The sequence below is a fragment of the Helianthus annuus genome, chromosome 5 (genome assembly GCF_002127325.2).
Source record: "Helianthus annuus cultivar XRQ/B chromosome 5, HanXRQr2.0-SUNRISE, whole genome shotgun sequence".
Lineage (NCBI taxonomy): Eukaryota > Viridiplantae > Streptophyta > Magnoliopsida > Asterales > Asteraceae > Helianthus > Helianthus annuus.
In genome coordinates, this window is record NC_035437.2 from 112,726,698 (window position 1) to 112,798,786 (window position 72,089).

Consider the following 72,089-nt stretch of genomic DNA (forward strand, 5'->3'; position numbering starts at 1 on the left):
TAAATAGTACATGGTATCTCATAAAATCAATAAACAATAGTCATTAACGTGTCATCATCTTAAACAAATTATAGTAAAACTTTATGGCATACAATGTTTCATCAACCTTATGCAAATGCATATAATTCTATGTACTAACCTATCAAGATACAATTAATCACGGCGTAATCTAAAAGTGTACCTCGTATATAATTTATTAGTATACTTTGAAACATAAACATATATCTTCATCATTTATATATAGCATTTTAACTAACATATGGATCATCATTTATCAGTTGTAATAAGCCTTTTCTTTCATAATAATAAATTATGTTGTTCCCAATAGTATAAAAGAGTATATCTGTAACACCCTAGTTACTAAATTCCAATTTTACATGAAAATACCACAATTAGATGTGTAGTTAAGACCACACATACTGTACAAAATGCGGGTTTATTAAAAACTTTTACAATTTAAGTGATATACATAATGTGATTTAAATCACCGTTTAGAATAACGACAAAACAACGTTGCGGAAGCTTTATTTAGTGTGTGTTCGGTTCTTGCTCGATGCTCGATCTTCATCCGGGACCCTCGACATTCACCTGTGATCAAAACCAACTTAAAGGTCAGTTTTGATAATTAATTAAACTAATACAATGGGGAAATTAGGAAAATCCCACATGGATATCTTAAACCCAAAATAAAAACTCATTTCTGACCTCCACCGTAACTTACGGTGGCACCGTAAGTTACGGTGGTCTCTGTGTTTCAATTATTCAACCGTACAACAGTAGGCATTTACCGTAACCAAATCATGTCCACCGTAACTTACGGTGGCACCGTAAGTTACGGTGGCCCCTGCATCATTCCTTTCCTTTTTGCCGTTTTTGACACGAAAACTTTCGTATCTTTCAAACCGCTCGTCTGTTTGACCTACCGTTTCTTCCTACGTGATTGTAAATTGAACCTCCATCAAATGGAGTCAAGACCCAACATCTGGATTAACAAAATTTTAAGACTTTTAAGTCTTCGGCTTATTAACCCTTTTTACCAAATTTGACCCGTTCGTGATTTTATCAAACAAACCTGTTGTTTGATTCTAATTTCTCATTTTTAACCAAATCTTGTTTTCAAAACATTCTGTCTAAATAATTTAAATCCTTCGGTTTACCTATTAAGGTAACCGAATGCCTTTTTTTTTATTTTGCCTAACTTTCATAGAACTTCAAGTTCTACATGATAAGTTAATCTATTATACATACCTGGCTCGGATCAACTTACTAACCCGGTTTAATACCTTGCTTTATAATTGCTAATTAAGAGCGATGCGAGTATCCATTGGATATCTACTCCTGTAAACATATAACTCGACACCAGAATCATTAGTCGATATTGTCAAAAGGTGATGTCTACACCTTTTGACCCGTTTGGCCGAATTGACCGTTTATCTTTGCGAGATAATATTTATTATCATCTCATCTACATGACTCGCTCCTTTTAACACCGTATGCTCATTTTATTTATAAACCGTTTATTACCATTTTCGGCTCTTTATGTCTTTCGCGGGAAAGCGTCTTTTAAAACTAACGATTATTGTCAACGTGTGACTAAATTACCATTTGTCTTATTCGTAGTCAATATGACAAAAGAACATTTTAAAATATATGACTAGTGTAAGTTATACTTACCTTGCATCCTTGCGAGCTTCATACTTGAACTTGTATCCATTTGACCCGTTCATTTCCAAGCTCCTACCTAGCTTGTCAGAGTCAAACTACCATATCATATCCACAAGATGATTAGATTAGTCAACCATTAACATGACCATCACACCTTATGGATTCACACACTTATTCACCAAAGTATGCTATTTATTCAACAACTATATTATTTACTTATTTATTTTTTTGTCATAATTCTTTCCATTCACTAACCGTTTGACCCGTTAGTCAAATTATTTATACAAACTAGTTAGTAAGTGATTTTGAACACTTTAAGCATGTCATATAAAGTGTTACTTGTTCCTAACAATAAATGCTTCATGACTAAACAAGTATACGCAATCATATGTCTTTTTCTTGGTTAATAAGAACATTACTAAAGTGCAGCGATTTTGTATTCAGCTGCTGTAATTGACCATTTTGACCCATTTAAAAGCTGAATTAGATCAACATGTTCAAAAACGGATCGTAGAACTCTGAAATAGCTTTCTAGGCATATATGGTACGTCTTCTAACGATGTTCCTATGATTTTATATGATTTTTACAAAATCAGCTCTGAAGTAAAAAAAAATGCTTCCTGTCAGCTTGCTGTCAAAACAGTTCAGCCGACTTCGGACACTGTTTTGACCCGTTTAACATCAGAATTTAACAAACATGTCCAAACATAAAACGTAGTATGTTTTAATAGCTTTCTGAGCATATAAGGCTCAACCTCACAGGATGTTCCAGTGATTTTATATGATTTTTTAAAAACTGCAGCCCAACAATTTTTTTTTCCAATCAGCTTGCTGTCAAAACAGTTCAGCCTACTTCGGACACTGTTTTGACCCGTTTAACATCAGAATTTAACAAAAATGTTCAAACATTAAACGTAGTATGTTTTAATAGCTTTCTGAGCATATAAGGCTCAACCTCACAGGCCGTTCCAGTAATTTTATATGATTTTTTTTAAAACTGCAGCCCAATAATTTTATTTCCAATCGGCTTTGTTATATTTTCTTGTTCAAGCATTTTAACAAGCACCTTGTGTGCAACACGAAACATCAAATTTCTCCAGCCCATTTAAGTGTTCTAAACCCTTAAATTCTAGCAAAATTAACAAGTACTAACATCAAACTTTTTTTGGGTAAAGGGTTACCCCGGTGATTTTTATAAATATCAACAAAATACAAGTACAAGGCTGAAAATACCCTCTAGTTCTCTTAGTGGCATACCACTAAAGAGTTCAACACAAACAACCAAAATCACAACCAATTACATCAAAACAAAAAAAACATTGGTCTTCAATTGTCATCCAAGAAATCTTCCTTATCCATCTTCCACTCTTCCAAAAATCGCTTAACTTTTGTCGTTTGTTTGTACTTGAAAGAGATTAACTTCAAATCTAACTTCAGTGAGTTCTATTAACACAATTTAACCATTATGATTCTAGTGTTCATCATGTTTCTACAAAACCCATTTAGCACATAATCGGGTGATCATGAATTCACAATTAGGAACATCAATTCAACAAGTAAATGACTAGGGTTTACTCCTAGACATAAAATCATTCCTAATTTCATCATATAACGAACATGCAACCATAAATTTCAGATTTCTAAGTTTACCTAGAAATCCAACTAGAGATTTTTCATTAAATTTTACATACCTTTTAATCCTCTTGTGATGAGGATCAATAATCCATGCTTAAATTTCGATTTTGGACTGAATTGGACCTTCAATTTGCAAGATTAGTGAAGTTCTAGGGTTTTGAAGAGTGGGGAGTCGCCCCTGCCCTTTCCTGTACGACCAGACATCCTTAATGGGTGTTTGGTTTTGATTTTTATTAAAATTAGTAATATAATTTCAATTTCTTACAACTTAGGCCCCTCATCTTTTGTTTGACATATAGTTTTGGTTGTTTTTAACCCTATCATAAGTTACTTCTAGAATATTAGCTAACTAGGTTAAAATTCCTAGTTAGTAAGTTCTTGTTTATTCAAGAATCCTAATATTCGCCGGGTTACTTTTACCACTAAAGGTAATTTACCCGTCTTTTAGTATAAACGTGGTTTGATTACCAAACCCGTTTTCGGGGTGTTACAAGTCTACCCCCTTAAAGAGGTTTCGTCCTCGAAACCTTTTCTTACATAACTCATTGAGTTTAAACTCAACGTATTTTTTTTTACGAGATATCTTTTAAACATTACTTATACTTTTAACCAATTGTTCGTATTACCATATAGGTATGGTAACATCTTTTTGGTCACTAATTGTCTACATATCTCATACGACATAGTGCAACTTGAAATAACGTAATCTTGTTATTTCCACTAGTTAGTTAACTTAGCGATATCCATCGCTTTCATATATTATCGAACTCTTTGTGAATCCGTTACCTTGACCCGTTTAAAGGTCTTTAGTGAAATCTTTCTCTTTTAGCAACTATTTCTTTTGTTTTCCAATTCATTTATTCGGTTCAGTTATACTGAATCCACCGCTTACAAGCAACCAACTTACTTAAATTTCCTTAACCGATCTCACTAACTAGACTTATTAGTCCAGTTGCTTTTTACCGCTCGCCTGGTGATAATGTGATTCCACTTCACATTGCATTTCTTAACCGTGATCGTGTCACGTCATGTTTAATTTATATCAACCTTTCATTTTCGAAAATACCACTTTTTCGAATATATCGTCTTGCACCTATCGATGTTAAGACCCATACTCTTTGATATATTTTTTTTTATTTCCAAAATCGTCTTGTAGTATTCATATTTGTTAAAACGTTGTTTCTCACTAAAACTTGAAGTTTAATTTAACGTCTTCTCTTTAACTTTCGTCAATTACTCATATCAAGAAATTGACAATTAAGAATTTATTCTTTTTCATTCTTATTTTACGCGGGGATTCTCAACCAGTTCCCTCGCTATGTCTAGATAACCCATAGGTTCATTCACTTAGCCTCGTAGGCTATTTCTTTAGGCTCTCACCTCTTTAAGGCGAGTCCTTTATGATCCTTTTTCCTTTTTATTCATGACCCGTAGGTCATTTTGGTCCCGTAGACCTTTACACTGTTTATAACCTGAAGGTTATGATGATCCCGTAGATCATTCTTTTTACTCGTATCTTTATTAAAATATATATTTGGTGTCAAAGCACTCTTTTTTTGTTTGAAAATCATTTGTTTTCATGCTTGAAATCCGTTAACTTTGACTGTAGTTCGTGTCTACAATCGTTTTCTTTCGGATAATTCTTCCGACTCTATGACTTCTCACGTCAATTAAGCATCGGTTTGTCTCAAGCTTACTGTTATCCGGCTTGCGCTTACTTATGCCATCAAGCATTATACTTTATTCAACCCGTTCAACCTCAAAATAGTTGAATATAATTATCAAAATTTCTGTTTGCAAAATTTTATGGTCTTTCAGTCATAACTCATAATCCGAGTCTTTTGACTTTAAATTCGTGTTCCCGTTTCTCGGTTTACGCATGTGTTTAAATCCTTACCCATCAACCGGGTACTTTACCGAAGTCATTATTAGTGCAAGCATTCCGGTATACATTAAGATTTCGTTTTAATTTGTTTGGTTGTCTTAGCGAAATCCATCGCTTTTATTCAACCAAACCTTTATTCTTTATTCGACCATCCTTGACAGTCTTATAAACTATGAATGATGATTATTATCATCATCATCATCATTTCTTTACTACGACCAAAGTCAACGACTTTGATCGTTTTTCCATGTGGGCAATACCTTTGTTTCTATGACCCCGCGGGTCATTTATACTTTGGTTTTACAATGCCCTTTTTGTCTACCATGGTTGTTTCGTCCGAAATGACTTATGTCACGAATTTCCTTGGGTCATTTATTTCTATGTGCGCCATACGTCGTTTTTATGGTTCCCGCGAAAACCATTTATACGAGTATGCCCATAAGATTTCTTGACCCTAAGGATCCTTTAAATTTTCATTCATCTTGACCTTACTACATCGGACATAACTGCGCTCATTATAAGAAGCTCATGCTATCATGTGTTCACTACTTACTTGGCCAGAGTAAGCGATCAACACATGGTACGCGTGACCTTATTATAATTACCACATCACGTCCCATGTAAGTAACTCCTCAAATTATTTCCATATTTATGATTTCATTTGGTAAAACTTTATTTAATTGTTAGTTAACAATTATTAGTTTTAGTCGTTTATCCTTGAACATGTAAAATGTCCCTTTTTATAAACATTTATTCACATTTGTTGATGTGATCATTACTTTTCTCAATAGGATTTATATTGAGAATACTTACTTGGATGATCACTCTCGTCCAAGTTTCTATATAAACTGAATTTTGTTATTGTCTTGTTATTCACAATTTGTGAATAATACATATTCTCTACTGAATTTCTCTTGGAAACGTCATCCTGGATAGGTAACCTATCCAGGTTTTCCAAGTTTCATATTCTATATGCAACTGTCATTCACTATGTATTTGTTGCATATTACTTTTTGTACTATAAGTTTAAAATGTGCACCTGGTAATGCTTGCCCCGACGGGCATTCCTTGCCATTACTTATTTGCGATCGTTACGCGATTTAGGTCCTTGATGAGTATGCTCTTCTTGTCACATCTCGGACCGTTCCATCATCATATCCGCAATTTGTTCAACTCTCGTCATCTTCAGACGCGAGTGTCCTTCAATTAAAACATTCACAAGAGTTAGTAATTTCAACTTCAATAATCGCCCGTATTATAATATAAGGCTTTTTTTTTTTTTTTTTTTTTTTTTTTTTTTTACTATACGCGTCAACGCGCGTATTTTCGTCAACCATATTAATCATTTTAATTGGGGTAACGTGTATCACACGATAGCCCTATGTGTTGTTTACAACACTTTAGCATGCTAAGCTATTAACATACACGTACTTACCGGATTTGCGATCAAGCCTCGAACCGAACACACCTTAATCTTTAACCATGAGCTCTGATTACCAACTTGTAACACCCTAGTTACTAAATTACAATTTTACATGAAAATACCACAATTAGATGTGTAGTTAAGACCACACATACTGTACAAAATGCGGGTTTATTAAAAACTTTTACAATTTAAGTGATATACATAATGTGATTTAAATCACCGTTTAGAATAACGACAAAACAACGTTGCGGAAGCTTTATTTAGTGTGTGTTCGGTTCTTGCTCGATGCTCGATCTTCATCCGGGACCCTCAACATTCACCTGTGATCAAAACCAACTTAAAGGTCAGTTGTGATAATTAATTAAACTAATACAATGGGGAAATTAGGAAAATCCCACATGGATATCTTAAACCCAAAATAAAAACTCATTTCTGACCTCCACCGTAACTTACGGTGGCACCGTAAGTTACGGTGGTCTCTGTGTTTCAATTATTCAACCGTACAACAGTAGGCATTTACCGTAACCAAATCATGTCCACCGTAACTTACGGTGGCACCGTAAGTTACGGTGGCCCCTGCATCATTCCTTTCCTTTTTGCCGTTTTTGACACGAAAACTTTCGTATCTTTCAAACCGCTCGTCTGTTTGACCTACCGTTTCTTCCTACGTGATTGTAAATTGAACCTCCATCAAATGGAGTCAAGACCCAACATCTGGATTAACAAAATTTTAAGACTTTTAAGTCTTCGGCTTATTAACCCTTTTTACCAAATTTGACCCGTTCGTGATTTTATCAAACAAACCTGTTGTTTGATTCTAATTTCTCATTTTTAACCAAATCTTGTTTTCAAAACATTCTGTCTAAATAATTTAAATCCTTCGGTTTACCTATTAAGGTAACCGAATGCCTTTTTTTTTTTTTATTTTGCCTAACTTTCATAGAACTTCAAGTTCTACATGATAAGTTAATCTATTATACATACCTGGCTCGGATCAACTTACTAACCCGGTTTAATACCTTGCTTTATAATTGCTAATTAAGAGCGATGCGAGTATCCATTGGATATCTACTCCTGTAAACATATAACTCGACACCAGAATCATTAGTCGATATCGTCAAAAGGTGATGTCTACACCTTTTGACCCGTTTGGCCGAATTGACCGTTTATCTTTGCGAGATAATATTTATTATCATCTCATCTACATGACTCGCTCCTTTTAACACCGTATGCTCATTTTATTTATAAACCGTTTATTACCATTTTCGGCTCTTTATGTCTTTCGCGGGAAAGCGTCTTTTAAAACTAACGATTATTGTCAACGTGTGACTAAATTACCATTTGTCTTATTCGTAGTCAATATGACAAAAGAACATTTTAAAATATATGACTAGTGTAAGTTATACTTACCTTGCATCCTTGCGAGCTTCATACTTGAACTTGTATCCATTTGACCCGTTCATTTCCAAGCTCCTACCTAGCTTGTCAGAGTCAAACTACCATATCATATCCACAAGATGATTAGATTAGTCAACCATTAACATGACCATCACACCTTATGGATTCACACACTTATTCACCAAAGTATGCTATTTATTCAACAACTATATTATTTACTTATTTATTTTTTTGTCATAATTCTTTCCATTCACTAACCGTTTGACCCGTTAGTCAAATTATTTATACAAACTAGTTAGTAAGTGATTTTGAACACTTTAAGCATGTCATATAAAGTGTTACTTGTTCCTAACAATAAATGCTTCATGACTAAACAAGTATACGCAATCATATGTCTTTTTCTTGGTTAATAAGAACATTACTAAAGTGCAGCGATTTTGTATTCAGCTGCTGTAATTGACCATTTTGACCCATTTAAAAGCTGAATTAGATCAACATGTTCAAAAACGGATCGTAGAACTCTGAAATAGCTTTCTAGGCATATATGGTACGTCTTCTAACGATGTTCCTATGATTTTATATGATTTTTACAAAATCAGCTCTGAAGTAAAAAAAAATGCTTCCTGTCAGCTTGCTGTCAAAACAGTTCAGCCGACTTCGGACACTGTTTTGACCCGTTTAACATCAGAATTTAACAAACATGTCCAAACATAAAACGTAGTATGTTTTAATAGCTTTCTGAGCATATAAGGCTCAACCTCACAGGATGTTCCAGTGATTTTATATGATTTTTTAAAAACTGCAGCCCAACAATTTTTTTTTTCCAATCAGCTTGCTGTCAAAACAGTTCAGCCTACTTCGGACACTGTTTTGACCCGTTTAACATCAGAATTTAACAAACATGTTCAAACATTAAACGTAGTATGTTTTAATAGCTTTCTGAGCATATAAGGCTCAACCTCACAGGCCGTTCCAGTAATTTTATATGATTTTTTTTAAAACTGCAGCCCAATAATTTTATTTCCAATCGGCTTTGTTATATTTTCTTGTTCAAGCATTTTAACAAGCACCTTGTGTGCAACACGAAACATCAAATTTCTCCAGCCCATTTAAGTGTTCTAAACCCTTAAATTCTAGCAAAATTAACAAGTACTAACATCAAACTTCAAATCTAACTTCAGTGAGTTCTATTAACACAATTTAACCATTATGATTCTAGTGTTCATCATGTTTCTACAAAACCCATTTAGCACATAATCGGGTGATCATGAATTCACAATTAGGAACATCAATTCAACAAGTAAATGACTAGGGTTTACTCCTAGACATAAAATCATTCCTAATTTCATCATATAACGAACATGCAACCATAAATTTCAGATTTCTAAGTTTACCTAGAAATCCAACTAGAGATTTTTCATTAAATTTTACATACCTTTTAATCCTCTTGTGATGAGGATCAATAATCCATGCTTAAATTTCGATTTTGGACTGAATTGGACCTTCAATTTGCAAGATTAGTGAAGTTCTAGGGTTTTGAAGAGTGGGGAGTCGCCCCTGCCCTTTCCTGTACGACCAGACATCCTTAATGGGTGTTTGGTTTTGATTTTTATTAAAATTAGTAATATAATTTCAATTGCTTACAACTTAGGCCCCTCATCTTTTGTTTGACATATAGTTTTGGTTGTTTTTAACCCTATCATAAGTTACTTCTAGAATATTAGCTAACTAGGTTAAAATTCCTAGTTAGTAAGTTCTTGTTTATTCAAGAATCCTAATATTCGCTGGGTTACTTTTACCACTAAAGGTAATTTACCCGTCTTTTAGTATAAACGTGGTTTGATTACCAAACCCGTTTTCGGGGTGTTACAAGTCTACCCCCTTAAAGAGGTTTCTTCCTCGAAACCTTTTCTTACATAACTCATTGAGTTTAAACTCAACGTATTTTTTTTACGAGATATCTTTTAAACATTACTTATACTTTTAACCAATTGTTCGTATTACCATATAGGTATGGTAACATCTTTTTGGTCACTAATTGTCTACATATCTCATACGACATAGTGCAACTTGAAATAACGTAATCTTGTTATTTCCACTAGTTAGTTAACTTAGCGATATCCATCGCTTTCATATATTATCGAACTTGTGACACTTCGGAATTTCCCGGACAATCTTTCGATGTAACATGCGTGTACGTATACTATTAAATGAAAAAGTTGTGTATTGTTTTGATGTTCTATGTGATCTTTGTGCTAGTGTGTTATACGTATGTATATATATATATAGATATAAGAGAGTGGGTGTGTATGTGAGATGAACCGGAACCCGAAACCACAACCAAACCCGAGACCCGACTCGAGACCACCCGGTCTCGAGTGAACCGTGAACAACAAAAGGAGCCGGTTGTTTGGATTGGGCCGTTTGGGCCTTGTAACCGAGAACCCAACCCGGAAACCCCCCTAGCCCAACTCGGTACATTATATAAACCCAACCCCACCTCCCTTAACCATTTTACACACTCTCTTCTCACACTCTCATCTCTCACACAAAAACCCTAAAGTTTTAGCAACCAAGACCACTCTTCTCATCCCTCTCGGATCGACCCACAACAAGACCGCAATCGGATCTTCCCTTTTCTTCTCTCAGATCTTTGAGCTTCACACAACCGGTTAGCATAAACATCCCTATAGTTGCTTCGATTGTTTGTGTTGTTACTAAATGATGCTTGATTATTGTTAATAATGTGATGGTAGCTAAATGATGGTTAAAAATGCTTGGTCTATGTTGAAAATGCATGATATCCGATTTGTTTTGGTTTTTGTTAGAAGTTCATGATAGTCGGTTATAATGACATATTTTGGATGATTCGGATAGCTTATAAAATGTTGTGATATTCGGTTGTTATAATGAGGGTTTAGATAGATTACTATTGCATGTTCGGATTATTGTTGTTGTTCGTTTAGGATGAGGGTCCGATTGGAGGTTCTATGCAAGGTTTTGTGTTGTTTATGGTTGAATGTTGTTTGATTATGGTATGAACATCATGAAGAACAGTTTGAATGTGTTAAATATTTTGAAAATGCTGATTTTGATCCAAATTTGTGCACAAAACGACCAACAGACATGTTTAGTGGCATAGTACAACATTTACATGAAAATGCAATTTCATTGGATAGTACACTGCAGGTTCTAGAAGTTTGCCATGCACGTTATCACGGATTACGAGTCGCAACCTTTGGTTGCTACTCGAAACCACGCATGACCAGTCGAAACCTCCCAGTTGCGAGTCGCAATCAGCACCATCAAACCTGGTTGCGAGTCGCAACCACACCTGCTAAGTCGCAATCTCCGGTTACGAGTCGTAACCAAAACGTGACGGACCGAGACCGCAGTTACGAGTCGCAACCTCGGTTGCGAGTCGCAACCACCTTAGTTTCGACTGGGCTGTTTTGTGTATTGGGCTTTGACTGTTTTGCTGTTTTGGGCCTTAACGGTTGGGCCATCTATTGTTTGGGCTGTTTACTGATCTGCTACTGTTTGTATGTCTACATGTTACTGTATGTATACGTGTTCACTTGTACCCGACTTGACCCATGCTTGGTAACCATGCTAGGACGTGGTAACCAACGAGCTTAACCAAGTAACGTATCTTACCGAGCAACCCAAGGTGAGTTCACAACTTAAAAGCATGCGTCCCGGTGGTTTGGGACACGAGACTAAAACAACCCTATCCCCTTGTAAGGGGGATACCGTCTACATTCCTTCCCTAGTTATTGGGAACAAACTTACTTTATCTTCCCTTGTATTGGGAAACCTTTTTAGTCAATTACTGTTTATACGAAATGCAAATCAACGGCACTAAACGCAACTCTATCACTCAAGTCCCTACTACATAATACCGATTAGTCGCCGGTGCCAGGCGAACGAGTTATTAGTTGATAGCGCTATTTAGGTTTTACCAGCCTCACACCGTGCCATGGTATGGGATCGGTCGTGAACTAATGTACTCAGGCATCCGTCAATGATGATAGAACATTGACATCGGGGCATCCTGCGGAAACGCAAACGGTTACCTAGTGTTCGGTATTGGAAAAACAGTTTAGTCGCTAACTTTTGGGGTAGCTCCCCATGGCATGTATAAACGGATAAATTAACTGGTGAAACGAGTTTTTGGTAATTAAAACTGGACAACTAGTGAACTCACTCAGCATTATTGTTGACCCCTTACTGCATGCACTGCAGGTGGCCAGTGACTGGAGCAGCTGCTTGGGATGTGTAGTGGTCGTCTGCCCGTGTGTTGGGCATTTACTATGTTTACCTTACGAACAATGCTTAAAACTGTTAATTATGCTTCCGCTACATTTACTCTGAACTTAAAACTTTGAACACTGAACTTGATATTTGCTAATCTTATGGTTAGTAAGTATTACTCTTGTTATTAATTTAAGTTGTCAGTATAATTGGTGGCTGGATCCTGGTCAGTCACGCCCTCGAAGCGGGTGTTATCCGCGGGTGGATTTTGGGGGTGTGACAGATTGGTATCAGAGCCATTGGTTATAGTGAACTTGGTTTTTTTTAAAAAGGGAAAAATCTTTTTGAGAAAAACCAAACTATAACCCGTGACTCGTGACGACACTACACTCCAAGTACAAGGCTCGACTTATCTGACCTCATAGCTCGGACCCATAGTTACTTGCTTAATTGTCTTATGTTTTCTGCTTTACTATACGTACTAGTTGCCTGATTAGATAGATACATCTTCTCTCTTCTATCTCATTCTCGCTATGTTACGACATCACACTCATACTATGTTTTCTGGTTATGAAGACAATGAGTGGATGCGGACGAGGAAACGTCAACATGACTCAGGCTCAGTTTACTAACCTGCTCAACACTGTGGCTGCAGCTTTTGCAGCTCACCCTATAGGTAAACTCGTTGTTTTGGGATGTTTAGATCCTACCGCCACATCGTCTTTTCGCCTCTAAACCTATTTCGCTTCACTCCTCACAACAGGTCAGCCTGCACCTGTGCAACCACGTGTTTGTACCTTCAAGACCTTCATGGATTGCAAGCCTCTTCCGTTCAGTGGCACTGAGGGTGCCATAGGACTCCTACACTGGATCGAGAAGGTCGAAGCTGTCTTCGCTGTCTGCGAGTGTCCCCCTGCTAATTGGGTGAAGTTTGCTACTGGTACCCTAGAGGGAAGCGCACTTTCATGGTGGAAGGCGCAAATTCAGATGCTTGGTTTGGAGACTGCAAACGCTACTGCGTGGGAAGATTTCAAGGATATGATCAAGGAAGAGTACTGTCACAGGGATGACATCCACAAGCTGGAAAATGAGTACTATGAACTCAAGATGGTTGGGTCAGAGATTGAGACCTACACCAAGCTGTCCAACGACTATGCTGCTCTTTGTCCAAACATGTCTCGGCCTATGTATCGAAGAATCGAACTGTACATCAAGGGTCTAGCTCCGGAAATTCGAAGCCATGTAACTTCAGCCAACCACACTACCATTCAGCCGATCGTTCGACTTGCTCACAAACTCACTGATCAGGCTGTGGAAGAGGGCAGGTTGCCCAAAAGGATCAGTGCTGCGGAAGGAACTTCTAGTGATGGAAAACGAAAGTGGGATGGAAATCAGGGCAAGGATGCTAACCCTACTCAAGCCCCAGCTCAGCAAAGGAAAACCGACAACAACAAAAGCACTCAGCAACAGGGTGGCTACCGGGGAAACTACCCTAAGTGCAACAAGTGTAATAGGCACCACAATGGGGCATGCAACAAGGGTCAGTGTCAGCGATGCCACAAGATGGGGCACGAAGCCAAGGATTGTAGGAGTCAGTTCCCAGCAAGGCAGAATCAGCAACAACCTCAACAGCAACAGCAGCAGGGAAACAACAGAGCATGCTTTAAATGTGGAGCAACAGGGCACATGCGAAAGGATTGCCCTGAATTGAATCAGAATCGCAACAACAATCAGGGAGCTGGGAACAATGAGCAAAACAACAATGCTGGAAATGCAAGGGGCAGAGCTTTCGTGATTGGAGCTGGAGAAGCAAGGAACGATCCCAACGTCGTGGCGGGTAAGTTCCTACTTGATGATCGTTATGTTTCTGTGTTATTTGATTCCGGTGCCGATGCCAGTTATGTATCCCCTCGCATTAGTAAGAAACTTAAGCACTCGCCCGCATTATTAAGTTCTAAGCACATCGTCGAGATAGCTAATGGTAAGAACATCGAGGCCACGCACATGATCCGCGACTGCACCCTAGAGTTGTCTGGCCATACGTTTAGTATCGATCTTTTCCCTGTCAAACTTGGGAGCTTCGACGTCGTCATTGGTATGGATTGGTTATCCAAACATCGCGCTGAGATCCTCTGTCAAGAGAAAGCAGTTCGTATACCTCGCCGTTCTGGTCAACCCCTCATCGTCAAAGGCAACAAAGGTGGAGAAGTCACAGGCATTATCTCGCTCCTGAAAGCCCAGAAGTGCTTACAGAAAGGGCACGCCGCTATCCTAGCACTTGTCACCGACACTCACGAAAAGGAAAAGAGGATTGAAGATTTTCCTGTAGTACGCGACTATCCTGAGGTATTTCCTGAGGAACTACCTGGACTCCCTCCCCACCGTCAGGTCGAATTCTAAATCGAGCTCGCTCCCGGAGCAGCACCCATAGCTCGTGCGCCGTACCGTCTAGCCCCTGCAGAACTGAAAGAACTCGCTACGCAACTACAGGAACTATTGGATAAAGGATTTATCCGTCCTAGTTCATCACCCTGGGGAGCCCCAGTACTCTTTGTCAAGAAGAAGGATGGCACATTCCGAATGTGCATCGACTATCGTGAGTTGAACAAGGTTACCATCAAGAATCGTTACCCTCTCCCGCGCATCGACGAGCTATTCGATCAGTTGCAAGGATCGAGCTACTATTCAAAGATTGACCTGCGATCAGGCTATCATCAGCTGAGAGTTCGTAATGAAGATATTTCCAAGACTGCATTCAGGACTCGTTATGGTCATTACGAGTTCCTCGTCATGCCTTTTGGAATGACCAATGCGCCGGCAGTGTTCATGGATCTTATGAACCGCGTATGTAAGCCTTACCTCGACAAATTCGTGATTGTGTTTATCGACGACATCTTGATTTATTCGAAAAGTCATGAAGAGCATGAACAGCACCTACATCTTATTCTGGAACTCCTTCGCAACGAGCAGTTGTACGCCAAATTCTCTAAATGTGACTTCTGGCTTCGGGAAGTCCATTTCCTCGGTCATGTAGTTAATAAGGACGGAATTCATGTCGACCCAGCTAAGATCGAATCGATAAAGAACTGGCCTACGCCTAAGACTCCCACTGAAGTTCGCCAATTCTTGGGTTTAGCAGGCTACTACCGCAGATTCATTCAGGGATTCTCAAAGATTGCACAACCCCTCACGACTCTTACTCAGAAAGGCGTCGCCTACAAGTGGAATGCAGCACAGGAATCTGCTTTTCAGAGGCTTAAGGATAACCTCTGTAGCGCTCCTATTCTCTCGCTACCTGAAGGTACTGACGACTTTGTGGTTTACTGCGATGCGTCTATTCATGGACTCGGTTGCGTGTTAATGCAACGCGAGAAAGTTATTGCCTACGCCTCTCGACAACTCAAGACGCATGAAAAGAACTACACGACGCATGACTTGGAACTGGGAGCAGTGATCTTTGCTCTTAAGATATGGAGACATTACCTGTACGGTACCAAGTGCACTATTTACACCGATCACAGGAGTCTCGAGCATATCTTTAGGCAAAAGGAATTGAACATGCGACAGCGTCGATGGGTCGAACTCTTGAATGACTACGAATGCGCCATCAAATACCATCCGGGCAAAGCCAATGTCGTGGCAGACGCCCTCAGCCGAAAGGACACCGTACCAAAGCGCGTGCGAGCGCTGCAACTTACCATCCAGTCTAACCTCCCTACCCAGATTCGAAATGCTCAAGTTGAAGCATTGAAGCCGGAAAACATCAGGGCTGAGTCTCTGCGAGGGTCGAGACAGCAACTAGAACAGAAAGAAGATGGTGCTTACTATGTAACAGGGCGCATTTGGGTTCCATTCTATGGAGATTTACGTGAACTCGTGATGGACGAAGCCCACAAGTCCCGCTACTCGGTACATCCTGGTTCGGACAAGATGTACCACGACTTGAAGACTACATACTGGTGGCCCGGCATGAAGGCCCACATAGCAACATACGTCAGCAAATGCTTGACTTGCGCGAGAGTCAAGACAGAATACCAGAAGCCGGCAGGCCTACTCCAACAACCAGAAATCCCGAAATGGAAATGGGAGCAAATTTCCATGGATTTTGTTACAGGGTTACCTAGATCTCAACGCGGAAACGATACTATTTGGGTAATCGTAGATCGATTGACCAAGTCCGCGCACTTTCTGGCTATTAAGGAAACGGACAAGTTTTCTACCCTGGCGGAGATTTACTTAAAGGAAGTAGTTTCGAGGCACGGAGTGCCAACCTCAATTATTTCCGACCGAGACGCTCGATTTACTTCGGAACTGTGGCAAGCTATGCACAAATGCTTTGGCTCACGTTTGGATATGAGCACTGCTTATCACCCGCAAACGGATGGACAGTCCGAACGCACCATCCAAACCCTAGAAGACATGCTTAGAGCGTGTGTGGTCGACTTTGGCAAGAATTGGGAGAAGCATCTACCGCTAGTGGAGTTCTCTTACAACAACAGTTACCACACTAGTATTCAGGCAGCACCTTTTGAGGCATTGTACGGTCGTAAATGCCGGTCACCTCTCTGCTGGGCAGAAATCGGTGATAGCCAAATCACAGGCCCAGAGATGGTGGTAGAAACAACGGAAAAGATTGCCCAGATCAGACAACGCATGGCGGCAGCTCGTGACCGTCAGAAGAGCTACGCTGATAAGCGTAGGAAACCATTGGAATTCCAGGTCGGTGACCGGGTTCTACTTAAAGTCTCACCCTGGAAGGGTGTGGTTCGCTTTGGTAAACGGGGCAAGCTTAATCCGCGATATATCGGACCATTCGAAATTACCGAGAAGATCGGTAAGGTTGCGTATAGATTAAACCTGCCTGAGGAACTGAGTGCGGTACACAACGTTTTTCACGTATCCAACCTGAAGAAGTGTTTGTCGGATGAAACACTTGTGATTCCTTTTAAGGAACTAACGATTGACGAACAGCTACACTTTACTGAGGAACCGATTGAGATCACTGATCGAGAGATCAAAATCCTCAAACGTAGCCAGATACCTCTTGTACGAGTCCGTTGGAACTCGCGACGTGGCCCAGAGTATACCTGGGAGCGGGAAGACCAGATGAAGCACAAGTATCCCCAGCTGTTCCCTAACGAAAATCCCAGCACTGAAGCTACGAACGAATTTCGGGACGAAATTTCAAACTAACGGGGGGATGATGTGACACCCCGTTGAAACGCTTTCACTTACACTAGCTTGACAGTGGCTGCCTTAACTTTCGGGACGAAAGTTCCTAAAACTTGGGGATAATGTGACACTTCGGAATTTCCCGGACAATCTTTCGATGTAACATGCGTGTACGTATACTATTAAATGAAAAAGTTGTGTATTGTTTTGATGTTCTATGTGATCTTTGTGCTAGTGTGTTATACGTATGTATATATATATATAGATATAAGAGAGTGGGTGTGTATGTGAGATGAACCGGAACCCGAAACCACAACCAAACCCGAGACCCGACTCGAGACCACCCGGTCTCGAGTGAACCGTGAACAACAAAAGGAGCCGATTGTTTGGATTGGGCCGTTTGGGCCTTGTAACCGAGAACCCAACCCGGAAACCCCCCTAGCCCAACTCGGTACATTATATAAACGCAACCCCACCTTCCTTAACCATTTTACACACTCTCTTCTCACACTCTCATCTCTCACACAAAAACCCTAAAGTTTTAGCAACCAAGACCACTCTTCTCATCCCTCTCGGATCGACCCACAACAAGACCGCAATCGGATCTTCCCTTTTCTTCTCTCGGATCTTTGAGCTTCACACAACCGGTTAGCATAAACATCCCTATAGTTGCTTCGATTGTTTGTGTTGTTACTAAATGATGCTTGATTATTGTTAATAATGTGATGGTAGCTAAATGATGGTTAAAAATGCTTGGTCTATGTTGAAAATGCATGATATCCGATTTGTTTTGGTTTTTGTTAGAAGTTCATGATAGTCGGTTATAATGACATATTTTGGATGATTCGGATAGCTTATAAAATGTTGTGATATTCGGTTGTTATAATGAGGGTTTAGATAGATTACTATTGCATGTTCGGATTATTGTTGTTGTTCGTTTAGGATGAGGGTCCGATTGGAGGTTCTATGCAAGGTTTTGTGTTGTTTATGGTTGAATGTTGTTTGATTATGGTATGAACATCATGAAGAACAGTTTGAATGTGTTAAATATTTTGAAAATGCTGATTTTGATCCAAATTTGTGCACAAAACGACCAACAGACATGTTTAGTGGCATAGTACAACATTTACATGAAAATGCAATTTCATTGGATAGTACACTGCAGGTTCTAGAAGTTTGCCATGCACGTTATCACGGATTACGAGTCGCAACCTTTGGTTGCTACTCGAAACCACGCATGACCAGTCGAAACCTCCCAGTTGCGAGTCGCAATCAGCACCATCAAACCTGGTTGCGAGTCGCAACCACACCTGCTAAGTCGCAATCTCCGGTTACGAGTCGTAACCAAAACGTGACGGACCGAGACCGCAGTTACGAGTCGCAACCTCGGTTGCGAGTCGCAACCACCTTAGTTTCGACTGGGCTGTTTTGTGTATTGGGCTTTGACTGTTTTGCTGTTTTGGGCCTTAACGGTTGGGCCATCTATTGTTTGGGCTGTTTACTGATCTGCTACTGTTTGTATGTCTACATGTTACTGTATGTATACGTGTTCACTTGTACCCGACTTGACCCATGCTTGGTAACCATGCTAGGACGTGGTAACCAACGAGCTTAACCAAGTAACGTATCTTACCGAGCAACCCAAGGTGAGTTCACAACTTAAAAGCATGCGTCCCGGTGGTTTGGGACACGAGACTAAAACAACCCTATCCCCTTGTAAGGGGGATACCGTCTACATTCCTTCCCTAGTTATTGGGAACAAACTTACTTTATCTTCCCTTGTATTGGGAAACCTTTTTAGTCAATTACTGTTTATACGAAATGCAAATCAACGGCACTAAACGCAACTCTATCACTCAAGTCCCTACTACATAATACCGATTAGTCGCCGGTGCCAGGCGAACGAGTTATTAGTTGATAGCGCTATTTAGGTTTTACCAGCCTCACACCGTGCCATGGTATGGGATCGGTCGTGAACTAATGTACTCAGGCATCCGTCAATGATGATAGAACATTGACATCGGGGCATCCTGCGGAAACGCAAACGGTTACCTAGTGTTCGGTATTGGAAAAACAGTTTAGTCGCTAACTTTTGGGGTAGCTCCCCATGGCATGTATAAACGGATAAATTAACTGGTGAAACGAGTTTTTGGTAATTAAAACTGGACAACTAGTGAACTCACTCAGCATTATTGTTGACCCCTTACTGCATGCACTGCAGGTGGCCAGTGACTGGAGCAGCTGCTTGGGATGTGTAGTGGTCGTCTGCCCGTGTGTTGGGCATTTACTATGTTTACCTTACGAACAATGCTTAAAACTGTTAATTATGCTTCCGCTACATTTACTCTGAACTTAAAACTTTGAACACTGAACTTAATATTTGCTAATCTTATGGTTAGTAAGTATTACTCTTGTTATTAATTTAAGTTGTCAGTATAATTGGTGGCTGGATCCTGGTCAGTCACGCCCTCGAAGCGGGTGTTATCCGCGGGTGGATTTTGGGGGTGTGACAGAACTCTTTGTGAATCCGTTACCTTGACCCGTTTAAAGGTCTTTAGTGAAATCTTTCTCTTTTAGCAACTATTTCTTTTGTTTTCCAATTCATTTATTCGGTTCAGTTATACTGAATCCACCGCTTACAAGCAACCAACTTACTTAAATTTCCTTAACCGATCTCACTAACTAGACTTATTAGTCCAGTTGCTTTTTACCGCTCGCCTGGTGATAATGTGATTCCACTTCACATTGCATTTCTTAACCGTGATCGTGTCACGTCATGTTTAATTTATATCAACCTTTCATTTTCGAAAATACCACTTTTTCGAATATATCGTCTTGCACCTATCGATGTTAAGACCCATACTCTTTGATATATTTTTTTTATTTCCAAAATCGTCTTGTAGTATTCATATTTGTTAAAACGTTGTTTCTCACTAAAACTTGAAGTTTAATTTAACGTCTTCTCTTTAACTTTCGTCAATTACTCATATCAAGAAATTGACAATTAAGAATTTATTCTTTTTCATTCTTATTTTACGCGGGGATTCTCAACCAGTTCCCTCGCTATGTCTAGATAACCCATAGGTTCATTCACTTAGCCTCGTAGGCTATTTCTTTAGGCTCTCACCTCTTTAAGGCGAGTCCTTTATGATCCTTTTTCCTTTTTATTCATGACCCGTAGGTCATTTTGGTCCCGTAGACCTTTACACTGTTTATAACCTGAAGGTTATGATGATCCCGTAGATCATTCTTTTTACTCGTATCTTTATTAAAATATATATTTGGTGTCAAAGCACTTTTTTTTTTGTTTGAAAATCATTTGTTTTCATGCTTGAAATCCGTTAACTTTGACTGTAGTTCGTGTCTACAATCGTTTTCTTTCGGATAATTCTTCCGACTCTATGACTTCTCACGTCAATTAAGCATCGGTTTGTCTCAAGCTTACTGTTATCCGGCTTGCGCTTACTTATGCCATCAAGCATTATACTTTATTCAACCCGTTCAACCTCAAAATAGTTGAATATAATTATCAAAATTTCTGTTTGCAAAATTTTATGGTCTTTCAGTCATAACTCATAATCCGAGTCTTTTGACTTTAAATTCGTGTTCCCGTTTCTCGGTTTACGCATGTGTTTAAATCCTTACCCATCAACCGGGTACTTTACCGAAGTCATTATTAGTGCAAGCATTCCGGTATACATTAAGATTTCGTTTTAATTTGTTTGGTTGTCTTAGCGAAATCCATCGCTTTTATTCAACCAAACCTTTATTCTTTATTCGACCATCCTTGACAGTCTTATAAACTATGAATGATGATTATCATCATCATCATCATTTCTTTACTACGACCAAAGTCAACGACTTTGATCGTTTTTCCATGTGGGCAATACCTTTGTTTCTATGACCCCGCGGGTCATTTATACTTTGGTTTTACAATGCCCTTTTTGTCTACCATGGTTGTTTCGTCCGAAATGACTTATGTCACGAATTTCCTTGGGTCATTTATTTCTATGTGCGCCATACGTCGTTTTTATGGTTCCCGCGAAAACCATTTATACGAGTATGCCCATAAGATTTCTTGACCCTAAGGATCCTTTAAATTTTCATTCATCTTGACCTTACTACATCGGACATAACTGCGCTCATTATAAGAAGCTCATGCTATCATGTGTTCACTACTTACTTGGCCAGAGTAAGCGATCAACACATGGTACGCGTGACCTTATTATAATTACCACATCACGTCCCATGTAAGTAACTCCTCAAATTATTTCCATATTTATGATTTCATTTGGTAAAACTTTATTTAATTGTTAGTTAACAATTATTAGTTTTAGTCGTTTATCCTTGAACATGTAAAATGTCCCTTTTTATAAACATTTATTTACATTTGTTGATGTGATCATTACTTTTCTCAATAGGATTTATATTGAGAATACTTACTTGGATGATCACTCTCGTCCAAGTTTCTATATAAACTGAATTTTGTTATTGTCTTGTTATTCACAATTTGTGAATAATACATATTCTCTACTGAATTTCTCTTGGAAACGTCATCCTGGATAGGTAACCTATCCAGGTTTTCCAAGTTTCATATTCTATATGCAACTGTCATTCACTATGTATTTGTTGCATATTACTTTTTGTACTATAAGTTTAAAATGTGCACCTGGTAATGCTTGCCCCGACGGGCATTCCTTGCCATTACTTATTTGCGATCGTTACGCGATTTAGGTCCTTGATGAGTATGCTCTTCTTGTCACATCTCGGACCGTTCCATCATCATATCCGCAATTTGTTCAACTCTCGTCATCTTCAGACGCGAGTGTCCTTCAATTAAAACATTCACAAGAGTTAGTAATTTCAACTTCAATAATCGCCCGTATTATAATATAAGGCTTTTTTTTTTTTTTTTTTTTTTTACTATACGCGTCAACGCGCGTATTTTCGTCAACCATATTAATCATTTTAATTGGGGTAACGTGTATCACACGATAGCCCTATGTGTTGTTTACAACACTTTAGCATGCTAAGCTATTAACATACACGTACTTACCGGATTTGCGATCAAGCCTCGAACCGAACACACCTTAATCTTTAACCATGAGCTCTGATTACCAACTTGTAACACCCTAGTTACTAAATTACAATTTTACATGAAAATACCACAATTAGATGTGTAGTTAAGACCACACATACTGTACAAAATGCGGGTTTATTAAAAACTTTTACAATTTAAGTGATATACATAATGTGATTTAAATCACCGTTTAGAATAACGACAAAACAACGTTGCGGAAGCTTTATTTAGTGTGTGTTCGGTTCTTGCTCGATGCTCGATCTTCATCCGGGACCCTCAACATTCACCTGTGATCAAAACCAACTTAAAGGTCAGTTTTGATAATTAATTAAACTAATACAATGGGGAAATTAGGAAAATCCCACATGGATATCTTAAACCCAAAATAAAAACTCATTTCTGACCTCCACCGTAACTTACGGTGGCACCGTAAGTTACGGTGGTCTCTGTGTTTCAATTATTCAACCGTACAACAGTAGGCATTTACCGTAACCAAATCATGTCCACCGTAACTTACGGTGGCACCGTAAGTTACGGTGGCCCCTGCATCATTCCTTTCCTTTTTGCCGTTTTTGACACGAAAACTTTCGTATCTTTCAAACCGCTCGTCTGTTTGACCTACCGTTTCTTCCTACGTGATTGTAAATTGAACCTCCATCAAATGGAGTCAAGACCCAACATCTGGATTAACAAAATTTTAAGACTTTTAAGTCTTCGGCTTATTAACCCTTTTTACCAAATTTGACCCGTTCGTGATTTTATCAAACAAACCTGTTGTTTGATTCTAATTTCTCATTTTTAACCAAATCTTGTTTTCAAAACATTCTGTCTAAATAATTTAAATCCTTCGGTTTACCTATTAAGGTAACCGAATGCCTTTTTTTTTTTTTTTATTTTGCCTAACTTTCATAGAACTTCAAGTTCTACATGATAAGTTAATCTATTATACATACCTGGCTCGGATCAACTTACTAACCCGGTTTAATACCTTGCTTTATAATTGCTAATTAAGAGCGATGCGAGTATCCATTGGATATCTACTCCTGTAAACATATAACTCGACACCAGAATCATTAGTCGATATCGTCAAAAGGTGATGTCTACACCTTTTGACCCGTTTGGCCGAATTGACCGTTTATCTTTGCGAGATAATATTTATTATCATCTCATCTACATGACTCGCTCCTTTTAACACCGTATGCTCATTTTATTTATAAACCGTTTATTACCATTTTCGGCTCTTTATGTCTTTCGCGGGAAAGCGTCTTTTAAAACTAACGATTATTGTCAACGTGTGACTAAATTACCATTTGTCTTATTCGTAGTCAATATGACAAAAGAACATTTTAAAATATATGACTAGTGTAAGTTATACTTACCTTGCATCCTTGCGAGCTTCATACTTGAACTTGTATCCATTTGACCCGTTCATTTCCAAGCTCCTACCTAGCTTGTCAGAGTCAAACTACCATATCATATCCACAAGATGATTAGATTAGTCAACCATTAACATGACCATCACACCTTATGGATTCACACACTTATTCACCAAAGTATGCTATTTATTCAACAACTATATTATTTACTTATTTATTTTTTTGTCATAATTCTTTCCATTCACTAACCGTTTGACCCGTTAGTCAAATTATTTATACAAACTAGTTAGTAAGTGATTTTGAACACTTTAAGCATGTCATATAAAGTGTTACTTGTTCCTAACAATAAATGCTTCATGACTAAACAAGTATACGCAATCATATGTCTTTTTCTTGGTTAATAAGAACATTACTAAAGTGCAGCGATTTTGTATTCAGCTGCTGTAATTGACCATTTTGACCCATTTAAAAGTTGAATTAGATCAACATGTTCAAAAACGGATCGTAAAACTCTGAAATAGCTTTCTAGGCATATATGGTACGTTTTCTAACGATGTTCCTATGATTTTATATGATTTTTACAAAATCAGCTCTGAAGTAAAAAAAAATGCTTCCTGTCAGCTTGCTGTCAAAACAGTTCAGCCGACTTCGGACACTGTTTTGACCCGTTTAACATCAGAATTTAACAAACATGTCCAAACATAAAACGTAGTATGTTTTAATAGCTTTCTGAGCATATAAGGCTCAACCTCACAGGATGTTCCAGTGATTTTATATGATTTTTTAAAAACTGCAGCCCAACAATTTTTTTTTTCCAATCAGCTTGCTGTCAAAACAGTTCAGCCTACTTCGGACACTGTTTTGACCCGTTTAACATCAGAATTTAACAAACATGTTCAAACATTAAACGTAGTATGTTTTAATAGCTTTCTGAGCATATAAGGCTCAACCTCACAGGCCGTTCCAGTAATTTTATATGATTTTTTTAAAACTGCAGCCCAATAATTTTATTTCCAATCGGCTTTGTTATATTTTCTTGTTCAAGCATTTTAACAAGCACCTTGTGTGCAACACGAAACATCAAATTTCTCCAGCCCATTTAAGTGTTCTAAACCCTTAAATTCTAGCAAAATTAACAAGTACTAACATCAAACTTCAAATCTAACTTCAGTGAGTTCTATTAACACAATTTAACCATTATGATTCTAGTGTTCATCATGTTTCTACAAAACCCATTTAGCACATAATCGGGTGATCATGAATTCACAATTAGGAACATCAATTCAACAAGTAAATGACTAGGGTTTACTCCTAGACATAAAATCATTCCTAATTTCATCATATAACGAACATGCAACCATAAATTTCAGATTTCTAAGTTTACCTAGAAATCCAACTAGAGATTTTTCATTAAATTTTACATACCTTTTAATCCTCTTGTGATGAGGATCAATAATCCATGCTTAAATTTCGATTTTGGACTGAATTGGACCTTCAATTTGCAAGATTAGTGAAGTTCTAGGGTTTTGAAGAGTGGGGAGTCGCCCCTGCCCTTTCCTGTACGACCAGACATCCTTAATGGGTGTTTGGTTTTGATTTTTATTAAAATTAGTAATATAATTTCAATTTCTTACAACTTAGGCCCCTCATCTTTTGTTTGACATATAGTTTTGGTTGTTTTTAACCCTATCATAAGTTACTTCTAGAATATTAGCTAACTAGGTTAAAATTCCTAGTTAGTAAGTTCTTGTTTATTCAAGAATCCTAATATTCGCCGGGTTACTTTTACCACTAAAGGTAATTTACCCGTCTTTTAGTATAAACGTGGTTTGATTACCAAACCCGTTTTCGGGGTGTTACAAGTCTACCCCCTTAAAGAGGTTTCTTCCTCGAAACCTTTTCTTACATAACTCATTGAGTTTAAACTCAACGTATTTTTTTTACGAGATATCTTTTAAACATTACTTATACTTTTAACCAATTGTTCGTATTACCATATAGGTATGGTAACATCTTTTTGGTCACTAATTGTCTACATATCTCATACGACATAGTGCAACTTGAAATAACGTAATCTTGTTATTTCCACTAGTTAGTTAACTTAGCGATATCCATCGCTTTCATATATTATCGAACTCTTTGTGAATCCGTTACCTTGATCCGTTTAAAGGTCTTTAGTGAAATCTTTCTCTTTTAGCAACTATTTCTTTTTTTTTCCAATTCATTTATTCGGTTCAGTTATACTGAATCCACCGCTTACAAGCAACCAACTTACTTAAATTTCCTTAACCGATCTCACTAACTAGACTTATTAGTCCAGTTGCTTTTTACCGCTCGCCTGGTGATAATGTGATTCCACTTCACATTGCATTTCTTAACCGTGATCGTGTCACGTCATGTTTAATTTATATCAACCTTTCATTTTCGAAAATACCACTTTTTCGAATATATCGTCTTGAACCTATCGATGTTAAGACCCATACTCTTTGATATATTTTTTTTATTTCCAAAATCGTCTTGTAGTATTCATATTTGTTAAAACGTTGTTTCTCACTAAAACTTGAAGTTTAATTTAACGTCTTCTCTTTAACTTTCGTCAATTACTCATATCAAGAAATTGACAATTAAGAATTTATTCTTTTTCATTCTTATTTTACGCGGGGATTCTCAACCAGTTCCCTCGCTATGTCTAGATAACCCATAGGTTCATTCACTTAGCCTCGTAGGCTATTTCTTTAGGCTCTCACCTCTTTAAGGCGAGTCCTTTATGATCCTTTTTCCTTTTTATTCATGACCCGTAGGTCATTTTGGTCCCGTAGACCTTTACACTGTTTATAACCTAAAGGTTATGATGATCCCGTAGATCATTCTTTTTACTCGTATCTTTATTAAAATATATATTTGGTGTCAAAGCACTTTTTTTTGTTTGAAAATCATTTGTTTTCATGCTTGAAATCCGTTAACTTTGACTGTAGTTCGTGTCTACAATCGTTTTCTTTTGGATAATTCTTCCGACTCTATGACTTCTCACGTCAATTAAGCATCGGTTTGTCTCAAGCTTACTGTTATCCGGCTTGCGCTTACTTATGCCATCAAGCATTATACTTTATTCAACCCGTTCAACCTCAAAATAGTTGAATATAATTATCAAAATTTCTGTTTGCAAAATTTTATGGTCTTTCAGTCATAACTCATAATCCGAGTCTTTTGACTTTAAATTCGTGTTCCCATTTCTCGGTTTACGCATGTGTTTAAATCCTTACCCATCAACCGGGTACTTTACCGAAGTCATTATTAGTGCAAGCATTCCGGTATACATTAAGATTTCGTTTTAATTTGTTTGGTTGTCTTAGCGAAATCCATCACTTTTATTCAACCAAACCTTTATTCTTTATTCGACCATCCTTGACAGTCTTATAAACTATGAATGATGATTATCATCATCATCATCATTTCTTTACTACGACCAAAGTCAACGACTTTGATCGTTTTTCCATGTGGGCAATACCTTTGTTTCTATGACCCCGCGGGTCATTTATACTTTGGTTTTACAATGCCCTTTTTGTCTACCATGGTTGTTTCGTCCGAAATGACTTATGTCACGAATTTCCTTGGGTCATTTATTTCTATGTGCGCCATACGTCGTTTTTATGGTTCCCGCGAAAACCATTTATACGAGTATGCCCATAAGATTTCTTGACCCTAAGGATCCTTTAAATTTTCATTCATCTTGACCTTACTACATCGGACATAACTGCGCTCATTATAAGAAGCTCATGCTATCATGTGTTCACTACTTACTTGGCCAGAGTAAGCGATCAACACATGGTACGCGTGACCTTATTATAATTACCACATCACGTCCCATGTAAGTAACTCCTCAAATTATTTCCATATTTATGATTTCATTTGGTAAAACTTTATTTAATTGTTAGTTAACAATTATTAGTTTTAGTCGTTTATCCTTGAACATGTAAAATGTCCCTTTTTATAAACATTTATTCACATTTGTTGATGTGATCATTACTTTTCTCAATAGGATTTATATTGAGAATACTTACTTGGATGATCACTCTCGTCCAAGTTTCTATATAAACTGAATTTTGTTATTGTCTTGTTATTCACAATTTGTGAATAATACATATTCTCTACTGAATTTCTCTTGGAAACGTCATCCTGGATAGGTAACCTATCCAGGTTTTCCAAGTTTCATATTCTATATGCAACTGTCATTCACTATGTATTTGTTGCATATTACTTTTTGTACTATAAGTTTAAAATGTGCACCTGGTAATGCTTGCCCCGACGGGCATTCCTTGCCATTACTTATTTGCGATCGTTACGCGATTTAGGTCCTTGATGAGTATGCTCTTCTTGTCACATCTCGGACCGTTCCATCATCATATCCGCAATTTGTTCAACTCTCGTCATCTTCAGACGCGAGTGTCCTTCAATTAAAACATTCACAAGAGTTAGTAATTTCAACTTCAATAATCGCCCGTATTATAATATAAGGCTTTTTTTTTTTTTTTACTATACGCGTCAACGCGCGTATTTTCGTCAACCATATTAATCATTTTAATTGGGGTAACGTGTATCACACGATAGCCCTATGTGTTGTTTACAACACTTTAGCATGCTAAGCTATTAACATATACGTACTTACCGGATTTGCGATCAAGCCTCGAACCGAACACACCTTAATCTTTAACCATGAGCTCTGATTACCAACTTGTAACACCCTAGTTACTAAATTACAATTTTACATGAAAATACCACAATTAGATGTGTAGTTAAGACCACACATACTGTACAAAATGCGGGTTTATTAAAAACTTTTACAATTTAAGTGATATACATAATGTGATTTAAATCACCGTTTAGAATAACGACAAAACAACGTTGCGGAAGCTTTATTTAGTGTGTGTTCGGTTCTTGCTCGATGCTCGATCTTCATCCGGGACCCTCGACATTCACCTGTGATCAAAACCAACTTAAAGGTCAGTTTTGATAATTAATTAAACTAATACAATGGGGAAATTAGGAAAATCCCACATGGATATCTTAAACCCAAAATAAAAACTCATTTCTGACCTCCACCGTAACTTACGGTGGCACCGTAAGTTACCGTGGTCTCTGTGTTTCAATTATTCAACCGTACAACAGTAGGCATTTACCGTAACCAAATCATGTCCACCGTAACTTACGGTGGCACCGTAAGTTACGGTGGCCCCTGCATCATTCCTTTCCTTTTTGCCGTTTTTGACACGAAAACTTTCGTATCTTTCAAACCGCTCGTCTGTTTGACCTACCGTTTCTTCCTACGTGATTGTAAATTGAACCTCCATCAAATGGAGTCAAGACCCAACATCTGGATTAACAAAATTTTAAGACTTTTAAGTCTTCGGCTTATTAACCCTTTTTACCAAATTTGACCCGTTCGTGATTTATCAAACAAACCTGTTGTTTGATTCTAATTTCTCATTTTTAACCAAATCTTGTTTTCAAAACATTCTGTCTAAATAATTTAAATCCTTCGGTTTACCTATTAAGGTAACCGAATGCCTTTTTTTTTATTTTGCCTAACTTTCATAGAACTTCAAGTTCTACATGATAAGTTAATCTATTATACATACCTGGCTCGGATCAACTTACTAACCCGGTTTAATACCTTGCTTTATAATTGCTAATTAAGAGCGATGCGAGTATCCATTGGATATCTACTCCTGTAAACATATAACTCGACACCAGAATCATTAGTCGATATCGTCAAAAGGTGATGTCTACACCTTTTGACCCGTTTGGCCGAATTGACCGTTTATCTTTGCGAGATAATATTTATTATCATCTCATCTACATGACTCGCTCCTTTTAACACCGTATGCTCATTTTATTTATAAACCGTTTATTACCATTTTCGGCTCTTTATGTCTTTCGCGGGAAAGCGTCTTTTAAAACTAACGATTATTGTCAACGTGTGACTAAATTACCATTTGTCTTATTCGTAGTCAATATGACAAAAGAACATTTTAAAATATATGACTAGTGTAAGTTATACTTACCTTGCATCCTTGCGAGCTTCATACTTGAACTTGTATCCATTTGACCCGTTCATTTCCAAGCTCCTACCTAGCTTGTCAGAGTCAAACTACCATATCATATCCACAAGATGATTAGATTAGTCAACCATTAACATGACCATCACACCTTATGGATTCACACACTTATTCACCAAAGTATGCTATTTATTCAACAACTATATTATTTACTTATTTATTTTTTTGTCATAATTCTTTCCATTCACTAACCGTTTGACCCGTTAGTCAAATTATTTATACAAACTAGTTTTTTGAACACTTTAAGCATGTCATATAAAGTGTTACTTGTTCCTAACAATAAATACTTCATGACTAAACAAGTATACGCAATCATATGTCTTTTTCTTGGTTAATAAGAACATTACTAAAGTGCAGCGATTTTGTATTCAGCTGCTGTAATTGACCATTTTGACCCATTTAAAAGTTGAATTAGATCAACATGTTCAAAAACGGATCGTAGAACTCTGAAATAGCTTTCTAGGCATATATGGTACGTTTTCTAACGATGTTCCTATGATTTTATATGATTTTTACAAAATCAGCTCTGAAGTAAAAAAAAATGCTTCCTGTCAGCTTGCTGTCAAAACAGTTCAGCCGACTTCGGACACTGTTTTGACCCGTTTAACATCAGAATTTAACAAACATGTCCAAACATAAAACGTAGTATGTTTTAATAGCTTTCTGAGCATATAAGGCTCAACCTCACAGGATGTTCCAGTGATTTTATATGATTTTTTAAAAACTGCAGCCCAACAATTTTTTTTTTCCAATCAGCTTGCTGTCAAAACAGTTCAGCCTACTTCGGACACTGTTTTGACCCGTTTAACATCAGAATTTAACAAACATGTTCAAACATTAAACGTAGTATGTTTTAATAGCTTTCTGAGCATATAAGGCTCAACCTCACAGGCCGTTCCAGTAATTTTATATGATTTTTTTAAAACTGCAGCCCAATAATTTTATTTCCAATCGGCTTTGTTATATTTTCTTGTTCAAGCATTTTAACAAGCACCTTGTGTGCAACACGAAACATCAAATTTCTCCAGCCCATTTAAGTGTTCTAAACCCTTAAATTCTAGCAAAATTAACAAGTACTAACATCAAACTTCAAATCTAACTTCAGTGAGTTCTATTAACACAATTTAACCATTATGATTCTAGTGTTCATCATGTTTCTACAAAACCCATTTAGCACATAATCGGGTGATCATGAATTCACAATTAGGAACATCAATTCAACAAGTAAATGACTAGGGTTTACTCCTAGACATAAAATCATTCCTAATTTCATCATATAACAAACATGCAACCATAAATTTCAGATTTCTAAGTTTACCTAGAAATCCAACTAGAGATTTTTCATTAAATTTTACATACCTTTTAATCCTCTTGTGATGAGGATCAATAATCCATGCTTAAATTTCGATTTTGGACTGAATTGGACCTTCAATTTGCAAGATTAGTGAAGTTTCTAGGGTTTTGAAGAGTGGGGAGTCGCCCCTGCCCTTTCCTGTACGACCAGACATCCTTAATGGGTGTTTGGTTTTGATTTTTATTAAAATTAGTAATATAATTTCAATTTCTTACAACTTAGGCCCCTCATCTTTTGTTTGACATATAGTTTTGGTTGTTTTTAACCCTATCATAAGTTACTTCTAGAATATTAGCTAACTAGGTTAAAATTCCTAGTTAGTAAGTTCTTGTTTATTCAAGAATCCGGAATGGGATCAAATACAAACACTTAAGTTTGTAAGAACCATAAGAACCAATACATAATTGACAAGTGTCCATCAATAAAAAATTAGTTTAGGGGTAATTTAGACTTTTTGACCATATTTATTTATAACTAATTAAAAATAATTACAAAAAATATAATCAGCACAACATTATATAATTAGCACAACATCATTAATCGTTCTTCATTATCAGCACATCGTCCTCGAATCGTTCTCCATTATCAACATAAACGACATTAGCACAACATCTTCAATCGTTCTCCATTATCAGCACACCAGATGTGCTGATTATATCTACTTTTGGTGTTTGTTTGTATTATTTTGTAATTAACACATAATCAGCACCTTATTAGCACAAATATAAAACACCTTTTGTTAACTTTTTTTAAAAAACACTTTTATAAATACAAAAAGGTATAGCAATATGGTACTCATATTAAAGATAAAAAAATACTTGATTTTATGGTATATATTTTTAAAAAAATAATGAAGTATATAAAAGTTATTTTAGTTTAAAAAACCTTGGTGGAATTTGTATTTAATAGAAAATGGTCAAATGACTAGCAATTTTACAAAATTACCCCTAATTTGTTAGTAGTAATTTTTAATTATAAGAGTTTTATTTATAATCAATATCAACCCTTGATTTAAATTAACAATGGTTCAGATCTGTTCTTACGGTTCTTATAATTAGCACTGTTTGTACAGGATCTCAACCCTCAAGAATCCTAATATTCGCCGGGTTACTTTTACCACTAAAGGTAATTTACCCGTCTTTTAGTATAAACGTGGTTTGATTACCAAACCCGTTTTCGGGGTGTTACAATATCAATCTTTTAGAACCCAGAACATATCATATGTTTGAATATTTATAGAATTTATATATTTTCTTTGTAAATAAAGTTAAACATAAACTTTGATGATAACGAACGATGAAACATACCTTGAGATCTAGATAGCATATTAAAAAAAAAAACACTTAAAAGTTGCTTTTAGTTTCTAAGAGACTAGAAATTATCAATCCTTTTAATATAGAAACCTGTTGTTTTTCAAAAGTAAGATTCTAAGATTCTTTATTCTAATTAAAATAAAGGACCGCATTCTTATATATATCTAAGATCAATAAAACATAAATGATTATAACTGGCAAGTATTCTTAATATTTCCATTAGTATTATTTTGAAGTATTACTTGATCAGTAGGCCGATATTAACAACAAAAAAATAATAATAATCAAACCATATCTCCCTAAATTTGAAGGGCTGACATTGGCAAGTATTCTAGCCTAGCACTACTAGGTTTCTTGCTGCCTAGTGTGAGCAATATTTGACACCATTAAATTGTAGCTAATCTATTCATGTAGTTTTCTTTTGGTCTCTTCTTTTTGTTTGAAGCTAATGACTGCTGCATGTCTTCAATTTCTTAATCTAATATATAAATTACTTTAGTCATCTCAGCTAAATTGTGAATATAAGAGGATTAAAATTAATTAAATTGGATATGGTATTGCAATACAAACAAGACAAATAGACAAAAGACCATTTTCATACAGTAGCCAAGTAGAAACTTAGAATCAATTTTCATGTAGTAATCACTTAAATTAATCTATTGATTTAATGAAATTTTGAATAACAAAAGATAATTAAATATGAACCACACAGGATGCAAAAATATTCATTTAGGAATGCATATCTAAAATAGTTTGGTTAAAGAATTTAAAAAACAAATGATTATATTAACAACTTGATTATATTTATTTATCTTTAAATAGATTTAAAACCTATAATTTATATATCTATACCAAAACAAATGTGGTATATATATATATTTTAAGTAGCATTCTTTTTTATAATTTCAGTTTAAATAATTATAAAACCATGACTCTTAAATAATTATTGACTTCTTTTCTACCATTTTCGAAAGAACTTTACAAATATACTAAAATAATAAAAGGTTGAGTGACTCAATTTTATTTTTGTTTGACCAGTTCAAATTATTTTTCTTTCTGAGTCCAATGCCAAAGAGCCCGCAACTATTCTAGCAGTTTCTCAAGAAAAATAAAATGAAAAATACACATGGCAATTAGCAAGGTCTTTGGTTGGTAATCGATGCTACTAGTTCTCATAAAACCCAAAATCCAATTAACCCATAACTATAATCCTATCGTCCGATTACCATACTCAAAGACATGAAGTAAGTTATATATTATAAGGGTATAATGTGTTACCTGGGTTCGATCTAATCGAATCAAATCGAATGTGCAAGGCATCGTCAGATCCTTATTGTCAAGCAAAAAATTATAAGGATAAGATATCAAACTGCTTCTAACGTTGTAATACGGAGCTCATGGATTTCGTGTGATTGTTCGAATGATGATCTCATCGTAGATCAAAAAAGGCATCGTGCTGATAACGTGTTGTGAAAGTAGCACAATAGCAAACAATAAGAGAAAGAGATATAGGGAGAAAGAAATATTTCATTGATATATATATATATCATACAAGAGATACAATAGGAAGTATATATAGGAGAAGAAAACTTGGAGAAGAAACTAATCTATTTTTGGTGTTGATAACCATAATATTAATAATATATTTATAACAAAACGTTAGATAAAATAAATAAATGCTAAAAAATCTTTAATCAACAACACGGACATGAACGAATGTTCACGAACACATTACCAAATGTTTACGAACGCAATTGAACGAATGCGACATCTGTTCGTGTTCGTTTATTTAACTAACCGAACGGAATTTTTTGTTCATGTTCGAAGTTAATTAAACGAACGAACGTAAACGAACTTCCCATCGAACGGTTCGCGAACTGTAACCGTTCGCTAAACGTTCGATTCGTTTACAACCCTATGTGTAGTTGCCGGAATTCCGTGATTTTTTTTCTTATTGACCCGAAAACTTTTCGCCCATCAACGGGACTGGTGCCCATTTATTGTGTACCCTTACAATCTCCCATGAAACTATGTGAGTAAAACATTTCTTGTGTTTCCTTTGGTTATCCCGCTTTCTTCGCTACATCATTTGGTATAAATCAAGTGCAACCAAGCCGATACAACTAACCATTTGGTAAAACTCAACCTCGAACTGATATAAGGTGCAATGCTCTAGTAGACGGTTATCATGTTCATATATACGCCCGTTCTATCGAGATGTTGCGACCATTAGATCAATCTTCTGTTCAGAAGGTGGCACACAAATCTTTTACTTATCTTGGTTTAGTGGGTAAAATAAGTTGGGTAAAATAAGTTCTAAAAATTATGTTTTTACAAATTTACAACTGATAGTGTCGTGATAAAAAGAACCAGTTAAGAAAATTACAAAAACGGGCATGACAAATCTTTGTAAAATTTGATTATATATACATTTTTACACTACAACCCCTTTTTCTACAAAAGTGAGTTTTGAGTCATTACCGAGCATATAAATATACATCTACACTAATTGCTCAATTTTCATTTCTTGTGTGAATAGCATGTTTGGTTCTCACGAATCTAGAACTTTACAATGCAATACGTTCCGAGTTCTTACCAACAAAAATCCAAGTAAGTAAATGATGGAGGCACTAGGATCAACCCATTTTTTCACTACAAAATCTTTATTTTTCTTTGCTTTAATCAAAAACACCCCCTAGATAAACCCTTTGAACCTTTAAACATTTTCATTTCTAAACCCACAAAAAAACCTTTTCATTTTTCATCTTTTATTTTCGTAAGGATATCGGTTATGAAATTATGATTATGGCTCAGTTTCAACTTTGAAAAAAAAACAGAAAAATCAAAAAATTTGACAAAAGTATTTTTTGCTAAGCCACAAAGCAATAGAAAAACCGATATTTTTATGCTTTTCGCCATTTAAATAAAACATACCAAACCCGAACCACAACCGACCTGTAACAACCCGAGTTTTGAAAGTCAAAGTACAAGTCAAAGTCAAAGTCAAAGGAAGAAAAGATTGCTAATTGCGATCTGTCACTCCTTGCTTAACTATTGATTTTACTTCATTGACTTGTAATTGAATTCTATTATTTGTTTATTTTAGTTGTATTATGTGGAGTATCTATAATAATCAAGATTTAATCGCCTTATCGCTAATCGCATCGCAATCGCATTCGCCACTTGGTTTATAGATTCTGTATATTGTTTTACGTGAGTATGCTACTTATGTGTTACTTGTGCATGTTTATATCATGTTTGTTAATCGAAACGCAATCGCAACTCTATCGCAACGCAATTTAATCGCAAACGCTAAACGCAAGTTAATTATGATGATTGTATGTTAGATATAGTATTCGTGTGGCTGTTAATTAAATCTATCGCATCGCTTAATCAACACTCGCTCAAACCATCGCAACGCTCAACACGCAAAACAAAAAACCGAAACCTAACTCACCGGATCACTTCAATCGAATGACCATTCGATCGAATGGTCATCCGTACGGATGACCATCCGATCGGATTAGGGGTGTTCAAAAAACTCGTGGCTCGTAGCTCGCTCGAAACTCGCTCGAAGAAAGCTCGGCTCGAAACTGGCTCGGTTGTAAACGAGCCAGCTCGGCTCGGCTCGGTTTGTAAACGAGCCGAGCTCGAGCTTGGCCTGGCTCGGCTCGTGGTCTGGCTTGATAAGGTTTACATCCTTCATTTTTTTGTCCCACATCGCTTAGAAAACAAAAACTAAGGGAGTATCTCCCCTATAAAAGAAGGTAAAGACAATGGAACAAGTGAATTAACTATTTATACTTGCATATTTAGCCATATGGTTAAACTAAATGGCAATTATGTCCCTAAGGCTATGAAGAAATTCATTTTTAAGGGCTTTTTAAGTAATAAATTTTGTGGTTCTTTTTTAGTTCGAGCTAGATCGAGCCGAGCCGAGCTAGCTTGAATTCTAATCGAGCCGAGCTCGAGCCTCAAATCTTAGCACGATTTGAAATTCGAGCTCGAGCCGAGCCAGCTCAAATCGAGTTCGAGCCGAGCTCGACCTGGGTCTGGCTCGGCTCGCTTACAGCCCTAGATCGGATGGCCATCCGATCCGACACCTGCGCCACTTTCCTCTTTTGGAAACCTATAAATACCCCCTGTCACATCACAAACAGTGATGTGACAGCTCCCTCTCCGACCAGCATGCTCAAGCTCTATTTTCTCTCGATTTCTCCGGATTCTTGTAAGTTTTCAACTCAAATCTTGTACATCTATCATCTACACACACTTGTTCATAATTTTCACCTTTGAATCTTCACTTTTAACCGTGAAATCAACAGATTTGAGGTGTTGTAGGATTATGTCATCATGGAGTTCTTATGAACTTCAAGTTTGGCCTCATTCCACCAAGAACAACTCAGATCTAAAGGATTTCAACATGTTTTAACATTGATTTCGCATAGATCTAAACATTTTCAAGGTTAAAAGGATTGAAAGATGTTTTCTTAACTTTTCTTTCAACTCTTTTACACTCAATGCATTCAAAACCGATAGAATCGGAGCTCATTCAGGCCTTCCACTCTTCTCTAGTGAAGTGTCAGACTGAGATATGATTCCTATCAAAGAGAGAACCGATTTCGGGGTGAACATGAATAACCGTCACGAACCGTTAACTGATCAAGCTGGGGTGATTCCCACTTCGATCGGATAACTTGGGTCCTGGCGGAGTTCTCGTTGTTTAACGCGTTGTCATACCGTCTCGATCAAACCGCAAACTTTTCAGACTTAACAAATTTTCAAGTTTTCAAAACGATCAGGTTATGGAACGGATTGCCGTCCGATCGGATTGCCATCCCATCGAACGATAATCCGATAGAATTGCACTTGGTCTTGACACTTAAACATTTTCAACATTTTCAAAACATATCAGTTTCTAACGGATTGCCATCTGATCGGAAGACCACCCGATCGAATGACAATCCTGCTGTGAACTTGTTCTCTAAGGAATGTCTCTCTGGACGGATCGCCATCCGATCGAACGACCATTTGATTGAACGACCTAAAAGGTAGAGATACTTCTCTGGTCTTAAAATGCTACAACGAAAACTTCAAAGCCATCATACACAAACACAACCATCCCAAACGAATGCCAATCCGACCGAATGGCCATTCAACCGGATGACCATCCGAACAGATTGACATCCGATCGAATGACCATCCGTTCGGATTGTCATCCGATTATGACCACTCGTCACCCAGTTAACTTGCATCGTTCAGCGCGCCGTTCTTCGCTTATGCTATCGTTAAATGTTCAGGCTAATTTCTCAGCGCTCCCTTCAATCCAAGAGAGTGTTTATTTACTAAACATGATCTGTGAGTATACTCGATCCCTTTTTGCTTTACGAACTTTTGGGTGTTACATACGTTACCTATATCAAATCACATCGATCACACAACGCAACACTTTTATACGCTAACCGTTACTGCATGTTTTACTTGCTACTCGATGAATGCTTGTATGTTATGTTTACACAGTGATTGTTGCCTGACACCTTAGCAACGATAGTACTATAGTTTGGACTCAGCACCTGTCGTGGACAGGGGTTGTTAAGGGTTTACTTCCCGTGTCCCAGTGGGGATATGTATTGCGCATTCTACAACTCACACTCATGTCTGTGCATATTTCATTGTCGATAACTTACATGCTTCACTTTGCTACATGTTACATGCTGGTTATGCGTAAACGATTTTTGCTATCTATTATACTATTAACTTTGTATGCTCACCTTTACACTATGTGTATTGACCTATATTTTAACGTATGTGACAGGTGTTTAGGATGCTTGCTCGTTATTTGCTGGAATCAAGCTAGGATGGAGTCTAGAAACAAATCTAATATAATCTTAGTTGTTGGAACATTTGATCTGTCTTTGAGAAAACAATGTCTGTAATAACTGCTTATATTTGATATATTATGGTATGGGACATGATGTTAAATATGTGGTAATTTTAGTTGTTATGGATTTCTCCTGGACAATCTGTTTCGCTCAGTGCCGCGCCCCGATGATTCCGCCATCGGTTGGGGTGTGACAGATTGGTATCAGAGCCATAACTATAGGGAATTAGGCAAGACTCGACCTAGTTTGGGTCGATGTCTTAGAAATGACCTAGTCTATAGTCTAAGTACCAACCGACCGACTTGTGCAAACCCTGTAGGGGTTTCGTACGAGCTTATTTGCTATTATCACACTCGCTATACTCTATCACTTAGTCTTTCCTAAGGCTCGCACTGCACACTATTTTCGAAAATGAACGAGTGATTAGATCGAGACTAGGTGTGAAGACCGCAAACTCTCGATTGGATCGCTTGTTCGACCCGCATTTTTACTATAAACAAGGGAATTTGCGTTGAATCAGGAGTAAAATCCGTACTTTGACGCAGATTTTCTATCTCTATCTTGTGATTCTATCACATAAACAGGAATGCAGTCGCTAAGTTAGGGGTGAAACCCGAACCTTGATGACTCGTTTCGTTCTCTATTTTGGTGTTACAAAACTCTCACCAAAGTCTCGACGGACTCCAACGACTTGAGTCATGCTGTAAGTGGAAGGTTGCATGCCGTTCGCCCAGATTGAGGTGAGAGCACAGTCCAGAAAGCCAAAGTGTGCACTCGAAGTCCTTGTGAATAGTCGAATCACTTTGGGTAGTCAACATCTATCAAAGCCGAGACAATCTATTTTTCAATTTTATGTGTTTTGATTCTGGATTTCGCCGCCGCTAACTCTGATATTTGTCGCTTTTATGTGGAGTTTATGTGCTTTATGTGGTTTTACCCGTTTACGTGTTTCAATTTTGGTGATTCATTCGCTTTTTGCTTTTCGCTTTGATCAACACACAACTTGCACTGCACATCTATCTCAAAATGCTATCAAATCGCATGCTATATTACTCGCAATCTCGCTATTCCACTCGCAACTCTCGATCGCTTTACGCAACTGTGATAATAGGTGAATACGTGCAATATATGTAGGTGAATACGTGCAAAGTATAGTGTGTCCTCGTGTGTTTTGGTGCTCTACATGCTTATGTGTTTCTGTGCTTGTGTGATTCTGTGGTTTATGTGCCTACGTGACTATGTGTTTATGTGGTTATACGTGTTCCTAAGCTTTATAGGTAGTAGATTTGAGCAGTGTGAGAGTCTATACTAGGATTAATCAAAATTGTGTTTGAGTCCTGTGATGATGTCTGTTGCAGACAATGTCGTCATTCGGATCTCATACCGCTCGCTCCGCTCGTCGCAGCCAAGAGGACAAACGCATCGCTGCGCTCGTCGCTAAGCAAATGGCGAAAGTTATCCCGCAAATCGTCAGTGAGCTGAATGAAAACGCTAGCAAGTCCTCTGACGAGTCCAGGACTGATTCTCCACATGCTACTTTTAGCTTCAAGCAGTTTAAAGCCTGCGGACCCAAAGAATTCACCAGAGAAGATGGACCTACTGCCATGTTCCAATGGTTCGATTCTATCGAAGTCACCCTGCTCCAAAGCAACTGTCCCGATAATCTCCGCACTGTTAACGCCACTGGCGTTTTCCAGTCCAGGGCTCTGGACTGGTGGACTGCTGAAAGAAACAAGTGTGGAAATGATGTAGCCTATGGGCTTACGTCGGACGAGTTGAAGGACATCATGATGAAGAGTTCTGCCCTCCCCACGAGCTTCAGAAGCTGGAGGACGAGTTCTGGCACATCAAGCAAGAGGGTGGCGACAATGCTGGTTTAACTGCCCGCTTCAAGTAGCTGAGTATAATCTGTCCGGGCCAAGTTACTACCCCTGAAATCACCATCAAGTACATCCGTGCTCTACCGGATTGTGTGGCTGATTTCGTGCAAGCCGCGAAGACGAAAACTATTGAAGAAACCTTCATGCTCGCTGCCGAGATTAATGACAAGCGAGTTCGAGCTGGTTACTTTGATAAAGCCTCCAAGAATCTTCATCAAGTTACTGCTGCTTCCACCGCTGAAACCGCCGCCGCACGACAAGCTTCAAAGTCCTCCCACCGCAAGAGAAAGAACAACAACAACAACAGCAAGAATTGCGCTGTCACAGCCGCCGCTCTACTCTAAGCAGTACCTGCTCAACAGCAACCTCAAAACCGCCAAGTAGCGGCACCGGTGACTAATGCACCGCTGGCTAAGCGTGCATATACTGGTCCTCACCCGGCTTGCTCTACCTGTACTTATCATCATCCCGTGGGGATTGCTTGCAGATACTGTGTTCACTGCAACATATACGACCACTTTACTGCTAATTACCGTACTGGTCCACGCCAAGCTCCAGCTCCAGCTCAAGGTCAAGCTCCTGCACCACAAGCTCTCCTTCCTGCTCCACAGGGCCAACAAGCAGCTCCTGCACCCGCTGCTCACGTTAGAGCTTGCTTTGCATGTGGTGATCCCAACCACTTTGCAAACATGTGACCCAACAGATTGGTGAAGCAAGAGCCACAGCAGCAGCCACAACATCAACAGCAGTAGCCTCAGCAGCAGCAGCAGCCAGCAGCCCGCGGAAGTGCTTTCAACTTCAACGCCCGCCAGGCTCAAGCAGAAAACAACGTGGTTAATGGTACGTTCCTTGTGAATGGTATATATGCTTCGTGTTTATTTGATACTGGAGCAGATAACTGTTTTGTATCGTTTGAATTCGAAAAGCTCCTTAATCGTAAGCGCGCCCGTCTCCCCTCGACGTTTGATGTTGAAGTTGCCACTGGAAGAACCGTCGCTGTTAATTCTGTTCTACGTGATTGTACGCTTGAACTCAACAATCACGTCTTCCCTATCGACCTTATCCCGATGCAGCTCGGTAGTTTTGACATCATAGTAGGCATGGATTTTCTTCGTGAAAATTGTGCTGAAGTCGTTTGATTTGATAAAATGATTCATTTCTCGCTCGTTAATGGTGACCAATTGTGTGTTTACGGTGAAGTCGCATCGAAGAAAAAGGAAGTTAAGGAATTAGATAAGGTGCCTGTGGTTTGTGATTTTCCTCGTGTCTTTCCTGATGATTTACTTGGTTTACCTCCGAGTCATGATATCGACTTCCATATTGATCTCGTTCCTGGAGCAAATCCTGTTGCTAAATCTCCTTATCGCCTCGCTCTGTCTGAAATGCGTGAATTCTTGAGTCAACTCCAGGAATTACTTGACAAAGGCTTCATTCACCCTAGCACCTCTCCTTGGGGCGCACCAGTTCTTTTCGTCAAAAAGAAGGACGGGTCGTTCCAGATGTGCATCGACTATAGGGAGTTGAATAAGCTGACTATCAAGAATTGCTATCCCCTGCCTCGAATCGATGATTTGTTTAATCAATTGCAAAGTGCTAGGTGTTTCTTGAAGATTGATTTATGCTCAGGCTATCACCAGTTACGCACCCAGGAGGAAGATATACCGAAAACCACTTTCCGAACCCGATACGACCATTTGAATTCGTCGTAATGCCCTTTGGTTTAACCAATGCACCTGCGGTTTTCATGGATTTGATGAACCGTGTGTGCAAACCATTTCTTGACCGTTTCGTCATCGTATTCATCGACGACATCCTTATCTATTCGAAGTCGAAAACCGAACACGCGCAGCATCTACGTTTGGTTCTCGAGCTAATCCAAGGGAATCGACTCTACGCCAAGTTCTCCAAGTGCGAAATCTGGCTAGAGAGGTTCAATTCCTCGGTCACATCGTCAATAGTCAAGGTATACACGTCGACCCCGCAAAGATCGAAGCTGTTAAGAATTGGGTTACTCCAAAATCACCATCCGATGTTCGTTTGTTCCTCGGATTGGCGGGCTATTACCGTTGATTCATCGCTGACTTCTTGAAAATTTCCGTTCCGCTTACTTCCTTGACGCATAAAGACAAGCCTTTTGTTTGGGGAACTGAACAAGAGACTGCCTTTCAAACTCTGACGCATATGTTCTGCAATGCTCCTGTTCTCGCTTTACCCGACGGAGACGATGACTTCGTTGTCTATTGCGATGCCTCGAACCTTGGTCTTGGTTGTGTTCTCATGCAATGGGACAAGGTTATCGCCTATGCATCTCGTCAGCTCAAGATCCACGAGAAGAACTATACAACCCACTACCTCGAGCTAGGCGCAGTTGTCTTTGCATTGAAGATTTGGCGACACTACCTTTATGGTATTAAGTGTACGGTCTTCATAGACCAAAAGAGCCTGCAACACATCTTGTGTCAAAAGGAACTGAACATGCGCCAACGCCGATGGGTTGAATTTCTTAATGATTACGACTGTGAGATTCGTTATCATCCTGGCAAAGCAAATGTCGTTGCCGACGCTCTAAGCCGACGAAGCTATTTGTATAGCGTTTGTAATATCCAAGCCCAGCATAAGCTCGAAACTCTTATCCGCGACGCTCAGCATGCTTGTTTTACCAAACGTACATTGAAGAAGGAAAGGATTATCAATAATGGCGAACAATTGGTGAATAAATTGAATGGTATATTCCATTATCTAGATCGAATTTGGATCCCCTAGCGCACCAACTTACGACAAATTCTGCTGGACGAAGCCCATAAGTCTCGATATTGTATTCATCCTGGTGCTGACAAGATGTACCAGGACCTTCGTCAACGGTATTGGTGGCCTGGAATGAAGAAGGATATCGCTATCTATGTTTCGAAGTGCCTGACCTGTTCCAAGGTCAAGGCCGAACAACAAAGACCCTCTGGCTTACTCGTACAACCCGAGATCCCTATGTGGAAATGGGAGAGTATAGCTATGGACTTTATAACGAAACTTCCGCATACGCCATCAGGTCATGAAAACATCTGGGTTATCGTTGATCGTTTGACTAAATCTGCTCATTTTCTGTCGATATGAGAAGACTTTATGTAGGACCGGTTTTGGCACCGTTCGATTGCGTAACGAACGTTTCACGTGCGGAATCCGTGAACGAACGTGACCGAACACACGATAACGTACTTCTAATGTGATTCCATTGCTAACTTTGACAAGAACGATACAAGAATCACAAATCTACAACTTTCTCTCTCTACTTTCTCTCTCTAGAAAGTCTTCTCCAAAAGTCTTCTCTAAAACTCTAAATCTCTCTAACAATCTCTAACTAAAATCATGACATACCTCCTATTTATATGGTCAAGGCAACTAAATGAAAGTTCACACTAATTACAAGTTTGCCACCTTGCCATTTCTAACTAAATATGCAATATGCACTTGATTCCTTCCGGCTTTTCACTACGACTCGGATTGACGAAGGCGATAAACAAAATATGCATCAACAATCTCCCCCTTGGATATTGCCGTAGTCAATCTCGTAGTGAAACTCTTAGCGACTTGACTTTCTCTCTCTCTAAGACTCGAACAAAGATGTAGTCGACAGACAACTGCACTAACAAACTCCCCCTTGAATGTTGACGGAATCTTCAGTGAGAGTCTTCAATCATTCATAGCTTCCTCAATCTTGTTCGATCTTCTTCAAGAACTCATCCTGGAATCATATGCCTGGATCTTTCTCTGGCTCTAACTTTCGTCAGACTCCCCCTATCATCATGCTGGGATCTCTGTCTGGAAATCGTTATTACCATTGAAATCAACTCCTGGCTTTCTCTGTTTAAGCTCTTCTCTGGTTCTGATAAGTCTCCTGGCTATCCGTAGCGTCAGGATCAGAAACCTGCACAACTCAAACACACTATCACAAACCAATACAATTTGCAATTCAACTTAATGAATTAACTAATCGTATAAGAAAAACTATGAAGATCAAATTGTAGGTTACCATTCAACTTAGTCATCAAGTTAATGAACCAATTTTGCATTTCAAATCTTCACAATTTCACACTCTCTCTCAAGCCACAAGTTCAACATGTTTAGCACTTGAAATGTCGAATATCAGATCTTCACACTCTGTTGTCGAAAATCTTTTTGTAATTTTCAAATATCAAACAAAAATACAATATTTTTGGATTTTTGAATTTATTGAAAAACAGAAATGAACACTATTTTTGAGAGATTGTGCAAGAGGATCATATCGGTTTTTGAGACATATCACCAACACCGTTGATCTTGATTAATCAGCAAATGTTAAAAACAAATTTACTTCTGATTGTCAGTATTGTTGTCCACTTAAACCTCTACACAAATTTTCAATTGATTCAAGATACGTATTTAATGTATTAGCACTTAAACTTATTTGAGTGTCCCACCTCTTGAATATACTCCCGTATCCAGATCCCAATATTCTGATTTACAGGTAAGTATAACTACAAATGATATCTGTATATAAATTAGGGGAAAAATGCGAGAACTGAGGGATCTCAGGTCAGAACTTCTGTTCAGCAGAGAGATATCAGCTTCGACTTAGCAGTGGGTCCCCTTTAGAGGATCTTTTCAGCTACAACAACTGATCATCAATTTTATTGTCTAATCAGCTGAGGGCTTTATGCTATGTTTCAAGCATATGAAGAAAGTATTAGCCAGGGACTAGGTCAGAACCACCGTTCAGCAGAAGTCCCGGAATAATACCCCAGACATCATTTGAGTACAAGAACCTAGTATTTCAGAATAAGAAACCTTTCAAACGAGATTTCAGGGGTTACCTATATATCCAAGTAGTGTTCCCCACAAAATAAGTAAGTTTTGATTTTATGTTTATATATCGAATACAATTTACTAACTGTGTGAAGCCTACTGACACAACATTAGTAAGACTTGTTTAAAACATTTTTGAATTTACAAATCTCTAGCATGCTGTGAAAGTCCACCAATGTACTATCATCTCCTCTTTTTGCAACAAAACTCATTTTCATTTTTTAATTTTTTAAATTTTTCAAAATTTTAATACTCCCCCTAAAATCAAAATATGTTTCAATTTTGATTTTCTGAAGAAAAATTGAAAACAAACTATACAAGAAACTTGACAACATTATGTGAATTACCTCAATTCACCATTCTCGTGCAAAAACAATCAGAACTCCCCCTCACAACAAACTATTTTCCCATAATGATTTCAAAACACTCAAGTTTGTTTCAATCAAAATGGTTTTTCCGGAAAAATTAGTTTGTGTTCCAACCATTTGTAGATTTGGGGTTATCTCATCATCTTGTTTTCTTCAAACCTTTTAAAGATATATCATTTCCAGTTTTAACATAATCCATCTGCAGAAAATCAAGTACAATTTAATGTCCCTGATTTACCACATTTAAAGCGAAAAATCACCAAAGTGAAATTTCTCAAGAAATGTGCCGATTCATGATCCACGATACCATCTTGGGATCTCCGGCAAGTCAGGTTTTTCTATTTAAACAATTTCACCCAACCCTGACTGACCTTGGGTGATTTTGAATTCTTGCTCAACAATGGTGGAAAATTTGCATCATCCATTGCTAAACTAGAATTCTCAACTTTTACCTCAACCAATGGCTCCTCTGGTTTTACCATACCAGAATCATTGCCTGCAGGTGGCTTGTCCGACTTTGATCTGTCAGATTCATCGCCGACCCTTTTCTTCTTCTCCTTTTCCTCTTTAGTCCTCAGATTTGTATCTGATGAATTCTTTTTGCTTGTTGTTGCAACTGAGGGAGTTGATTCATCAGAACTTTTAATCTTTTTGTCCGGTGAACCCGAGGACAAAATCTTCTCGAGATATTCTCTCGCTTTCTTTCTCTTCTTCCTCAGTCGGTCTTTCTGCCCCTGAGAAAGTTTAACTTTCGTCTCTAGAACTTTCGGTTGTTGAACTTTTGGTTCTCGAACTTTTAGTTCTTCGGGCTTGACCTTGACTGGAATTCTTGCCACTTTCTGAGACATAACCCTTGATCTTCCCATTGATCTCCTCGGGCAATCTCGGGCAATATGACCTTTGATATTGCAGTTATAGCACCTCCTGGTCTCATATCTCCAGTACTGGCAATTAACAGCAATGTGTCCATGATAGCCGCAGCTGTAACACATTCTGTTATCGTACCAGTTATCACCGTTGTACCAAACACTCAAGTCGTAACACTGTTTGGCCTGGTGATATTCCTTCCTCAACTTTGTTGGATTTGACGCTTTAGCACTGTGGTCTGACCTGCACCACTTATTACCAACATTTTTTGAGTTTTCATTTTTTATTTTTTGTAAATTTTTTTTTGATTGGATGATCGATCCGATGAACTTTTATTATCTTTTTGTTTCTATTCTGCTTTCTTCTTCAAAGGCTTTTGCTTAGAACATTCACCTTTTTCGGTCGATTGCAAAACAGTTTTCTGAAAATTTTCTTTCAAATTTAAAAACAATTTTTGTTTTTCTTTTTTAACATTTTCATCATCGGATGCATCATCACAATCTTCAACTTTGACAGAGTCAAAGTTTGTGACACAGTCACTTATTGGAACTGAATTGATCGGTTTTGGACAAGGAATATTCAACTTGTCAGATTTAGTCGCAAAACTGATCAATTTCTTTTCAAGTTCATCAATCTTGATCCTTGAACTCTTAGCTTCGTCTTCAAGCTTAGATATTCTTTCAAGATGAGACTTGATTGAATTTTCATTTTCATTTTTCAAGTTTTCAAGAACAGATTTTTCATTTTCCAAAACATTTATCTGTTCTTGAAGTTTCACTTCATTAGCTTTCAGATTTTTGTTCTCCAATTTTATCCAGAAATCTTCATTTTCTGATGATTTCTGTTTGCTTTCAAAAACCTTTTCATTTTATTTCAAACCTTTGTTCTCTAATGTCAAACTGTTCACACTACCCAACAGTTTGGCATTTTCGACTTTCAACTTCTCACAAATACCCTGTAAGTCTAGAATCTGTTTTTCATCAGCTTTCTTCTTATTGTTCAACTTCTTGATCTCCAATGCTAAACTTTCTGCATCCTTCACAAGTTTGGCATTGACTGTCTTGAAGTTGTGACAATTTGAGCATACTGATGCAGACCTTGACAATTCATTCTTTACAGATTCTTTGACTTTTACAGCTTTTTCTTTCCTTTTCTCATCCTTGATCACCATCTATTCTTCAATCCTTTTAATGAGTGGAGTAATTGTCAGTTGAGAAAATTCTCTAGAACTTTTCAAGTTCAAGACATAATCTTCCCATTCTTCTTTCGGTAAAGCACTGATAAATTTTTCAACCCACTCTTTTGGTTCTTTTGTAATATCTAAATCAGACATTGAACTAACAAGATGGATATATCTCTTAATGATACTCTTTGTATTTTCTCCTGGAAACATTGAAAACGAATCAAATTCTGTCTCTAATTCCCTTATTTTATCCATTGTTTCCTGAGTCATATTAAACACATCGAAACCCATGATTTCTTAACTCGGTTTTTCAAACTGCCAAATAAGCGATCCAACCGATGTTCGAATACGCGATCCAACCGATGTTCGAATAAGCGGTTCAAAGAATTTGTCTGAAAAGCGATCCAAATCAATCCGAATAAGCGGTTCAGATTAATACTAGGAGTGAGCAGTGAATTAATATCAGCTAATGGGGCGGCTGAAGTGGGCCTGGATTGGATGAAAGTGGCGGTGGGTAAAATCCAATCAACAATTACTATCAAAGTTCAATCAACAACTACACGTAGATATATGGGTCAGTGTAGATATATGGGTCAGTGTGCTTCACATGGGCTTCAAAACAAGTGGGCGACAAGTTTAGTGGAGGCAACTGTAAGTGGATTGGGCGGTGCCAATTAATTGTCTCTTGCAAACCCACTTCACCTGACAACAGTCGATTATTGGGCCGCTTAACTACTATTGTGTGGCAGACAACAACCTGCTGACACCCTGTAAGATCAGTGCATCACATGAAAGTGATGACTAAAGAACGAGCCTGTATGGTTGACACTATGAGCGATACAAACGTAGAACCTATGAGCGGTTCATGTCAGTTGACTTAAACGCGATCCAGAATTAATAACTTTTGAGCGGTTCAAAGGATTGATTTTGGAGCGGTTCCACATTAACTGATTTCGAGCGATCCAAGAAGTTTCCAATGAGCGAACCACGATGAAAATCAAATAAGCGATCCTGAGGTGTTCAAAAAGGCGATCCACAGCTGCAAATTCGGACCGAAAAATCGAGATTTCTCCAACACGGCTTGGAGTTTCGAGCTGAAATTTGGTAGGATTGTAGATCGGGTCTAAACGCACAACATATCCAAAAATCAGACGATTTGGACCGTATTTACCTGTTCAATTTGACGTTTTTCAGAAAAAAAACGTAAGAAACAAGTAGAAAGTGAAGAAATCGACGAAATCGGATCTGAATCGGCTCAAATCTGTACGAGAACGACGTGTTTGATCAAGCAATCGAGCTCCTAGCTCTGATACCACTTGTAGGACCGGTTTTGGCACCGTTCGATTGCGTAACGAACGTTTCACGTGCGGAATCCGTGAACGAACGTGACCGAACACACGATAACGTACTTCTAATGTGATTCCATTGCTAACTTTGACAAGAACGATACAAGAATCACAAATCTACAACTTTCTCTCTCTACTTTCTCTCTCTAGAAAGTCTTCTCCAAGTCTTCTCCAAAAGTCTTCTCTAAAACTCTAAATCTCTCTAACAATCTCTAACTAAAATCATGACATACCTCCTATTTATATGGTCAAGGCAACTAAATGAAAGTTCACACTAATTACAAGTTTGCCACCTTGCCATTTCTAACTAAATATGACAATATGCACTTGATTCCTTCCGGCTTTTCACTACGACTCGGATTGACGAAGGCGATAGACAAAATATGCATCAACACTTTAAGGTAGAAAAATTAGCCCGAATCTACACCGAAGAAATCATCTGTCGACATGGGACGCCTCGTGATATCATCTCTGACCACGATGGTCGGTTTACCTCGCGTCTTTGGGAAACGTTTCAATCTGCTCTCGGTATTACTCTTAATCTAAGTACCGCTTTCTATCCCCAAACCGACGGTCAGACTGAAAGAACGATTCGTACCCTTGAAGATATGCTTCACTCGTGTGTCATAGATTTCAGTGGTAATTGGGACGCGCACTTACCTTTGGTCGAATTCACGTACAATAACAGTTATCATTCTAGCATCCAAATGGCACCATTTGAGGCATTATACGGAAGAAAATGTCGAGTGCCTATTGTATGGCATGAGACCGGGATGCACAAATTACCGGTCCTGAGCTGTTGCAAGAAACGACTGACAAAATCCTCCAAATTCGAGACGATCTGCTGAAAGCTCGAAGTCGTCGGAAAAGTTACGTCGATAGACGCCGCAAACCCCTTGAATTTGACGTTGGCGATCACGTACTCCTAAAGGTATCACCTTGGAAGTGTGTGATCAGATTCGGCAAGAAAGGAAAGCTCGCGCCTCGATATGTGGGACCCTTTAAGATTCTGGAAAGGATTGGCAAAGTGGCCTACAGACTCGAACTACCGGAGGAACTTAGCAACGTCCACCCGACTTTCCATGTTTCGAACCTCAGAAAGTGTCCGGCTGAGCAGAATTTACAAGTGCCACTTGAGGATCTACAAGTGGACGAAACGTTACACTTCATGGAGAAGCCTATCGAGATCATGGACCGAGAAACCAAGAAGCTTAGGCGCTCACGCATTCCCATTGTGAAGGTCTGCTGGGAAGGCAAACGCGGCATAGAGTTCACCTGGGAACTCGAAAGTGACATGAAGGCGAAGTACCCTCAGCTCTTTGTTACGCCTGCCCCTTAATTTCGGGACGAAATTCCCTAAAGAAGGGGAGGCTGTAATAACCCGAGTTTTGAAAGTCAAAGTACAAGTCAAAGTCAAAGTTAAAGGAAGAAAAGATTGCTAATTGCGATATGTCACTCTTGCTTAACTATTGTTTTTACTTCATTGACTTGTAATTGAATTCTATTATTTGTTTATTTTAGTTGTATTATGTGGAGTATCTATAATAATCGAGATTTAATCGCCTTATCGCTAATCGCATCGCAATCACATTTGCCACTTGGTTAATAGATGCTGTATATTGTTTTACGTGTGTGTGTGCTACTTATGTGTTACTTGTGAATGTTTGTTAATCGAAACGCAATCGCAACTCTATCGCAACGCAATTTAATCGCAAACGCTAAACGCAAGTTAATTATGATGATTGTATGTTAGATATAGTATTCGTGTGGCTATTAATTAAATCTATCGCATCGCTTAATTAACACTCGCTCAAACGCATCGCAATGCTCAACACGCAAAACGAAACGCTGAAACCTAACTCACCGGATCACTTGGATCGAATGACCATTCGATCGAATGGTCATCCGTACGGATGGCCATCCGATTGGATGATGGCCATCCGAACGGTTTGCCATCCGATCCGACACCTGCGCCACTTTCCTCTTTTGGAAACATATAAATAGCCCCTATCACATCACAAACAGAGATGTGACAGCTCCCTCTCCGACCAGCATGCTCAAGCTCTCTTTTCTTTCGATTTCTCATGATTCTTGTAAGTTTTCAACTCAAATCTTGTACATCTATCATCTACACACACTTCTTCATCATCTTCACCTTTGAGTCTTCACTTTTAACCATGAAATCAACGGATTTGAGGTGTTCTAGGATGATGTTATCATGGAGTTCTTATGAACTTCAAGTTTGGCCTCATTCCACCAAGAACAACTCAGATCTAAAGGATTTCAACATGTTTTAACACTGAGTTCGCATAGATCTGAACATTTTCAAGGTTAAAAGGATTGAAAGATGTTTTCTTAACTTTTCCTTCAACTCTTTTACACTCAATGCACTCAAAACCGATAGAATCGGAGCTCATTCAGGCCTTCCACTCTTTTCTAGTGAAGTGTCGGACTGAGATCTGATTCCTATCAAAGAGACAACCGATTTCGGGGTGAACATGAACAACCATCACGAACCATTAACTGATCAAGCTGGGGTGATTCCCACTTTGATCGGATAACTTGGGCCCTGGCGGAGTTCTCGTTGTTTAACGCGTTGTCATACCATCTCGATCAGACCGCAACTTCTCAGATTTAACAAATTTTCAAGTTTTCAAAACGATCAGGTTATGGAACGGATTCCCGTCCGATCGGATTGCCATCCGATCGAACGACAATCCGATCGGATTGCACTTGGTCTTGACACTTAAACATTTTCAACATTTTCAAAACATATCAGTTTCTAACAGATTGCCATCCAATCGGAAGACCATCCGATCGAATGACAATCCTGCTGTGAACCTGTTCTCTGAGGAATGTCTCTCTGGACGGATCGCCATCCGATCAAACGACCGTTCGATCGAATGACCTGAAAGGTAGAGATACTTCTCTGATCTTAAAATGCTACAACGAAAACTTCAAAGCCATCATACACAAACACATCCATCCCAAACGAATGCCAATCCGACTGAATGGCCATCCGACCGGAAGACCATTCGAACGGATTGACATCAGATCGAATGACCATCCGTTCGGATTGTCATCCGATCGGATGACCACTCGTCACCCAGTTCACTTGCATCGTTTAACGCGCCGTTCTTCGCTTATGCTATCGTTAAACTGTTCAGGCTAATTTCTCAGCGCTCCCTTCAATCCAAGAGAGTGTTTATTTACTAAGCACGATCTGTGAGTATACTCGATCCCTTATTGCTTTACGCACTTTTGGGTGTTACATACATTACCTATATCAAATCACATCGATCACACAACGCAACACTTTTATACGCTAACCGTTACTGCATGTTTTACTTACTACTTGATGAATGCTTGTATGTTATGTTTACACAATGATTGTTGCCTGACACCTTAGCAACAATAGTACTATAGTTTGGACTCAGCACCTGTCGTGGACAGGGGTTGTTAAGGGTTTACTTCACGTGTCCCAGTGGGGATATGTGTTACGCATTCTTCAACTCGCAGTCACGTCTGTGCATATTTCGTTGTCTATAACCTACATGCTTCACTTTGCTACATGTTACATGCTGGTTATGCGTAAACGATTTTTGATATCTATTATACTATTAAACTTGTATGCTCACCTTTACACTTTGTGTATTGACCTCTATTTTAACATATGTGATAGGTGTTTAGGATGCTTGCTCGTTATTTGCTGGAATCAAGCTAGAATGGAGTCTAGAAACAAATCTAATAAAATCTGAGTTGTCGGAACATTTGATATGTCTTTGAGAAAACAATGTCTGTAATAATTGCTTTTATTTGACATATTATGGTATGGGACATAATGTTAAATATCTGGTAATTTTAGTTGTTATGGATTTCTCCTGGACAATCTGTTTCGCTTTGTGCCGCGCCCCGATGATTCCGCCATCGGTTGGGGTGTGACACTACCCTTTAAAGCCCTCTTGATATTTGCAAGGATTTAACGTCAAAAAGGAGGAGGTTTGATCGATTGTCAAGCCTATGATAGGAGTAAGTTCCAAAATCGGGCATGAGCGTTCTCACTTACACAACTTCAGCCGAGTGTTGAGTGACCACTTCTGAGGTGTGTAAATATGTATATAACCAAATGGAATTTTATAAAGGCATGTTATGCCAAAAGTGAATAATTTTTCTTAACTTGTGTTTTAAATAAATTATGACGTACATGATTATAAATAAAAAAATATAAATTTAGGACTTGGATTCCCGACACTCTAAAGATGAGACCAAAACCTTCTCTTCCATCTATTCCGTTTGGGTGTGTAAGCCACATTTAAGAGTTTTGCTTGAGAACAAGCAAAGCTTTAAGTGTTGGGGGTATTTGATGTGCATAAAATACAACATATTAAATGTATCAAATACGGCGTAAAATCAACCCTTTTTCGGTACTAATGTTGGAAAAAGCTTGTTTTTTTGTTCCTTTTTAATTTACAGGTTCAAAAGAGCTTAAATGTGCAGAGATGAGGGAATTGAGAACGCAGCTAGATGATTTGCTAGCCAAAGGTTTTATTAGACCTAGTTCGTCTCATGGGGAGCACCAATCTTGTTCATCAAGAAGAAAGATGGTTCGATGCGCTTATGCATCGATTACCGTGAGCTTAATAAGGTCACTATCAAGAACAGGTATCCCTTACCCAGGATCGACGATCTGTTCGACCAGTTACAGGGAGCAAGTTACTTTTCTAAGATAGATCTCAGGTCAGGCTATCATCAATTGAAGGTCAAGGAAGAAGATGTACACAAAACTGCATTTAGGACTCGCTATGGTCATTACGAGTTTCTAGTGATGCCTTTTGGGCTCACCAATGCACCTGCCGCATTCATGGATCTCATGAATTGCGTTTGCAAGCCTTACCTAGATAAATTTGTCATCGTCTTCATCGATGACATCCTCATCTACTCAAATAGCCAAGCTGACCACGAGAAACATCTCCACTGCATTCTAAAACTGCTACATCAAGAAAAGCTCTATGCCAAATTCTCTAAGTGTGAATTTTAGCTTCGTGAAGTCCAGTTCCTTGGACATGTTATGAGTGAGCATGGTATCCAAGTGGATCCCGCAAAAATTGAAGCTATTATAAATTGGCAAGAGCCTAAGACGCCTACGGAGATTCGCAGTTTCCTAGGATTGACAGGGTACTACAGACGCTTTATCGAAAACTTCTCAAGAATTGCAACACCCCTGACTTTACTCACTCGCAAGAATAGTAAGTTCGATTCTGGGCCTAAGCAGCAAGAATCCTTTGATATTTTGAAGCAGAAGTTGAGCAATGCTCCCGTATTGACATTGCCTGATGGGATTGATGAGTTTGTAGTTTACTGTGATGCATCAAACACCGGGATGGGTTGTGTGTTAATGCAGAAAGGCAAAGTCATCGCCTACGCTTCACGACAGTTGAAAGTGCACGAAAAGAACTACACCACCCATGATTTGGAGCTGGGTGCCGTTGTATTTGCACTGAAGCTTTGGAGACACTATCTGTATGGGACTAAGTATGTGATATACTCTGATCACAAAAGCCTTCAACACTTGTTCAATAAGAAGGACTTGAACATGAGACAGCGACGCTGGATGGAAACTCTGAATGATTATGATTGTGAAATAAGATACCATCCAGGCAAGGCCAATGTAGTCGCAGACGCCTTAAGTAGAAAAGAAAGAGTGAAGCCAATAAGAATCAATGCCAAGAGCATTGAAATTAAAAATAGCTTAAATGAATGGTTGTTAGCGGCGCAGAAGGAAGCTGTTTTAGAAGCTAACTACCCTGATGAAAAGCTAGGGGTAACTGAAGAACAGTTATCCTACGGCAAGGACGGAATCTTAAGATTAAATGGGTGAATATGGTTCCGGTCTATGGAGGACTTCGGGATGTTATCCTCCAGGAAGCCCACAGTTCCAAATATTCCGTTCATCCTGGAGCTGACAAGATGTACCAGGATTTAAAGGCAAATTATTGGTGGATAGGCTTGAAGAAGTCTATTGCTGCCTATGTAGCTAAATGTCTGACGTGTGCTCAAGTCAAGGCTGAACACCAGAAACCGTCAGGTTTGCTACAACTGCCTGAAATTCCCACTTGGAAATGGGAAATGGTAACAATGGATTTCATTACCAAATTACCAAAAACGAAGAAGGGAAATGATACTATATGGGTCATAGTTGACAGACAGACTAAGTCAGCACATTTCCTACCCATTAAGGAGACTTATAGCTCCGACATGTTAGCCCAACTGTACGTGGATAAGATTGTATCTTTACATGGCGTACCAGTATCTATTATCTCTGATAGGGATACTAGATACACATCACGTTTTTGGAAAAGTTTCCAACAGTCTCTGGGCACGCAATTGAATTTTAGTACGGCTTACCATCCTCAGACGGATGGGCAGCGTGAGCGTACCATCCCGACTCTTGAAGACATGCTTCGTGCATGTGTAATTGATTTAGGAGGTAGCTGGGATAAGCACCTACCTTTGGTCGAGTTCTCCTACAACAATAGCTACCATACCAGCATTCAGGCTGCACCTTTTGAGGCACTATATGGCAGAAAATGCAGAACACCCATCTGTTGGGCAGAAGTAGGAGACACTCAATTATCAGGTCCTGATATAGTCTTTGAGACAACGGACAAGATTGTCCAGATTTGTGACCGCCTAAAAGCTGCCCGGGATAGGCAGAAGAGCTATGCTGATAAAAGGCGGAAACCTCTCAAGTTTGAGGTTGGTGATAAAGTTCTGCTTAAAGTATCACCTTGGAAAGGGGTGATGCGATTTGGCAAGAAAGGTAAGTTAAGCCCGAGGTATATAGGACCATTCGAGATCATCGAATGTGTAGGGTCAGTGGCTTATAAGTTAAACTTACTGGAAGAGCTCAGTGGTATTCATAATGTATTCCACATCTGCAATCTGAAGAAATGTTTAGCTGATGAATCGCTAGTCATACCACATACAGATGTGCACATAGATGAGAGCTTGAAATTTGTGGAAAAACCTGTGTCGATTGAGGATCGACAGGTAAAGAAGCTTCGAAGGAAGCTTGTGCCTATTGTCAAGGTGAAATGGGATGCCCGTAGAGGTCCCGAATATACGTGGGAGTTAGAGTCCACAATGAAAGAAAAATACCCTTAATTATTTTCATAAATCTCGAGGTTGAGATTTCTTTGAAGGGGGTGAGGATGTAACACCTTGAAAATTTATGTCCATTAATGTATTGACACGTGTCATGTACTCGAACGTGTGAAAGAATACTTTAAAGGGGCTACAGTTGACAAACAGGGAAACTATGTGAATATAAGGGTCCAAAGTGTCAACAATGGATAATTATATTTTAAAATAGCCCTACAAGATGTTTATACCCTTACACGAATAAATCATGGATCATACGAAACTAATTGTGAAAGGAAGTGAGGAATTACAAACTACAGGGGCTAAATGTGTCAACATGTTTAAAGTATACCTCTGAGTGACCTTTTAGCAAACCCGAAGTTTTGTAACAATTAAATTATGCTCACAAGAATAAGTGATAAAAATTGCACAAGGTTTCGATAATGTATGAGAAAGTTGTGCTAACATTCGTATGTAAGGGGTTAAAAGTGTAAATATCACAATTCTTTATTCGGAAGCCTTCCTCAAGTGTTCAAAACTTTCCAATGCATGGCCACACTCTCTAGGACACCCCAGACCTATTTTCACTGACTTTGCATGCTGAAAATGTCGGAATATCGAATATCAAGAGTGCAGGGACTGAACATGCAACAAAACAACAAAACTTTAAAACTGGTCCCCTCGCGTGGCGCGAGGACCTGTCGCGTGGCGCGACAGGGGAGGTTTTCCAGCAGAACTGGCAGATGTCTGTTTGCAGGTTGCACCGCCTTAGTTGCCTAGTTTCTCGATTCCAGGGGCTTCTCCAATGGTTTTTACGGCATAGGGACACCTGGGACTGATCCAAGAACACTTGTAGACTTGTGTGTAACATTCTTATGGCATCTAAGGTCCTATATAAGAACACATTGTTGTAACTATGATCCTTGCACATTTCATTTATACTTGACACATTCACAACTTCATTTCTGGAGCTCCTCTGATCAACATCAAGCTTCCTAGTGATCTCTAATTATAATTAGGACTCTTGTAAGTGTCCTTAACCTTTCCTAATTCATTTTAGCTTAGTTAATTAGCAAAAAGTCAAACCGTCGTAATTAAGGTTTGACTTCGAGATTACTCATAATTTATTCAGTCAAATATCAAATTAAAAATACCTTTGAGTAGGTAATTATGTGGGTAATAAACCCTTAAAATGGTATTCTCTGATTCCTACTCTAACTAGGTCAATTGTCGGGTCAAAGCTTACTTTAAAAAGTCAACAGAATGCTTATTTTCAAATTAATGCATAATTAGCAATGTAGGATCCATGCAACCTGTTTCATCATTAATATAACTTGGTAATTAATGTAAGAACATGTCTAAACATGCTCAACCCGACAATTTTCAGTTTAAGCTCGGTTCGGAACCGAAAGTCGCATAATTTGACTTCTGCTTTGACTTTCAGTTCTGACCCGTTTAAGCATGTTTTAGAAAGGCCTTAGAGCTTATTTAGGACTAGGTTTCATGTTAGTATAACCCCCTGAGATTATACAACTTGATTCTCTAGTCATCCGATTCACATGCATGTTTCCGTTAAATGCTTATATGCTGACCATTATGCCCAAATGACGTTAAGATATGATTTTTGGAAATGTAAAAGGGTAGACACCTTAGCTATTGATTTATAAACTTGCACCTAAAATTTGACATCAGTTTGAGGTCTAGATTAAGAGTTATGCTCATTAGCGTAATTAGAAGCTTTTTAGTAAATAAACGGCGTAATTAGCATATAGCCTATCTAAACTCAATTTTTGATACCAAATTTATTACCCACTGATGTAATATAATATTTTGGGATTTTTGGAGATTTTTATTTATTTTTAGGCTGAGCATAACATAGAGTTCTTAGCTTATTCGGTTAATGCCGGTTTTGCCCTTTTGAGCTATAAAATGAGTTTTATAAATCCTATTGACCCCAAATATTTTTCTACTGATTTGATATGTTAAATAAATTATTTTGAGCCTTCTGGAATTATAAAAATATCAGCTTTCTATACAAAACCCGGAAATGGCTCCAAATCGCCTTTTTAAGCGTTTTTAACACATAGTATGTAATAAAACCTTTTTAAATATATGGGGTTGATACCTACTGATGTATTCAGTAAATTTTTATATTCTAACAGTAGGCTAATGTTTTAAACTCAGAATTCCAGTTTTGACCTTCTAGGCCTATGTGAAATTACCAAAATGCCCTACGGTGCATAGTATGGTTATAAGTAATAAATTTCACATATATATGATACCCTACTGTTATAACTTATTAAATTAAGTATATTTACTGATTTAATTAGACCTGTAACTCAGGTTATTATTTAAACTCTTTATACCCTTTAAAATGACCAAAATGCCCTTATGAGGCATAGTTTGAGTTTAAAACCATTTTGGGCATAATGGAAGGTATCTTACAGATATCACAACATATTTAAGGCATATTAACTTAGGAAACTTGTATATGACTCTTATGGTTACCCGTTACGCACTTTTCGCGTTCGGATCTGCTTATGTAACTAGTTTACACATAATAGCCGAAACGGGTCAAACTATATCATTTTTGTCTCAAAATCCAGAATGTGTTTAAGTTACCCATATTAAACAAGTATACAAGCTTGTCGGGTCAAAACCACATTCTAAAACGATTTTCGTCTATTTATGCGATTAAACCGTATTCTTTTTTAAAACTAACAGGTCTAAGCTTAGGCTAAATTAAAGACCCGTTAGGATTCTAATAGGTTATTATAAACCTTCGTTCCAGAATGGGAGATCCAGTAAAAGATACATGCACTTTCTTGTTGTGAATTATACTTGCAAAGGTAAATACTTTTAACTTATTTTCCCTTATACGGGCTTGGGGTACGGTATATAAAATACCGCTTGGTCGAGCATTTGACCTTAATCGATTAGTGGTTAAGTATTATCAAGATGACCCATTTGAAAATTGGTTTTATTTGTTTTACGCCTTTGGGGGTTTAATGACCATGTCCCAGATATCCTTGGCATTATTCATGAAATGGCCACGACCTTTGCACGCGGGTGTAGGGGTACACCCGACAATGTGCTTACATTCATTAAGGTATAACCGCTGGTTTCCCACCGCGGGACTATACTATGTGGTGTGTCTATTAATCTTTAACCCGGCACGAACCGGGCGACTGAACGCATAACACACATGTAATTCTTTTACAAGTTTAAATTTAATTAATTATTCCAAGTTATAAAAAGTTTTGTGCCATGTGCATTCAAATCAATTTTAAACATTTTCAAAATCAGTCAGTTAAATTGTATTTACCAGTGTAAACCGACGTATTTTCCCCAAAAAGGTTAAGTGCAGGTACTACATGTAATAGGCTGGCCTCTCCTTAGCATCACTTAGAAGTCTCGCAAGCTTGGATGCCTTTATCTGTTGAACTATATTTTTCCTCTTTACTTTTGATCCACTTGTGGATCTGTTTCAACTGTTGTGATACTTAAATATTACAATATTTATTCAGTTGAAATAAATCTATCCTTTGCTTCCGCTGTGTATTTAAATATTTATGTTGTTTGACTATGATGATATCAACTACGTCACTATACCCCCACCAGGCCCACCGGTGACACGTGGAAAATAGGGGTGTGACAGGTTGGTATCAGAGCCAACGCTGAGTGAATTAAACACTAGCCTTTTGTGTTTAGTCTCAGTTAAATAAATGCACATTCCTCGAGTTCCGAGTCTAGACAAAGAACATAGGACAAACTCTGTTTTGTTTTATTTTATTTTATTTTTGTCTTTATTTTATTTTATTTCATATTATATGTTGTTGTATCTTTGTTTTGTTGACAGGTTTGACCATGCAACCTTGGATGAGACGAGGTCGGGGAAAGGCTCCTTTCACTAGCCACGACCACAAAGCCGGGCCTTCGCACCGGCGTACCCCTTCGATTACAATGAGCACAAGTCCTCAGGAGCCGTGGAGGACGTACGTTGAACCCGGGAGGCGATCTGTCTCCCTAAGCTCTTCACCTTCTTACTTACACTCTTTTGGGCCTCAGTCTGAGAACGAGCCCAATAACCCTCAACCATCTTTCATACCCTTGCAGCGATCAAACTCGCATCATTCGTTTGGAGACCCCACTCCCGCCTTCCAGAGCCGGTTCAACCCGGCTAATTATATTCAAGAACCCGTGGGTTTTAACCCACTAGGACCCGAGGATCACTTCTCGGGTGAAAATGACATGGATGAGGACACGGATCCCGTGGAGCCTGCAACCGGGACCCCGAACCATCCCATCGAGATCTCGGATGGGTCCTCATTTCACGGATCGCCTTACCACGGTCGAGATAGCTACGAGGCGAGGTTCAGGCAGATTGATTGGTATTTTACCCCCTCTCACCACTCGTCTCCATACCAGCAGCAGCAGCAGGAACAGCAGCAGGATCCTTCCGAGGATCCTCGATTTGTGGCAGTCACTCCGCCACCACCACCACCTGTGGAGCAACCGCCTCAGGAGCCACCGAGGCGGAGAAGATCGAACGCGCGGATGTCTGTGCGAGGAGGAGTCCGCATCAGTACTCCTTAGCCCTCGAGTAGCAGTCACTATCCGCCACTCCCTGAAGAAGACCCGCAGATGGGGGGGGGGGACCATCAAACCCCGTCTTGGAGGTACACTCTGTGCCTGTGGTGCCACCATTGGGTTTTGATAACCCAATCCCTGCTTATGCCGGTCCAGCGGCATATAACCCGTTTGAGTTGCCGGGCCACAACAGCTTCAACTATGCTAATGTGGACCCGTACCAGGAGGCGTGGGACTACAATGCTCGTCACCTGAAGGGCCCTATGGTGGTCCTTGGACCACCAGGTACCCACCATATGTGTACCAGCAACAGCCACCTCCTCAACAGCCATATCAGCAGCCGCCGCAGCCGCAACTGATCCCACCGGAACGTCAACAAGAGGTGCTCGATAGATTGGGCCAATGTGAACAGGAAATTCGAACGGTGCGCGAGAACAACCGAGGCTTCTTTAAAGGTCTGTCAGACCTACTCAAGGGGAAGACCAAAAGAAGGGGTCATTGAAGACCTTTGTTGTTTATTTTATTTAGTTGTAATCAAGTCCCTGCGCGGACTTTTTGTTTCTGTACTCAGCCCCTGCGTGGGCTTGTCTTTTAAGTATTCTGCCCCTGCGTGGGCATGTCTTTAGTTGACCCCTACATGGCTTTGTTTGTTTGTATTTCTCCCCTGCGTGGGCATGTTATTTTGTAGAAGTCCCGTTTAGGGCAAATGTTGTACTGCTCAATTCTTATTAATGGATTGCCTTAAATTTAAATTTTCATATTTACTTATTTTTAAATTATATGCATAAACATAAAGCATAAAATCAATAAAAAATAACATTCCTGTAAAAGATCTACCATTATATTAAAATGGCAAAATCTAAAAAGGACAAGACCTAGCCATGTATCATCTTAAGACAAGGCCAAGTTGGTAGTTCCATAATTAAATTCAGATCCAATTTTACATCTCAATTTAGGATTGTTCTGTGTTAATTATTAAAAGAATCTTAAAGGTAAAACCTAGCCTATATGTCACTGCAGACATGGCCAAGACGGTAAAACCTATCTAAAAGATTCCAATCCGTGTTACCATCTGTGAGTATGTTAATATTCTTGGCAAACTATGAATCGTTAAAGTCACACAGGCCATCCTTTGAAAGGGTTAATCTAAATTCCCTTATTTGAAATAATCATCCCTTAAGGATGAAGTGCCTACGGGCTATAATTAATGTCCTCTGAGACTAAAGACAGTGGTAGCCTATAACTTCCTGTCAAGAAAAGGTGATGAACTGTGGTTCAAACCTAAATACCTGGATGCTGTAAAATCCTGGTTTATAATTAAATTAAATTTGTCTGCGTGACTAGGCCTTATGTGCTATTATTAATTTATAATTTAGGATGGTAATAAATATCCTACATGTATTGCAAATTAACCTAAAATGGCTAATTAAAACCATGGTTAATAAATTATAAAATACTGTAAAAGCTTCTAAATAAAACCTTGCCCATTATTTTCTATATGTAGCATTTGAAGCTACATGGCTGGGTCGGACGAAGTGAACAGTCGTCCGGTGGAGAACCACGAGAATGCTAAAATATAGGTTACTGGGGCGGAATTGCAAGCATTAGTTGACAATGCTGTTTCAAAGGCTATGGAACGCCGGTATAGTGAATATAGTGGGACCCAAAGTAGGACCCTAAGTACACCACATTCCAAGCCTAAAACTCATTATGAGGCTCACAGCAAACCACCACCTACCCCACCTAAGTCTAAGAAAAATGAGTCTAAGAAAGATGATGACAGACATTCCTCCAACCAAAACAGTGTTCCCTTCAAGAAGATTGTGTTTGATGATGCACCACGTGCCAAGTCCTGTATTTATAAATATTTTGTTTCTTGTAAACCCCGGGATTTTACTGGGGAGAAAGGGGCGGTGGATTGCATGACTTGGTTGGATGAGATGGACACGATGGTGGATATAAGTGGTTGTGCGGAAAGGGACATTGTGAAGTTTGTGTCACAGTCTTTTAAAGGTGAAGCCCTAGCATGGTGGAGATCGTTGATTCAAGCAACCGGGAAGGTCCCATTCTACAGCATGTCGTGGGAACAATTTGTTACCCTCATCAAAGAAAACTATTGCCCTCAACATGAGGTTGAAAAAATAGAGTCTGATTTTCTATCTCTGGTTATGAAGAACCTGGATTGCCAGGCTTATCTCACGAGCTTCAATACTATGTCAAGATTGGTTCCTTATCTCTTGACCCCGGAACCCAAAAGAACTTCTCGTTTTATTGGGGTTTTGGCCCCAGAAATAAAGGCAAGCGTGAAGGCTTCTCGGCCCGCTACATTTAGATCCGCAGCTGATATATCTCTGTCCCTCACGTTGGACGCACTTAGACAGAGATCGCTGAGAAACACGGATGCGGAGAAAAGGAAACGTGAAGATGACAATTCACGTCGGTCAAATAAGAAGCACAGGGGAAACCATGACCACAAGAAGGGATCTGAAACCAAGAAAGATGGGCATCAATCTGGGGATAAGCCCAAATGTAAGGTTTGTAAGAAGCACCATTTTGGGAGGTGCAGGTTTGAGCAGAAATCCCAATCCCAGCCAAAGGTCTGTGGGATTTGAAAGTCCTCTAAGCACAGGACCCTCGACTGCAAAAAGCTGAAGGATGCAACTTGCTACAGTTGCAATGAAAAGGGGCATATCAAGACCAATTGCCCAAAACTGGCAAAGAAAGCTGAGGAAGGGAAAAAGACCAATGCAAGGGTCTTTCAAATGAATGCACAGGAGGCTATCCAGAATGACAATGTCATAACAGGTACGTTTCTCATTAATGATGTTTACGCATGAGTACTTTTTGATTCTGGAGCAGATAAATCCTTTGTAGATAATAAGTTTTGTGAGTTATTGAAACTGCCTGTTAAAGCCTTAAGTGTGAAGTATGAAGTGGAATTAGCTGATGGAACCATAGAAACAGCTTCGACTGTATTAGATGGATGTGTCATATCCATTAGGAACCACTCTTTTCCTTTGTCCTTATTACCTTTTAAGCTAGCCGGATTCGATATAGTGATAGGCATGGATTGGTTATCGCATAACCAAGCCAAGATTGTGTGCAGCAAGAAACAAGTGGTGATCAAGACTCCGTCTGGTAAACCACTTACCATTCAGGGAGATACTCAACATGGATTTCCTGAGCAAGTGGCTATGCTCAAGGCATCCAGATGTCTAAAGAAGGGTTGTGTCATCTATTTGGCACATGTAACTATTGATGAGAAAAAGCCTAAGATTGAAGATATACCAGTCATTTCTGACTACCCTGAAGTTTTCCTGGAAGAACTACCTGGTTTTCCACCAGACAGGCAAGTGGAATTCAGGATTGACATTATCCCCGGAGCTGCACCTGTTGCGAGAGCACCTTATAGGTTAGCACTAACAGAGATGAGGGAATTGAGAACGCAGCTAGATGATTTGCTAGCCAAAGGTTTTATTAGACCTAGTTCGTCTCCATGGGGAGCACCAATCTTGTTCGTCAAGAAGAAAGATGGTTCGATGCGCTTATGCATCGATTACCGTGAGCTTAATAAGGTCACTATCAAGAACAGGTATCCCTTACCCAGGATCGACGATCTGTTCGACCAGATACAGGGAGCAAGTTACTTTTCTAAGATAGATCTCAGGTCAGGCTATCATCAATTGAAGGTCAAGGAAGAAGATGTACACAAAACTGCATTTAGGACTCGCTATGGTCATTACGAGTTTCTAGTGATACCTTTTGGGCTCACCAATGCACCTGCCGCATTCATGGATCTCATGAATCGCGTTTGCAAGCCTTACCTGGATAAATTTGTCATCATCTTCATCGATGACATCCTCATCTACTCAAAGAGCCAAGCTGACCACGAGAAACATCTCCACTGCATTCTAAAACTGCTACATCAAGAAAAGCTATATGCCAAATTCTCTAAGTTGAATTTTGGCTTCGTGAAGTCCAGTTCCTTGGACATGTTGTGAGTAAGCGTGGTATCCAAGTGGATCCCGCAAAAATTGAAGCTATTATGAATTGGCAAGAGCCTAAGATGCCTACGGAGATTCGCAGTTTCCTAGGATTGGCAGGGTACTACAGACGCTTTATCGAAAACTTCTCAAGAATTGCAGCACCCCTGACTTTACTCACTCGCAAGAATAGTAAGTTCGATTGGGGGCCTAAGCAGCAAGAATCCTTCGATATTTTGAAGCAGAAGTTGAGCAATGCTCCCGTACTGACATTGCTTAATGGGATTGATGAGTTTGTAGTTTACTGTGATGCATCACACGCCGGGATATGGTGTGTGTTAATGCAGAAAGGCAAAGTCATTGCCTACACTTCACGACAGTTGAAAGTGCACGAAAAGAACTACACCATCCATGATTTGGAGCTAGGTGCCGTTGTATTTGCACTGAAGCTTTGGAGACACTATCTGTGTGGGACTAAGTATGTGATATACTCTGATCACAAAAGCCTTCAACACTTGTTCAATCAGAAGGACTTGAACATGAGACAGCGACACTGGATGGAAACTCTGAATGATTATGATTGTGAAATAAGATACCATCCAGGCAAGGCCAATGTAGTTGCAGACGCCTTAAGTAGAAAAGAAAGAGTGAAGCCAATAAGAATCAATGCCAAGAGCATTGAAATTAAAAATAGCTTAAATGAAAGGTTGTTAGCAGCGCAGAAGGAAGCTGTTTTAGAAGCTAACTACCCTGATGAAAAGCTAGGGGTAACTGAAGAACAGTTATCCTACGGCAAGGACGGAATCTTAAGATTAAGTGGGCGAATATGGGTTCCTGTCTATGGTGGACTTCGGGATGTTATCCTCCAGGAAGCCCACAGTTCCAAATATTCCGTTCATCCTGGAGCTGACAAGATGTACCAGGATTTAAAGGCAAATTATTGGTGGATAGGCTTGAAGAAGTCTATAGCTGCCTATGTAGCTAAATGTCTGACGTGTGCTCAAGTCAAGGCTGAACACCAGAAACCGTCAGGTTTGCTACAACTGCCTGAAATTCCCACTTGGAAATGGGAAATGGTAACAATGGATTTCATTACCAAATTACCAAAAATGAAGAAGGGAAATGATACTATATGGGTCATAGTTGACAGACTGACTAAGTCAGCACATTTCCTACCCATTAAGGAGACTTATAGCTCCGACATGTTAGCCCAACTGTACGTGGATAAGATTGTATCTTTACATGGCGTACCAGTATCTATTATCTCTGATAGGGATACTAGATACACATCACATTTTTGGAAAAGTTTCCAACAGTCTCTGGGCACGCAATTGAATTTTAGTACGGCTTACCATCCTCAGACGGATGGGCAGAGTGAGCGTACCATCCAGACTCTTGAAGACATGCTTCGTGCATGTGTAATTGATTTAGGAGGTAGCTGGGATAAGAACCTACCTTTGGTCGAGTTCTCCTACAACAATAGCTACCATACCAGCATTCAGGCTGCACCTTTTGAGGCACTATATGGTAGAAAATGCAGAACACCCATCTGTTGGGCAGAAGTAGGAGACACTCAATTATCAAGTCCTGATATAGTCTTTGAGACAACGGACAAGATTGTCCAGATTTGTGACCGCCTAAAAGCTGCCCGGGATAGGCAGAAGAGCTATGCTGATAAAAGGCGGAAACCTCTCAAGTTTGAGGTTGGTGATAAAGTTCTGCTTAAAGTATCACCTTGGATAGGGGTGATGCGATTTGGCAAGTAAGGTAAGTTAAGCCCGAGGTATATAGGACCATTCGAGATCATCGAATGTGTAGGGTCAGTGTCTTATAAGTTAAACTTACTGGAAGAGCTCAGTGGTATTCATAATGTATTCCACATCTGCAATCTGAAGAAATGTTTAGCTGATGAATCGCTAGTCATACCACATACAGATGTGCACATAGATGAGAGCTTGAAATTTGTGGAAAAACCTGTGTCGATTGAGGATCGACAGGTAAAGAAGCTTCGAAGGAAGCTTGTGCCTATTGTCAAGGTGAAATGGGATGCCCGTAGAGGTCCCGAATATACGTGGGAGTTAGAGTCCACAATGAAAGAAAAATACCCTCAATTATTTTCATAAATCTCGAGGTTGAGATTTCTTTTAAGGGGGTGAGGATGTAACACCTTGAAAATTTATGTCCATTAATGTATTGATACGTGTCATGTACTCGAACGTGTGAAAGAATACTTTAAAGGGGCTAAAGTTGACAAACAGGGAAACTATGTGAATATAAGGGTCCAAAGTGTCAACAATGGATAATTATATTTTAAAATAGCCCTACAAGATGTTTATACCCTTACACGAATAAATCATGGATCATACGAAACTAATTGTGAAAGGAAGTGAGGAATTACAAACTACAAGGGCTAAATGTGTCAACATGTTAAAATATACCTCTGAGTGACCTTTTAGCCAACCCGAAGTTTTGTAACAATTAAATTATGCTCACAAGAATAAGTGATAAAAATTTCACAAGGTTTCGATAATGTATGAGAAAGTTGTGCTAACATTCGTATGTAAGGGGTTAAAAGTGTAAATATCACAATTCATTATTCGGAAGCCTTCCTCAAGTGTTCAAAACTTTCCAATGCATGGCCACACTCTCTAGGACACCCCAGACCTGTGAAGCATGGATGCTGTATAACATATGACAACAATTTATTCAGTGGTCAATTATGGAATCATCATTTTCGGTGATTCATTAACCTTGGTAGAATAGACCATATTGGTTAATTTGTTAATCAGATTTATTTAAACTTTTTATCATAATTATTCCCAGTTATAAAACCATTAAGGATATTAAGGTGGCACAAAGGCCTTGTCAAAAGGACAGTTTTTAACTTATAAGCCATGATCTTATTGGATCGAGGCATTAAGGTTTGAACATAGTTCTTCACCTTTCTTGACGGGGAGTCATAGACTACTACTGTCGTTTGTTATGCAGTTGAAATAGTTTGACCCAAAGGCAAAACAATGGCATCATATAGTGGATACTTTAATATGATCATCTCATTTGATGATATCAGTCATGATTCTCTAGATCATTTGGCTAGATAAGGAATTAGAAGAATCCAAATTTTATGATGACTAGTGTGATTTTCTCGAACCACATTTGCCAAGAGTGCTAACATGTTCTTAGATGTTAGCAAGGATTTATCATCTTAAGAAGGCTTAACCATCATGGTCATGTCTATAATGACATATAGGCTAGGTTATACCTTTAAGATTATCTTGAGATTTATTGGTAGATCAATTATAAATTGAAATGATAGTTTAATCAATGATACAATGTATATGTATATTTATGTAATTTCAAAAGGAAATTTCTCATAAATAGTCCTAAGAATTACAATAACTTGCCCTAAACGGATCTTCAAATAAATAAACTTGTCCACACAGGGACTAAATAAGAAACAAGTCCACGCAGGGACTAATACTTAAAAGAAATGTCCACGCAGAGACTTAATTGAAATAGAAATTACAAAATGATAAATAAGGGTCTTTAATGATCTTTCTTCTTCTTCCCTTTGATGAAGTTTGCCAAACCCTTAAGAAATTTGCTGTGACTTCTATCCCTTTCTTCCACCCTTTGTTCCACCTCTTGCAACCTTTGGAGAATTTCTTGTTGCTGCGGTTGTTGAAGTGGAAGTTGAGGTTGCTGCTGCTACTGAGGTTGTGGAGGTGGCGGGTATTGATACCCATAAGCAGGGTACCCAGTTGGGTACGCGGGTGGAAAAGGCGAGGGGTAGAGAGCATTAAAATTTGTTGCCTCAATGTATGGGTCGATAGCAGGTGCATGATAGTTATAACCCGAGTAAGCTTGTGGCTCAAACGGGTTGTAACCAGTTGTAATCTGGGTAAGCAGGGATTGGGTTTTCATAACCCATAGGTGGTGGTGGTGGTGCAGGAGTGACCGGTGCAGAGTCGACTTCTGAAACAATGTTTGTAGGCCTGCCCATTTGTGGGTCTTCAAAGATGGGAGGATAGTTGCTGGAATGTTGTGGGGTGCTAAAATGGAAACCCCCTCGCACAGATATCTGTGCGCTTCTCCTTCGCCTCGATGGTTCTGGTGGCGGAGACTGTTCTGGTGTTGGCGGTGGCGGTGGCGTGACCGCCTGGAAGTGTGGGTACTCAGAGGGAGCCTGCTGTGGTGGAGGTGAATTGTGGTGAGGGGGAGTAAACTCCCACTTGTTGGTGCTCCACCTTTCGGCCCATAAATCGGGGCCTCTGTATGGCGATCCTGTAAAAGAAGAACCGCTAGAAATTTCTATGGGATGCGTAGGCGTCCCAGAAGGTGGCATGACGGGATCTGGATCGTGGTCCACATCCATATCCTGATATTCAGGAAAGTGATCTGCTGGCCCCAATGGGTTATGACCCACTGGTTCATTAATTTGGTCAATAGGGTTAAAACGACTCTGAAAATAAGGAGTGGGGTTTTGGAAAGAATGGTGGGAACCTGATCGTTGCAAAGAATGGTGCGGATGACGCGAGTCCTGAGGCTCTTCTTCTTGTTGTGGTCCAAAAGGGTTATGGTAAGAGGGCGAAGAACTGAGCGAAACGGAACGTCTCGCTGGCTCAAGGTAAGTCCTCCAACCGGGATGTGGGTCGGAGCTGTAAGTCACAAAAGGAGTTCGTCTATGCAAAGGCCCTGCTTCGTGATCATGCCTTCATCTCATTGGTGCCTTGCCTCATCCTCCTCGTCCTCAGATTCTGGGTGGCATGTTTAGTATGTAGTCCTGTCAAAACAAGAAAAACAAGCAAAATATATAAACCAAATAAGATTAAGATTAATCTTAGGTCATTTTCCTAGACTCGGAAGTCAAGGAATGTGCTACTGCGTCATTAAGATTAAACAGAAAGGTTAGTGTTTAATTCACTCAATGTTAGCTCTGATACAAAGCTGTCACACCCCGATATTTCGACATATTACTAGTGGGCCCGGTGAGGAGTATCGTGACGTAGTTGATATAATCATAGTCAAATATACACAGTTTATAGCACAGCGGAAGTCTTGGTAGAAATTACTATTACAAACCGAAATGTAAAGTACGAATAAAATAATTTACAGACGGTTGTAAGATAGGATCCATAGGCGGATCTAAAATATAATACAAAAACTTGTTCAACTGACTTAAGGCATACGAACTTGCAAGATTCACTAATCACGCCCAGAAGCTCCTAGCCAATTACGAGTAGTACCTGCCACTTAGCCTTTTTGAAAATACGTCAGTTTACACTTGTAAATACAATTAACTTACTCATTTGAAAACATTTATGAAAATTGATTTAAATGCACAAGGCACAAATATTCTTTTATAACTTGGGACAATAATATAACGATAATCTTGTATCAGATTTACATGTTTGTCATACATTTAGGGTCCGGGATAGAAGCAGGGACAAGATTAATCGACACACCACTAATATAATCCCACGGCGAGTTATCCTCAACAAGTGGGTATATCTTTTTACATACGCAACTGTCAGGTGTATGCCTACACCCCGTGCTTAAGTCGTGGCCATTTACAATTAAAATGAACTGAGGATATCCAAGACACGGTCGTTAACCCCCAATGTTTATTGTTATCAAGCAACACTTACTGAAACGGGATTATACAATTTATCCACTATTCGATTAAATGATTTTTCACCCGACCAAGCGGTAATATTTTACCGTATCCCAAGCCCGTATAAGGGAAAATATGTTAAAAGTATTTACCTGAGCTTAAAATGCAAGATTTGTCTACTCAGCCGTATGATCTATTCAAACTAGTGCAAGTAGCTTTTACCGGCGCTCCTAATCTAGAACGAAGGTTTTATTTACCTATTAGATTACTAACGGGTCTTATTTAAGTTGTAAACTGAGACCGGTTAGTTTAAAGAAAGATTTACGGTACGAAACGCTAGATTAAGCGATGACTGGATTGGAATGTGATTTAGACCCAACAAGTATGGAGACTTGTATAAAATGGGTAAACTAAATACATTCTGGATTTTGAAGTTAAAATGATAAGGTTTGACCCGTTTCGGCTAATTTATGCAAACTAGTTATATAAACCGTTGTTGGTGCATATGTCTGTCGACTTCGTCTTGTAGCGAGTCTTGTAACTAGATAGATAGACTAGGACACGTAATACGAGAAAAACGGGAAACAAGGCTGAACCAGCCACTTCGCACGAAGTGACCAGTTCGTGCGAAGTGGACCAGTTCATGCGGACTGGGCCAGGTCGTGCGACCTGGACCAAGTCGTGGGGGCATGTTGGTGCGACCTGGCTTCTCCTATAAATACTAGGTCTTGGTTCTTCATTTGTAACATTCTGATTCTGGTAGCGAAGCTCTGCCGAAGTGTCGCCAGCTCGTGTAATACAAACGACAGTTAATCTACTTCTAAGTGCATATCAAGCTGAATGAAGATTAAATCAATGAATTCTACCTCCGATTTGGTCTAGAACTCTTCTGATCGACTCATTTTAATCGATTCCCTGATCCTACAAGTGGTATCAGAGCTCAGGATGAAGAGTTCTTACCATTTCAGCTTGTTTTCTTCAAAAACTTCAGATTTCTTCTAATTTCTTCTTACTTTTTACACATTTTCATCGAAATCAGAACGTTTCCACGGCTAAAATGATATGAATTTCACATATAACACGTAAAACTGAGTTTTAATCAATCCTTGAACAAATCAGACCTAAAATCAACCTAAAACTTGATAAATTTGACCAAACCGCGTGAAAATCATATTAGATCGTTCGAGAATCATTCAGGTCGCACGAGCTGAACATCCAGCTCGCACGAATTGAATCAGGTCGTGTGAAAGTTCACCAGATAGTTTAAATCCCAGGTCGTGCGAAGTGACTCCAAGTCACTTGAAACAACTCAGGTCGCACGGTTTGATCAAACCAGGTCGTACGAAGTGTTCAGATAGTGGGAAACATCATCAGATCATTTGTAATTTAGATCAGATCTTACGAGGTTGGTCAGTTCGTTTGGAATAGAATCTTTAGTTCGTACAGTTTCGTTAAAGAGTGTCTAGATCGTTTGAAATCTTCCCAGTTCGTTTGAGAAGTCTGTTTTTGTGAAATCTCAATACCAAAACATGGACAACGAATTTTATAATGCATTTGCTATTGCCCCGGGTACTCCTGTTACCGTTGCTCAGAGTGTGACTATGGAAAATGAAACGGGAACGTTACAGAAACCTCCTAAGTTGATGATCATTGAAGAATATTATAGTTGGCAAGAACGGTTCGAGAATTGGGTTCCAGCAAATCATCTAATGTGGGAGTTACAAAG

At 38.8% G+C, this 72,089-nt stretch overlaps 2 long non-coding RNA genes across 13 annotated transcripts; both read right to left on the bottom strand.

The window, feature by feature from the left end:
* Positions 1 to 417: 417 nt before the first annotated feature.
* LOC110940893 lies at positions 418 to 22,277 on the bottom strand. 8 transcript variants are annotated; one of them, XR_004892775.1, is made up of 5 exons: positions 9,445 to 11,977; positions 8,022 to 9,242; positions 6,225 to 7,685; positions 1,675 to 1,760; positions 418 to 1,338 (listed from the first exon to the last, which is right to left on the bottom strand). It is a non-coding gene; the product is annotated as an uncharacterized LOC110940893 (long non-coding RNA). The 8 variants fall into 8 exon arrangements; XR_004892774.1 differs by having other exon boundaries at positions 1,675 to 3,108; XR_004892773.1 differs by having other exon boundaries at positions 418 to 588; positions 1,249 to 3,108.
* Positions 22,278 to 22,631: 354 nt separating this feature from the next.
* Positions 22,632 to 31,700, bottom strand: LOC110940896. 5 transcript variants are annotated; one of them, XR_002593660.2, is made up of 5 exons: positions 31,367 to 31,700; positions 29,954 to 30,039; positions 28,179 to 29,617; positions 23,895 to 23,980; positions 22,632 to 23,558 (listed from the first exon to the last, which is right to left on the bottom strand). It is a non-coding gene; the product is annotated as an uncharacterized LOC110940896 (long non-coding RNA). The 5 variants fall into 5 exon arrangements; XR_004892776.1 differs by having other exon boundaries at positions 28,179 to 30,039; XR_004892779.1 differs by having other exon boundaries at positions 28,179 to 31,118.
* Positions 31,701 to 72,089: the final 40,389 nt, after the last annotated feature.